Source organism: Quercus lobata, chromosome 7 (genome assembly GCF_001633185.2).
Source record: "Quercus lobata isolate SW786 chromosome 7, ValleyOak3.0 Primary Assembly, whole genome shotgun sequence".
NCBI classification, from domain to species: domain Eukaryota; kingdom Viridiplantae; phylum Streptophyta; class Magnoliopsida; order Fagales; family Fagaceae; genus Quercus; species Quercus lobata.
In genome coordinates, this window is record NC_044910.1 from 15470321 (window position 1) to 15542409 (window position 72089).

The window sequence follows — 72089 nt, forward strand, 5'->3', positions numbered from 1 at the left end:
GTAGGACATTTGGGTGAGTGTGAATTGCATCTCCTAGGACTTGGCAAGCATGACATGTTTTGACCAGCTCCTCAGAGTCTCTTTTCATCGTTGGCCAGTAATATCCCAACAACAATAACTGCTTATACAGTCTTCTCTTTCCTGGGTGACTTCCACAGTCTCCAGAGTGCACCTCTCTGACTACTTCTCTAGCTTCCTTTGGTCCCAGGCACCTGAGGGGATCTCCATGATATCCCTTTTTGAATAAAATGTCGTTCTGCAAGAAATACCTGCACGCTAGTTTCTTGAGCTTGTGGGCCAGTTCCCTGTCGGTTGGCAGGATCCCCCGAGCCAGGTATCCTATGAAAGGAACCTGCCAGTCTTCTGCAATGAACACCACGTAGCTTTCTTCTTTATCAATTGCCAAACGACATTCCTGGCATTTCCCCTGTATGATTGCTGCTTCCTTGTCCATATCTGGCCAGTAATATCCCCTGCGTTGCATCCTTCTGTATAGGTTGACTTTTTCTGTGACTCCACATGCTTGGGCGTGTAATTCTTCTAGTTTCGCCTTTCCTTCCTTCTCGGTGATACATCTGGACAATATTCCTCCTGGCAGTCTCTTATATAACTCTCCTTCTATCTGAGTGTAATCCATTAGTTCTTTGATGTTCCCTCTGGGGCTTGCCTCTTTCATCTTTTCTTTGATTTCGTCCCTCCAGTCCCACTGTTTGGATTCCCCAGGGTACATCCCTTGGAGGATCCTTACAATAGAACGTTCCTACTTTCCTATTTTTATCAGCGTATCCCTCCCATTAAATGGTATTTGGGATCCCAGGGTGGCGAGAGCATCTGCAAACTTGTTCTCACTTCTTTGAGTGTATTCTACGCTGAAGGTTTGAAATTCCATCTCCAGCCTTTGTGCCCAAGTCCTGTAGGCTGCCAGGCTTTGTTCTCGTAGTGCAAAGTCACCTTTCACTTGGGAGATTACAAGATTAGAATCTCCCAACACTCTCATATGTTTCACTCCTATGCTGAGTGCTATAGTCAACCCGGTTAAAGCCTCATATTCAGCTGCGTTATTGGAGCATGAGAAACCAAGCTTGAAGGACAGGGGCATGATATCCCCATTTTCGCAGCTTAGTACAATTCCTACCCCATTTGAAGTTGCTGTAGCTGATCCGTCAAACCTCATGGTCCATTTCTTCCCTGGGATCTCCATCACTGCTACCTCGCAGGGGATTTCTTCACTCAGCGGGCCTTCTTCCTTTCTTGGGAATTGAGCAAGCAAATCTACTATGGCCTGGCTCTTGACAGCCTTGGGAGTTTTTATGCCTATATCATATTGTGAGAGCAACACTAGCCATTGTGCTATCCTTCCCATGAGAAGGGGCTGGTGCAGGAGTGCTTTTATGGGGTGGGATTTAGTTACCAAGAGGATTTGGTGAGCTGAGAAGTACCTCTTCAACCTTTGGGATGCATAAATGATCACTAGGCAAGCTTTCTCTATTCTGGGGTACCTGGTCTCGGTATCCTTGAGTGTTCTGCTTACATAATATATGGGCTGCTCATTTCCTTGGTCATCTTCTTGTGCCAGCAAAGCTCCTATTGCCTGGGAGTTTGATGCTAGGTATAGCAACAGAGGTCGCCCACGTACTGGTGCCTGGAGGGTGGGCAAATGATTCATAATGCCCTGAATTCTTTGAAAAGCTTCCTACTGCTCCGTTCCCCAGGTAAATTCATTTCCCTTTTTTAATAGCTTGGATAGGCCTGCTGTAGCTGAGGCTAAACCAGGCACAAACCTCCTGATGTAGGAGACTCTTCCTAGGAAGCTTTTGAGTTCCCTAACAGTAGTTGGCCTTCTCATCGTGGCAATAGCCGTGGCCTTGGCTGGGTCCACGCTTATGCCTTTGTGATGTACTAGGAACCCGAGGAACTTTTCAGCAGACACTCCAAAGGCGCACTTCATGGGGTTCATACGTAACTTGTATTTCCTGCATCTTTCAAAGACTTGCTCAAGTACTTGGAAATGTCCTGTTCTGGTTTTTGACTTGACTACAATATCGTCTACATAATCTTCCATTTCCTCATGCATCATGTCATGGAAAATGGCTGTCATGGTTCGTTGATACGTAGCCTCCGCATTTTTGAGGCCAAAGGGCATTACAGTGTAGTAAAAGTTCCCAATTGGAGTTCTGAATGCCGTCTTCTCTGCATCTTTGGCTGCCATGCGGATCTGGTTGTATCCACTGTACCCATCCATAAATGAGAACATCGAGTTTCCAGCGGCTGAATCTACAAGGAGGTCTATATTGGGCAAGGGGAACTCATCTTTAGGACATGCCTTGTTCAGGTTGCGAAAGTCTACACAGCAACGGATTTGACCATTTTTCTTCTTCACAGGTACAATGTTGGAAAGCCATTTTGGATGTTTGATGGGTTTGATAAAACCAGCTGTTAGTAATTTCCTGACCTCTTGGACTATTTGAGCTTCTATCTCAGTGTGGAAGACCCTAGCTGGTTGGACTACTGGCCTCATCCCCGGGTCCACATTAAGAGAATGGACTACCAACTCTGGGTCTAGACCAGGCATCTCATCATAGGTCCATGCAAACACATCTCTGTATTTTTGAAGTAAGGTTACCAGTTGCTCTCTTTCTTGAGCCACCAGTTGACTGCTAATGAAGACAGGTTTTCGGGATCCTGGTTCTGTTCCCAAGTCTACTTCCTTTAATTCTTCCTCAGGCTGGATCTGAGCCTCCTTAACTGGTTCTTCTGGGATTTCTTCTTGGGCCATCATGCAGCTTGGTGGTCCGGGACCTTCCTGCACAATGCATTCAGGTCCCGCGCACCTTCACAAACGATAAATCAGCCTTCCCCCAGGTTCCCGCACCACCACACATTCTCGGGATCCTGAAGAGCTGAGCTCCCTCTTCTGTCTCTTTCTTTCTAGAAGGTTTCTCAGGTCACGGGTGCCCCTTCCTCCTTCTTCTTCTTCTAGGACTGGTGCCCCCGGGGTCCCCGGGGCGGGGTTCTCATCATCTGGCTCCAATTCATCATAAAACATTGTTTCTGTGAAGTTCACTTCTCCCTGGCTGAAAGGATTATGATTGGCAGGGATCCTTATGGGCCTCCCATTCAGTCCCCCTTTAATGCATTGATGGAACGTGGATGAAATAAGGCGATGTTTATGAAGCCACGGGCGTCCCAACAACACGTGATAAGAAACTTCTGCATTAATTACATGAAACCTTGTCAGAGCTACTATCGGCCCCACCCTTAAGGCTAGCTGCACGTATCCTTCTGTTGACTCTACTGATCCTCCAAATCCTGTTATCTCCATGGGAGTCCCCAGGATCCTTCTGTCAACTAACCCAACAGCTTCCAGGGTACTTAAGGCTATGAGGTTGAGTGATGCCCCTGTATCCACCAGTGCTCTTCTGACTTGAACGTCGTTTATGGTGGCCATTAGATAAAGGGGTCTACGGTGGTCTGGGTGCTCAATCTCCATATCTTCATCAGTGAAGGTTATTGCATTGGTCGTTTCCAGGAAAGCTCGACTAGCATGTGACTCAGCTGTAAAGCATTCCATCCCTGAATCTGCTGCTATGCTCATGAGAGACTCTGTGGCCACCCTCCTTGCTTCTGGTCCGAATCCTAATTGATTGAATAGTGACCTGAACTTGGGATTCTTCTGGAGGGTCCTGACTGTGCTCGGGTGGAAGGATCCTTCAGATTCTCCTGCTTCTGCCGGGTTCCCGTGTATTACTACTGCTACCACCCCTTTTCCTTTGTGGTTAGGCAAGGGGTTTCTCTGCACTTCCGGCTCCTTCTGGGTGAGCTCCAGGGTTCCTTCTCTCAACTTTTTGTGGAAGAGTCTGCGAAGGGTCCAGCAATCCTTGGTGGAGTGCTTGACATAATTATGGATTCTGCAAAATAAAGGGTTCTTCCTTTCTTCTTCTGTTGGTGGCCTGGACACTGTGAATGGCCTGACCACCCCGTCTCCAATCCACTTGTCTAGGACATGGCTTAACTCCTCAGCTGTACATGGGATCACTGGTGGTTCCTCAAACACCTTCCCATCTGGTCTCTTCCTTTTCTCTCCTGCTGATGCTGTCATAGCTTGGGATGCGGGCAGCCTTTTTGTTCTCATGGTCTGCGCTGTCCTTCTAGTTCTCTATAGCAGGTCAGCAAATTGTGTGATACATAAATTTTCAAGGTTGAGTCTGTAATCAAAAAGCATGTTGGCTATACAGGTCTCCACGAGCTCCTTTTCTTCATGGTCTCCATAGCAGTCTAGGGACACGTCTTCGAATCTTTTAATGAACTGAACAGGGTCTTCTCCGGGTCTCTGCCTCACCATTTGCAGGTTCTGGAAAGTGATTTTGTCTTCACCTGGGTAATATTTGGCGCAGAATTTTTCCATCATCTCATCCCAGGTCTTGATGGACCCGGGTCTCAGCGTGGTGTACCAAGTGTATGCCCTATCCACTAAGGATTTGGCGAATTCCCTTAGACATAATTCTTTGTCTCCTGCATAGGGGCCCATAGTGTGGACAAACCTACTCACATGTTCCACTGCACTTCCATTCCTTCCATCGAAAGGATGGAACTTTGGAGGTTCGTACCCCTTAGTGTATGGTTTGCCAAGAAATTCTGGAGGGAACGGGGGATCCCGAGAGAATTGCTTGGGGATCCCTGAGAGTTTTTCCCTTTCTTGCTCCAGGAGGGCATTGACGTCTACCAGCGTCAAGTACTGAGGGTTGGCCCTTCCTCCCACTGCTGACCCTCCTTCTGGATGTGCCCCATCCTGGTGACCAGTAGGGGGAATATTGTCTCTGACCTCCTGTGTCCTGCCTTCTTTGAGAAGACGAACTTCTTACTCCAGATCCTTTAACATTGCTGTCATTCTGGCCATTAGGTCTGGTTCCTGCCTCGCGTGTCTTTGTTCTGACACCACCTCCTGTTCTACCAAGGGTATCCCACCTCCTTACCTGGAGACTTCCTCGTTTTCTCCTACAGGCTCAGAGGCCGTAGGTGGCACATTAGTTCCCTTGCTGTTTCTTTGTCTTGGAGGCATTCTCTGTGAAGGGTTGTTTCTTCCTTCTTCTTTGCTCAGTCCCCAGTGGAGTCGCCAAAATGTGAGAGTGCCCTTTTTTTTAGGATACTCAGGCCCAAGGATCCCTGGCCCAAATAAAAAGAGGGATTTGGTGGACCGGGCCTTGACTCACCGCAGCTAACGAGCTGTTTAAGAATCAAGTAGGTACAGAGAATACTCCTGACAATAAAAAAAATGACAAACAAAGATATCGTAGAATGCCCAAAAATGTTAGCAACGTAAATTCAGAACAAAGACAGGATTAGCAAAACGATAAAGAAAAGGTGCTGTGGGGATCCTGGGAGTTATGAGGCAGTATTTCATTAACAAGTTATCTGTTTGATTACAGAAAGCTCACTAGGACGTGATACAAGGTCCAATCAAGCTCAAAAATTGCAGTCTTGAATGGCTATTTCAACCTTCAAAACTTGCAAAGTTTGATTCCTGTTGAATCCGAGTATGTGCAATAGTGGCCTTTACAGGATATCGAGAAGAAGTATTTCGTTCTTCCCTTAGTATTTTTCTTTCTAGATGGATTTTTCTGATGGTTCTTCCTAGAGAGTTTCTTCTTTTTTTTTGTGTGTTTCTTTTCCTTTTTCTTGCTGCCTTCTTCACGACCCGTCCCCTCCTTTTATAATGGAGTTTTTCTGGGTGTCCCGGGTTCCCCTGTTTTGTTCTTTTGCAAACAGAGCATGTTCTGTCTCTGTCGCCTCGGTAAGTCCCTTTGCCCTTTTTTTCTCACTCTTTCCTTCTCTTGGTTCTGATTCCTTCGAAAGCTTCTGGTTGGCCATCCTCTTTGGGACGTGCTGAGGTATGCCCTTCTCGGTATCCTCATTTCTGGCGTATTCCTTTCTTTTCTATTTGGGCGGAATCCTGTTCTGCCATTTTTGAAAGTCATTCGTTGCCATTCTTTCTTCCCTGTCCTGGTTTCCCGAGGCCCTTTTGCTGTCTGTGCCATGAAAGGTCGCTTGCGTTTCTTGTTCTTTTCTTTTCCTGTCTTCTTTCTACCGATCTGTCCCAGTCTTCTCTTTTTTCTTTTTTTATTTGTGCTTGAAGGGATTTGAGGATCCTTGTTTCTTTATATTTTGCCGTGGTCTCTTTTTGGGATGATTCTTCCTTTTCTGGGCTTCAGGATCCTCTGGGCCTTCCTTTTGCCTCCCATGGGTCATCCATGCCTATTACTTTTGGGCTTAGCCTGAGATTTTCCTTTTGGGCTTGACTTGTTCTTTTGTTTTTGGGCTTATTTCATTATGAGCTATTTTAGACCTCAACAGTGTGTAAAATATTTTCAGGTGAAATGTGAAAATATTTTCAAGTGTTTGGCTTGCATGTAAAATTTTGGCCGGAATTATTTATATAATTCGGCAACCACCCCACAAAACCCAATGACCACCATAAAAAAATTAAAAAAAAAAAAAAACAAAAACAAAAACAAAAAGCCTTATGCCAACCACTCATCCATGCCAATCTAAACCCAACCAACCACCTAGCCAAAACCCAGCCACCATCAGCCCCAACCAAAACCCAAATTGGACACAACCACCATCGCCAACCACCGATTGGTGTTGATCAGTTCATAAAAGAAGGAAAGAGGTTGGATCGATTGGAGTAAAGAAGTAATTTCAATAGTGAGTTAAATTAGAACTAATGAAAACTTATTAAACTTACTAAGATTTGGTGTGAAATTATTCTAAAACCCTTCATGGTTTTATTCATTTTGGTTCTCCCTCATCTTCGTATTAGATGTCTTTTATGAGTCATGCTAGTAACACAGCTTGTTGCATAATTTGTGCAAAAATTTGCTCATGTAGCAAATTGTGAGCGTAGAGGTTGAGAGGCCATCTTTCTTTTTTCTATTTTTTTTTTTATTTTAAAAAAGTGTAATTTAACAGGCCGGCTTGTCCTGCAACTTCTTGTCTGTTTATATTGCTTAAAAAAAAAAAAAAAAAAAATGCTCTATCCAAAAAAAACGCATATGGTTCCTTATTTTTTTTTTTTTTTTTTTTTTTTTGAAGAGCATATGTTTCCTTATTAATGGTGGAAATAGTCAATGACAGTATTATTATAATAGTAGAATAATAACTCTTTAATCTTGTTCCTGGTGGAGAAGAGAAGAGAAGAGGAAGTGTAGAAAATGATGAAGTACGCGTTTGAATGTCTGCTGAGAAAGAGAAACTCAAAGGGCATTCTCCCATCATCATCATCATCAAGAAGATGCATCGTACAGAAGAAGAATCTGTGCAGCAGCAGCCAAACCGCAAGGACAGTCCCAAGAGAGAGGGTGGAGTGTGTGGTGATAGGGGCAGGTGTAGTGGGATTAGCAGTGGCCAGAGAGGTCGCTCTGAGAGGCAGACAAGTACTCGTACTCGATTCCGCTCCCACTTTTGGAACCGCCACTAGCTCCCGCAACAGCGAAGTCATACACGCCGGTATCTACTACCCTCCCAATTCTCTCAAGGTCTCTCCTCTCCTCTCTTCTCTTTACTTGCTCTTATCATAACATCAAACTTTTTCATGTATAAAACTTTTTCATATTCACCCTTTTTTTTAATTGCAATTGGGAGAAATGTTGTGAGAAAGTTGTGTCTGCATTACTGTTATATAATTCATTAACTGATATAATTTTTTCCATGGTATCTAGACAACTGTGGCCAAGTGTTAATGTGTAATTCTATAGACAATGTTTTTTCACAACAAATTTCACAATGGTTGAGTTTGGCCTTTTTCTTTTTTCTTTTTTTATTGATTCTCATATTGACACCGTCGACACAATTTTTTTATTCACCAATAACAACTTACCACATTGACAATTGTGATGTTGTGAAATATTTTGTGACTCTAGACTAATTGTCAAATAAGGGTGAGATCGTGAGCTCAATAGAGATTATACGTAAAATTTACTCTTAAAAACTCAAGCTACTCGTGCTCAACCTGAGATAGCTTGACAAATGGCTCACTTGAAATCACTCAAATGATAACTTGAGCAGCCTGATTGTTGTATCATTTATGGTCCTACACTTTTGTAACTCTACAAGTGAGAGGCAATGGTCAGACACCAAATCAACCAATCAGACAGAGAAAGACCCTTATTCAAGTACTTTATCAAAGTCATATATGAAGGTTAACTGGTCACATTGCCTAGCTTTCTTACATAGGAATGTAGATTATGTACATGTTGTTGAATCCTTTTAAAGTAGATATACAGGAGTTGCAACAATGGAATGTTATATAACCTATCATATCATTCACCTTTTAATATCTTGACTTCTCATGTGTAGGGATGATAAATGTGCAGTAACCTCCCACTAGTTGTTGCTCTCTCCATCTGTTTTGTTTTGTTTATCTTTTAAACGCAACCTTTTATGTATACATCATGTAATGCTTTCGCCTTCAAGACTTCAAATTAAATGTCAACATTTCCCAATCTAATAGACATCATCTAACCATGTAATTGATTGGAAATCTGTAACTATTTCCTTGAGAAATAGTTCAGTAGTTTTTAAATTTATCCCTACCGTGGTTTGGATGCCATTTTTGTAAATTTCAACGCTTTTCACCCAAAGGGAGAAAGGAAGAAGACTATGTGGCTCAGTAGTTAGCATGGTAACTCTATGTCCAACTAGTAAGATTTGATGTGTTTGAATCCACTAAATTCATTCCAGGCACTGCATAAATAGAATTTTTTTGCACTGAATCTAGAAGCTAACTTAAACCAAAATTTTCAGGCAATTCTTTGTGTGAGAGGAAGAGAAATGCTGTACAAGTACTGCTCTGAACACAACATTCCTCATAAACAAATTGGCAAACTCATAGTTGCTACTGGAGCTTCAGAGATTCCAAAGTTGGATGATTTAATGAATCGTGGAATTCAAAATGGGGTTGATGGCTTAAGGAAGATAGAGGCTTCTGAAGCCAAGAGAATGGAACCTGAACTGCAATGTGTGAAAGCTTTACTGTCACCTGCTTCTGGGATTGTTGATACTCATTCCCTAATGCTATCTCTAGTGGTATGCATTTTTACTTTTATTAGTTTCTAAATTGAGTAATTTGAACTAATTACTATATATATATATATATATATGTATGTATATATGTATTACATTTTTTTGGAAAGCTATTATTTATTTTATCAATCAAACTGTCTCTATTTAGAATTATTTCCATATATTGACAGGGATATTACCCACATGTGGGTCCAGGGGGAAGCTGAAAGTCATAGAACAACGTTCTCCTACAATACTACTGTCATTGGTGCCCATCTTGAAGGAAATAGAATCTACCTCCATGTTTCTGAAACAAAACACCTTGAGAACTGGAATGTGAGGAATCTATTGCTCCCGGAGCTAGTACTTATTCCTGAGCTTGTGGTGAATTCTACAGGCTTGAGTGCCACTGCCCTTGCAAATAGATTTGAAGGTCTAAATAGTGGAGTTGTTCCTTCTGGATATTATGCACGTGGTTGCTATTTCACATTATCTAATACTAGAATCCGCCCTTTCAATCATTTGATATACCCAATACCAGAAGATGGTGGTCTTGGAGTGCATGTTACTCTTGATTTGGATGGCCAAGTCAGGTTTGGCCCAGATGTTGAGTGGATTGAAGGAATAGACGATATTTCAAGCTTCCTGAACAGGTATTCTTTCTATATTCTTTTGTTCTCTTTTGTTCTCAGTCTACTTCATGCATTTCCTCAATTGAATGATATAGTTCTGGCTAGAAATGGAAGAAAGAGAGAAGAGTGCTTCAGTTATACTTTCAACTTAAAAGCAGTCACTGCCCTCATTCAACAACATGCTTCACATTGTACAGGAGAGAAAATTCCCGGTAGATCTTTACTTTTGGCTTCCTATGTGGAAGCATCATATCAGATTCTTGAATATTTTATGTATGTTGCCTTTTCATATGTTCAATAAGTTTTCCTGTATGGTGTATGGAGTGCATGTCTGATGTGGAATTACCTTAATATATTCTGAATCTTTACCTATCAAAAAAAGACATTCTGCATCTTTAGAAGGTGTGTGATATTCATGTAATCACCAAAGTGTTCATGTCTGTGGTTGCAATTATAGAATTATTGTCAGGGTATTTTGTGTATGTAATCACACGCTGGTTAATGTTCATGCCAGCAATTTATTTGGGATAAGGACTTTTGTCATTCGTGCAATAAAATAGAATAATTCCATAAAATAAACTGAAGTTAAGATACTAATAACCTAATAATAAAAGTACCACTGACACTTATTCTTAAACCAAAATTTTTTTTATATGTCCTAGGGCCCATAGCTTTAGCCTTAGACTTCCACAGTGGATAAGTCTTCTCTATCCAACTACGTGCTGTGGCATCAAATGGTGAAGATGTGCTTCAGGTGATGATGTATTTAATAGACTTCACATTGCTATGTAAGAAAATTTAGATATTTCATTTTTATGTGTTGTCCAAATGCATCTTAAATTAGTTTGGCAATCATTTTTGTGCATCTTTTGTCCATGACAAAAGAAAATCATTTAGTGGTTCTGGTTACTTTCTGAAATGTTGGATTTTTTTTTTTTTTTGTCCTTCACTTTCTTAAATGTTCATGTTCTTTTTTGGTATGCTTGCATAAATAAATTATGTTTTGATACCAGGTTTGACTATTCTGTATGCGTTAATCGTTCCAAGCGATTCTACCCAGAGATAAGAAAGTACTACCCAAATCTGAAAGATGGATCTCTAGAACCAGGATATGCAGGGATTCGTCCTAAACTTTCAGGACCCCGGCAGTCTCCTGTTGATTTTCTAATACAGGTTATTTCATCTACACCCATTTTTATGTCAACTTATATTGTTGATATACAATTAGGTATTCTGTTTTTGATTAGTCAATTTAAAACAAGCTGTAAATGCTGATTGTCACTCAACCATGCCAATTTGTGCCCAAAATGTATTGGCTGCAGTAACATGTTATATGCTGTTGCTGCGTTTTTAGTTCAAAGAGGCCCCCTTCAAAAGCTTGGATTACTCTCTTAAAACTGGAAGTTTGTGGTTTGGAAGCTGTAGGATTGGGGTATCATGTGCACTGAAAAATCAGAGTTAGATGCATATAACATTTTTATGAAATGACATAATGCATAAAAGTGCTTTTCGATTTCTTATGAACAAAATAGGTTGTCCTTTATACATGATAAAAGGATTCCCATATTTCATATTCTCTTATCCAATCATCTTGATATGGCGAGGTGACATGCCTCTGAAGTTCATTTTCCCAGATATATTTGCCATAGTTAGAAATAGGAGGGCATTGGTTATAGGGTTGGTCAGGGATTTGAAAATGAATCAATGGAAGTGTTTTTCTGCATCCTTCTCATTAAAAATGTAATGAAGGATAAGAGGACTTGAGCATCAACTAAAAATAAAAATCTTGAGGTCGAGTCCTACTTTAAGGCTTTGAGGAATTCCAGGATAATGCTTTGTGGCTATTCTTATGTGGTTGTGGATTATCTGGAATGAGCACATAATAATAGAGCATTCAAGAGTGAGGAGAATCCCTTTTACATTATGTTGGTTTTTGTTGGATCATTTTTTTCATTTGGTTTTTGGCTCCCCTATCTTTTTTGAGGTTTTCCTTTCCTTTTTCTTTAACTGTTCGTAACTGACTTCTTGTTCAAGATTTGTATAATTGGGGAGTGTAGTAAGGCTGCCAATTCTATTCAATAAAAGTCTATAGACTCAAACTACAAACCCCAACCCCCCCCCAACTCCCCCATCCCCTTCCCAGATATTTTCCATAACATTTAGAATTTTAAGAATGCAGTAAAATTGCTTCCTTAATTGATGCAAAACTCTAGGTTTTTTTTTTTTTTTTTTTTGGCTAAATGTGGCTAGTTCAATTATCATGTAGTATAATTCTTTATATTTTATGGTACCTTTTTTTTTTTTTTTTTTAAATTTGTCCTAATTGCAATTTTATTTGTGCAGGGTGAAGATGCTCATGGGGTACCCAGTCTTGTTAACCTTTTCGGAATTGAGTCACCTGGTTTAACCTCAAGCTTGGCAATTGCAGAACATGTAGCTGCTAGGTACTTGAAATAATGCAAAACGTAAGCTTCTAGTTTCTTGATTAGATAGAAAACCATTCTGTAATTTATATTTGAAGTTTGAACCATCTTACTAAGCTGATGAAATCTTCAAAATAGTCTGTATCAAAATGTATCACATTGTCCAATTGGACGAAGGATATCTATTAGTGATGATCCTTGGTGTTAGAATTGAATAGGTTCATAGCTCTAGATGAAAAACATGACTTTACAAGGTGAACTATATTGAAGAATGAGTGAACTTAAGAATTGGCACCATAGTGGAGGGTTGGGCCTACAGCCCAAATAGAATACAAACTGCCTGAAGACCATGATCAAGAGTAATGGCTGAGCAGTCGACCAAAGACCAAGGACCATGGCCCAATAGTTGACGACGGGCACAGAAGCCAAGAGGCCTAGCAGCTGTGTGGTCTACCAACCAAATATAGAGGAACAAAATGTCAATAGTCACCCACCTCAGGATGACATAGCCACAGACTGACCTATGAATCCCCCCCCCCCCCCCCCCTTCTTTCTGGTTGATTAATCACTGTGGTTATCATCAAATAAAGTGTCCATTGACCCATTTCACATAAGAATTTATTAAAGGGACCATCATCTGGTAGGTATATTGGCTAGTTTTAGGGTTATTTTCCACAAAAACATCTTCCTTCCCCATGTTCTTTAAATATCCTTTTAATTCACTAAATAAATAAGGTAAGCAAGCTGATACTCTCTTATTCTTTTATTTTTTAACAGATAAATTCAACTCTCTTTAATATATGTGTGTGTGTATATATATATATATATATGTAGGGGGCATGAGCTAAGATGTGCCCAGTCAATATGGGCTTGGGCTAAGATCTTGGTCCCAATACAATTAATTTATAGAGATGAGTTTGCAGGCTGACACTTGGGCTTCTTTGGTTAGTAGTTTGTTGAATAAAATGAATAGAATGAGTCCAAGATTTGCTTAACAGGAATGAAGTTCAAGTAATAGATAGATTTCTTATTAATCTTTCTCCTCGGGTTGGCCAAGGATCACTTTTACACTTGAGAAAAATTTACGATTTCTATTCTAAGTCTTTTCCAACTTTTTCGCCAACCCCCATTCATGTAGGATCTTCCCCCTTTTATAGTCATTTGATTTTTATCCCAACCGTCCACTTGGAGGGCTACTAATTTTCTCTTAGATACTTGTCTCATCCTTGCTTGGCTGGTAGTGGTAGAGTAGGATACAGACTGTGTGGACACTATTCAGAGCTCATTCTACCATTAATGTGGTAGGTTGAGTTGTTGCAGTGTATTTAATGTAAAGGTGATGGTTGCTTTATTTGGGAGTTTCCTCTCTCTCTTGCCTGCACGTCACTATGGCCCTCTTCGGTTTCCAATCTTTCAGCTTTGGTAGCTTCCTCCACGCCTCCTACGGGATACCCTTAATGAAGCCTCCTCGGGCGGGCCGTACTCCTCAGGATCTTTGATTCGTCGGGCATGTCAAGTATCTTAGCTAGGCCAAGCCTAATTTGATGACTAATTGGGCTCGGTCATTCTTCGAACTAATTCTGGCAAGGGTGCCTCTCTTTGCCCCCCCCCCCCCCCCCCCCACTATATATATATGTTATGATGGACTCATTTTCTAATTAGGTTAATCTAATAATAATTAGTCTCTCTAAATTATCAAAATAATTATTTATTCATGAGAAAATAAATAATATATTTTAATAATTTAGAAATCCCTGATTGTTCGATAGAATTACCCCATATTGCATGTCTAATAATTGTTTTCCATTCGAACCAATCTGAATAATGATTTTAATTGTAGAAGATAGTTGAACTAATTTAATAAGTTCATAAAAAAAAAATTCATATATCTAATTAACTCAATAATATAATTTCAATTATTATTTAGTTATTAATTATTAGCACGATTTGTGAAGGATAAAAAATTTTAGTCATCCAGGTTGCTATATATAAGAAAAAAAAAAATCAACTAATCAAGTAGCTCATGAACAAGTTCAACCGTTCAAGCTTGTTTGACAATAAAATGAACTAAGCTTGAACATGATATTTAGTTTAGTAATAAGCTCGAGTTCGACTAATAATCAAAATCCAATTAAATAAAACATCTTAGACATTTAATACTTGATTTTGTTTAACTCATTTGTGGCCCTAATTTTTTGGGGTTTTGGCATGAATGCAAATCATGGACCTTTTTTTTTTAATTTTTTTTTATTTTTTATAAAAAGTTTCAACATATGGCATCTGCTTATGATGATAGCTCTTTGTCATCAAACTAAGACACCAATCAATTTTTGATGTAAGCGGAGATTGACCATTAAATCTCTTATTTAACCATTAAAAACTTCACCAGTTGAGCTAATTGAAACCCACGCAAATCATGGACTCTGAGTAATGCTACAATTGCAAATTATTTTATAACATTTTTACAAATTATTGATATAACCAATTTCTTATTGGTTTTCACCTATACCTATCATTAACATCATTTTTCAATTTACCAATAACAACTTATTACATTAACAGTTTGTAAATTTTTTTTATAAAAATGTTTGTATCTCTAACATTACTCATGAACTTTTACACATGCCAAAAAAAAAAAAAAAAAAAAAAAAAAAAAAAAAAAAAAAAGAAGAAGGAAAAATAGAAATCAAAGAAAACAAACTCACCAATGATGAAATGGAAAGAATGTGAGTGTTTGGCTGAGGCAACTAAAGGTTAGTAAAGGTGCTTCTCATAGTGTGTGTAGCTTCCTTGGTGGTGTGAAGAGAAGTGAAATTAATAAGAAAAGAGTTGAGAAATACGAGAGGCCATTAACGTTAGGGGAAAGGGGGAAAGCTATCGGAGTGTTAGATGTCTTTTTTTAAAAAAATAAATGAGGACAATTTTGTCAATATAGGGTTTTTTTTTTTTTTTCATAACGTTTAGAACAAAAAGAGTTTTATCTTAAAAAAATTTCAAATTTGAGCTTTTGTTAAAAAGATCCTTTTCATAAAATTATCAATCCTAACCATCTCTAACCGTCTCTTCAAATATTTTCACTTGCATACGTTCTCATATACACTTTTCAATAAACTCTCTATCGTGGGCGAAACTTAGGTACAGTACCTTACCTTAGGTTCCCCTCTTAAATTTTAGCCACCTATCTAATTAAACACCTAACCTAAACGGCATTAAAACATATATCTCTCTCCGTATTCTTTCTTTTCTTTTCTTTTCTTTTTTTGTTTTTTCCTCCATTCCCCTGAACTTGTGAGAAAACATCATGCTTTGATGTTAATTTGCTCTCTTCTTTTCAAAAGCTCTTATCATCATCAAAAGCCATTAAAAAGTTCTCGTCTTTTCTCTCTCATGGCCAATACAATTTGATCTACAAATCAAAATTTTAGGCATGTTCAGGAGGGCATTCCTACACACCTCCTCCTTAAGACCTTCCTCAATCTATAGTTAGAAATTGAGCAAGTCGACGAAACCAAAGCTCCACGACTACCAAATTGACCTCAAGAAGTGTGGGCCCATGGTCTTCGATCAAATTTGGATTGTTGGTCTCAACAATCATGCTGTTGGCAAACATGTTTGTGAATTGTGATAAAGGATTTGGGGGTGGATATGACAAATTTTTACAATCAATATAAGAGCATAGAGAGGAAGAACAAAAGGCCCAATTTCTTATTTTGGGATTGAGTCGACGGTTTTTGAAATGAGTTTTGAGTTTGGACCTAAAAGAAAAAAAAAATCTAAAAGAGAAATAGAAGCAACATTTGTTGTGTGTTTGAAAATAGACAAGGGGCTAAAATTTAAGGTATTGTACCTAACTTTTGCCCATTTATTATTTATCTATCATTATTTAATTTTTACTTCTTCACTTTTTTTTTATTATCATCCAACACCAAAACTCTTTGTATTCAACAACACCTATATCTTAAAACACAAATTTTATCATCCAAAAACTTCCAAATCTTAAAGCACATATTTTATCATTCAACAATACCCAAATCAAACACCCAGCACCGATCATTCTCTTCCCTATTGATCTCAAATTTGCTCAAACTATCCATCATTAGACTTGTTAGTGGCTGGGTTTTGTGTTGGATTTAATCGAATGGTGCTGGGTTTTGTGGTGGCTTTCATCAGGTGGTAGACAATGCCGATGTTGATTGGAAGATGGCTGGATGAGAAGAGGAGAGAGACGTTGAGAGTGAGAGTGGTAGAGATAATTAAGAAGAGATAGGGAGATACATTGAGGGTGAGACTAAGAGAGATGATGAAGAAGAGAGAGGGAGAGTTGGGTCCATACGTGAGATAGAAAAAAAAAATTGATGAGATTGAATATTTTATTCTATTAAATTTGTTTAGAGAATTTACAATACTCTTCGCACTAAGAGAGTAACTATAGCAACTCTAAATTGATTTATTTTTCCACATTTTGGAGAGATTGTTTGAGTTGATTTTTGTGAGTTTCCTCTCCATTTTGGAGAGGAAAATGGTTTTAAAGAACATGTTGGAGATGCTCTTTAGATTTCTTGTTTAAAGAACCATTTGCTCCAAAAGCACTTTAAAGCGGAGCAAGATACAGACTTTTAAAACCAACTAACTTCATCTCATATTGTTGAATCGATTTAGAAAATATACTTTCTAGGAAAACACAATATGTTGTCTATTAGTTAAAAATTTTCAAGTTTTCAAAACAACACTCATTGATTAAAACTCTTTTGAAAGAATGGTATTGTTTTTTTTAAAATAAATTGACAGGTAAGTTAGGAAATTTATATATTGATTTTTCAAACTATATTTTAGGACATCCAAAATATAATAGAATGTCACAGTTTAGGATAGAGGGAATAAAAACATATGAGAAAAAAAAGAAAAAAAAGGAGTTTATAAGTTTTTTAGGGCCAAAAGAAAATTTCGGAAACATTTTTTTTTTAACCTTTAACAAGTCTATATATATATATATATATATATATATATATATTGTAAGGACACGATTTGTAACGACCCGTAACAGTGTTGGGTTCGCACGTAAAAAGGCCCAAACAATATCACTTATAAAGCGTGGGTTTGAAAGGTTAGGCCCTACTCACCAGACGGTGGGTTTTCGTGGTGTTCATACATGGTTAAGACATTTTCGCCCTAGGAGTCTTTCTCCTGGAGGCGGGCTGGGAGACTCTGGTTTTTGGCCATTTTTCCCAGCCCCCTTCCCCGAATTACTCATCTTTCCTTTTATACTAGTCTGTCTTCCTTATCCAACGTCCACGTGTGGGGTTCGATTTTCCAAGACTGATACTTGTCCCATCAGCCCATACCCAGAGTGGTTGGGGGTGGTTGTAAAAGCTGGAGAGTATGGCTCTGTCAGGTGCAGAGTATTGAATGGCAGTAAGGACAGCTTTCCCTGATCGTTTATACTTTCCAGCGTATCCTTCTTCGTTGACCTAGATATTTTAGATTTTTTCCAAGCGGCTCTTATACCATTTTTGCCCTTTCTTTCAGTGAGATCTCAGACATGCCAAGGACTGAATCGTCCTCGGCTGTGTCCCAAAACTACTTTGTACTTGTATTATAGAGCCTGAGCTATAACCTTCCTCGGCTCGGGTCTTGGGCCCCAATGAATAAATAGGTCAGGGCCACAGATTATCGGGCCCTACAATAGCCCCTCAAAATCCTACTGTCTGACCTCTTGGTCGGAAAGGAGGGTTTTGGTAATGCCAAGTCTTTATTGCGGCTCGTTTAACTCTGCCCTTCATTAATATTGATACCTCTTCATCTACCCAGGAATCATACCGGGCTACGAGACATTCCTTCTGAATTTATTCACAATGCGTTCCTGTCGTTTCGTTATCCAAAACGCGCCTTTAATGATTTCCCTTTACGAGACCATTTAAATTCGACGGTAATTGACGGTGCGGGGAAGTGGAACGGGCATTTTATTGTTTCCAGATTTTCTTAGAAATCTGAACAGATTAAATACCTTCCATTTTGCCCTTCATATAAGAAGAAAGGCGTGAGGTTATTTCTTTCATATAGAGACCCTTTTAATCCTTCTGAAACCAGAAACCCTTAGCCACCTCCAAAGTTTACTTTATCTGCTAGTCACACCTTAAATTGTGATACGTTCAAGATAGGAGTGAGTAATGAAGGAACTATACCCTTCTTAAAAATACCATGTTCTTATGAAGCTAAAAATGGCTCGGTCAGGGCAGGGATGACAGAGACTCAAGATATTTCTCACCCTCCTTTCAGCCAAAATCCGAAACAGAGGCTCGTCGCGTCAAACTTTCGGCGCGACTGAGCTGGGGCCACCCATTATCAATACCAGCTGCTATCTCATGAGCATAGCTAACATGGCACCAGCGTGTTAGGAGTCAGGACTAACGCAGGGACTAAGTGCCCCTGCTTCTTCCTCTCTTCGTTCACTGGTGCCTCCTTTTGTCTATCGTTCTTCTTCTTTTCACCACCAGATCCATCCTGGTACTTTTCCTTCTTTCTTTTCTTCTCCTCCTTCTTTCTCTTCTTCTCCTCCTTCTTTCTCTAAAGAAGGTCCTCCTCTCAATATGAGCGCTACTGGGGCAGAGTTTGGAAGGATTTCGGAGACGAGTTTAAAAAGACATTTGACTGTTTATTTGCCTTATTGTTGTTGTTTGTTTGTTTTTTTTTTTTTATTGTTTTTGTAATCCACCTTCTGTATAGGCTTGTTTAAGCCCTTCTTTGTACGTTGTAATACCTCTTTATATTAATAAAAGTCGTTATTACTTTATTTCACATGTTCTATCTCTTTATTTCTGAAATGGTTACGCCGTGAATAGACATACTATCTTGTGAATTCTTTATATTTTTACACTTTGAACGATGCCTAGGACCGAAATCCTAGTTAATAAAAAGATCTTACTCTGTGTTTATTGAAAATATCCGACTTAATAATACTGAATCGAACAAATGATACTTAGGGCTGAAACCCATATTAAGAAGAAAAAGAAAGGATATTATGATGAGCTTATTGGGGCGGTCTGGCAAAATACCGCCGACCTGAGAGCATAATACTTAAGGCCGAAATCCCTTATCAAGAAAAAAGGCGCTATTATGAACTTACGAGTGCTGTTCAGCACAATAATACTGACTTGAACAAATGACACTTAAGGTCAAAACTCTTGCTAAGGAAAAGATATTATCATGAATTTAATAGAGTTGTTTGGCACAATAATGCCGACCTGAGAAAACAACACTTACCCCAAAATAGCCGAGATGACGACTGAATGCTCGGTGCGGTGTAGGAGGTAATCATCCGAAAACATATAACCCAAAAATGAACAGCCCCTACAGGTTGCCGAGTAATAAGGCGTTTCACCATCTTCCTAATAACTTTCGTAGCTTTAACCCCTTCTGGTACTTGACCCGAGGATTGAGCAACTTAGAATTCTTTTTAAGCAGCTGATCTTTCCATAGGCTTGAGTCCGAGGACCATGCAATACCTTGATTCTGTCCAAAACTTGATAGATATTTAAGTAGTTGGTTTCCCCATAGGTTTGAGTCCGAGGACCATGCAATATCTTGGTTCTGTTCAAAACTTGATAGATATTTAAGTAGTTGGTTTCCCCATAGATTTGAGTCCGAGGACCATGCAATACCTTGACTCTGTCCAAAACTTGATAGATATTTAAGTAGTTGGTTTCCCCATAGGTTTGAGTCCGAGGACCATGCAATACATTGGTTCTGTCCAAAACTTGATAGATACTTAAGTAATTGGTTTCCCCATAGGTTTGAGTCCGAGGAGCATACAATACCTTGGTTCTGTCCAAAACTTGATAGATATTTAAGTAGTTGGTTTCCCCATAGGTTTGAGTCCGAGGACCATGCAATACCTTGGTTCTGTCCAAAACTTGATAGATATTTAAGTAGTTGGTTTCCCCATAGGTTTGAGTCCGAGGACCATGCAATATCTTGGTTCTGTTCAAAACTTGATAGATATTTAAGTAGTTGGTTTCCCCATAGATTTGAGTGCGAGGACCATGCAATACCTTGGCTCTGTCCAAAACTTGATAGATATTTAAGTAGTTGGTTTCCCCATAGGTTTGAGTTCGAGGACCATGCAATACATTGGTTCTGTCCAAAACTCAGTTTTGATAAGTAGTTGGGGGAATTAACCCCTCAGCTATGGCATGAGACCTTGGTTTTTAGGGGAATTAACTCCTCGCCCGAGCCCCTAGAACCATCTGTGCGGCTGACGTTACGAAGCGCAGCCCCTAGTAAAGAAACATAACCCTTAGTAGAACTTTACACTAAAATACTACAACCGGCTGTTAGAAATGACAAGGGAACTGTCTCGACCTACCGCCTATGCCAACACACAAGCCTTCCCCACAGACGGCGCCAATTGTAAGGACACGATTTGTAACGACCCGTAATAGTGTTGGGTTCACACGTAAAAAGGCCCAAACAATATCACTTATAGAGAGTGGGTTTGAAAGGCTAAGCCCCAGTCACCAGACGGTGGGTTTTCGTGGTGTTCATACATGGTTAAGACATTTTCGCCCTAGGAGTCTTTCTCCTAGACGCGGGCTAGGAGGCTCTGGTTTTTGGCCAGTTTTCCCAGCCCCCTTCCCCGGATTACTCATCTTTCCTTTTATACTAACCTGTCTTCCTTATCCAACGTCCACGTGTGGGGTTCAATTTTCCAAGACTGATACTTGTCCCATCAGCCAATATCCAGAGTGGTTGGGGGTGGTTGTAAAAGTTGGAGAGTATGGCTCTGTCAGGTGCAGAGTATTGAATGGCAGTAAGGACAGTTTTCCCTGATCGTTTATACTTTCCAGCGTATCCTTCTCCATTGACCTAGATATTTTAGATTTTTTCCAAGCGGCTCCTATACCGTTTTTGTCCTTTCTTCCAGTGAAATCTCGGACATGCCGATGACTGAATCGTCCTTGGCTGTGTCCCAAAACTATTTTGTACTTGTATTACAGAGCCTGGGCTATAACCTTCCTCAGCTCGGGCCTTGGGCCCCAATGAATAAATAGGTCAGGGCCACAGATTATCGGGGCCTACAATAGCCCCTCAAAATCCTACTGTCCGACCTCTTGGTCGGAAAGGAGGGTTTTGGTAATGCCAAGCCTTTATTGCAGCTCGTTTAACTCTGCCCTTCATTAATATTGTTACCTCTTCATCTACCCAGGAATCGTACCGGGCTACGAGACATTCCTTCTGAATTTATTCACAATGCATTCCTGTCGTTTCGTTATCCAAAACGCGCCTTTAATGATTTCCCTTTACGAGACCATTTAAATTCGACGGTAATTGACGGTGCGGGGAAGTGGAACGGGCATTTTATTGTTTCCAGATTTTCTTGTAAATCTGGACAGATTAAATACCTTCCATTTTGCCCTTCATATAAGAAGAAAGGCGTGAGGTTATTTCTTTCATATAGAGACCCTTTTAATCCTTCTGAAACCAGAAACCCTTAGCCACCTCCAGAGTTTACTTTATCTGCTAGTTACACCTTAAATTGTGATACGTTCAAGATAGGAGTGAGTAATGAAGGAACCATACCCTTCTTAAAAATACCATGTTCTTATGAAGCTAAAAATGGCTCGGTCAGGGTAGGGATGGCAGAGACTCAAGATATTTCTCACCCTTCTTTCAGCCAAAATCCGAAGCAGGGGCTCGTCGCGTAAAACTTTCGGCGCGACTGAGCTGGGGTCACCCATTATCAGTACCAGCCACTCTCTCATGAGCATAGCTAACATGGCACCAGCGTGTTAGGAGTCAGGACTGACGCAGGGACTAAGTGCCCCTGCTTCTTCCTCTCTTCATTTGCTGGTGCCTCCTTTTGTCTCTCTTTCTTCTTCTTTCTCTTCTTCTCCTCCTTCTTTCTCTTCTTCTCCTCTTTCTTTCTCTAAAGAAGGTCCTCCTCTCAATATGAGCGCTATTGGGGCAGAGTTTGGAAGGACTTCGGAAACGAGTTTAAAAAGACATCTGACTGTTTATTTGTCTTATTGTTGTTGTTTGTTTGTTTTTTTTTTATTATTTTTTTTGTAATCCACCTTATGTATAGGCTTGTTTAAGCCCTTCTTTGTACGTTGTAATACCTATTTATATTAATAAAAGTCGTTATTGCTTTATTTCACATGTTCTATCTCTTTATTTCTGAAATGGTTACGCCGTGAATAGACATACTATCTTGTGAATTCTTTTTATTTTTACACTTTGACCAATACCTAGAACCGAAATCCTAGTTAATAAAAAGATCTTACTCTGTGTTTATTGAAAATAGCTGACTTAATAATACTGAATCGAACAAATGATACTTAGGGCTGAAACCCATATTAAGAAGAAAAAGAAAGGATATTATGATGAGCTTATTGGGGCGGTCTGGCACAATACCGCCGACCTGAGAGCACAATACTTAAGGCCGAAATCCCTTATCAAGGAAAAATGCGCTATTATGAACTTACGAGTGCTGTTCAGCACAATAATACTGACTTGAACAAATGACACTTAGGGTCAAAACTCTTGCTAAGGAAAAGATATTATCATGAATTTAATAGAGTTGTTTGGCACAATAATGCCGACCTGAGAAAACAACACTACCCCAAAATAGCCGAGATGACGACTGAATACTCGGTGCGGTGTAGGAGGTAATCATCCGAAGACATATAACCCAAAAATGAACAGCCCCTACAGGTTGCCGAGTAATAAGGCGTTTCACCATCTTCCTAATAACTTTCGTAGCTTTAACCCCTTCTGGTACTTGACCCGAGGATTGAGCAACTTAGAATTCTTTTTAAGCAGCTGATCTTTCCATAGGCTTGAGTCCGAGGACCATGCAATACCTTGGTTCTGTCCAAAACTTGATAGATATTTAAGTAATTGGTTTCCCCATAGGTTTGAGTCCGAGGACCATGCAATACCTTGGTTCTGTTCAAAACTTGATAGATATTTAAGTTGTTGGTTTCCCCATAGGTTTGAGTCCGAGGACCATGCAATACCTTGGTTCTGTCCAAAACTTGATAGATATTTAAGTAGTTGGTTTCCCTAGGTTTGAGTCCGAGGACCATGCAATACCTTGGTTCTGTCCAAAACTTGATAGATATTAAGTAGTTGGTTTCCCCATAGGTTTGAGTCCGAGGACCATGCAATACCTTGGTTCTGCCCAAAACTTGATAAATATTTAAGTAGTTGGTTTCCCTATAGGTTTGAGTCCGAGGACCATGCAATACCTTGGTTCTGTCCAAAACTTGATAGATATTTAAGTAGTTGGTTTCCCCATAGGTTTAAGTCCGAGGACCATGCAATACCTTGGTTCTGTCCAAAACTTGATAGATACTTAAGTAGTTGGTTTCTCCATAGGTTTGAGTCCGAGGACCATACAATACCTTTAAGTAGTTGGTTTCCCCATAGGTTTGAGTCCGAGGACCATGCAATACCTTGGGTCTGTCCAAAACTTGATAGATACTTAAGTAGTTGGTTTCCCCATAGGTTTGAGTCCGAGGACCATGCAATACCTTGGTTCTGCCCAAAACTTGATAAATATTTAAGTAGTTGGTTTCCCTATAGGTTTGAGTCCGAGGACCATGCAATACCTTGGTTCTGTCCAAAACTTGATAGATATTTAAGTAGTTGGTTTCCCCATAGGTTTGAGTCCGAGGACCATGCAATACCTTGGGTCTGTCCAAAACTTGATAGATATTTAAGTAGTTGGTTTCCCCATAGGTTTGAGTCCGAGAACCATGCAATACCTTGGTTCTGCCCAAAACTTGATAAATATTTAAGTAGTTGGTTTCCCTATAGGTTTGAGTCCGAGGACCATGCAATACCTTGGTTTTGTCCAAAACTTGATAGATATTTAAGTAGTTGGTTTCCCCATAGGTTTAAGTCCGAGGACCATGCAATACCTTGGTTCTGTCCAAAACTTGATAGATACTTAAGTAGTTGGTTTCCCCATAGGTTTGAGTCCGAGGACCATACAATACCTTTAAATAGTTGTTTCCCCATAGGTTTGAGTCCGAGGACCATGCAATACCTTGGGTCTGTCCAAAACTTGATAGATACTTAAGTAGTTGGTTTCCCCATAGGTTTGAGTCCGAGGACCATGCAATACCTTGGTTCTGCCCAAAACTTGATAAATATTTAATTAGTTGGTTTCCCTATAGGTTTGAGTCCGAGGACCATGCAATACCTTGGTTCTGTCCAAAACTTGATAGATATTTAAGTAGTTGGTTTCCCCATAGGTTTAAGTCCGAGGACCATGCAATACCTTGGTTCTGTCCAAAACTTGATAGATACTTAAGTAGTTGGTTTCCCCATAGGTTTGAGTCCGAGGACCATACAATACCTTGGTTCTGTCCAAAACTCAGTTTTGATAAGTAGTTGGGGGAATTAACCCCTCGGCTATGGCATGAGACCTTGGTTTTTAGGGGAATTAACTCCTCGCCCGAGCCCCTAGAACCATCTGTGCGGCTGACGTTACGAAGCGCAGCCCCTAGTAAAGAAACATAGCCCTTAGTAGAACTTTACACTAAAATACTACAACCGGCTGTTAGAAATGACAAGGGAACTGTCTCGACCTACCGCCTATGCCAACAAACAAGCCTTCCCCACAGACGGCGCCAATTGTAAGGACACGATTTGTAACGACCAGTAACAGTGTTGGGTTCGCACGTAAAAAGGCCCAAACAATATCACTTATAGAGAGTGAGTTTGAAAGGCTAAGCCCCAGTCACCGGACGGTGGGTTTTCATAGTGTTCATACATGGTTAAGACATTTTCGCCCTAGGAGTCTTTCTCCTGGACGCGGGCTGGGAGGCTCTGATTTTTGGCCAGTTTTCCCAGCCCCCTTCCCCGGATTACTCATCTTTCCTTTTATACTAACCTGTCTTCCTTATCCAACGTCCACGTGTGGGGTTCAATTTTCCAAGACTGATACTTGTCCCATCAGCCAATATCCAGAGTGGTTGGGGGTGGTTGTAAAAGTTGGAGAGTATGGCTCTGTCAGGTGCAGAGTATTGAATGGCAGTAAGGACAGCTTTCCCTGATCGTTTATACTTTCCAGCATATCCTTCTCCGTTGACCTAGATATTTTAGATTTTTTCCAAGCGGCTCCTATACCGTTTTTGCCCTTTCTTCCAGCGAAATCTCGGACATGCCGAGGACTGAATCGTCCTTGGCTGTGTCCCAAAACTATTTTGTACTTGTATTACAGAGCCTGGGCTATAACCTTCCTCAGCTCGGGCCTTGGGCCCCAATGAATAAATAGGCCAGGGCCACAGATTATCGGGCCCTACAATAGCCCCTCAAAATCCTACTGTCCGACCTCTTGGTCGGAAAGGAGGGTTTTGGTAATGCCAAGCCTTTATTGCAGCTCATTTAACTCTGCCCTTCATTAATATTGTTACCTCTTCATCTACCCAGGAATCGTACCGGGCTACGAGACATTCCTTCTGAATTTATTCACAATGCATTCCTGTCGTTTCGTTATCCAAAACGCGCCTTTAATGATTTCCCTTTACGAGACCATTTAAATTCGACGGTAATTGACGGTGCGGGGAAGTGGAACGGGCATTTTATTGTTTCCAGATTTTCTTGTAAATCTGGACAGATTAAATACCTTCCATTTTGCCCTTCATATAAGAAGAAAGGCGTGAGGTTATTTCTTTCATATAGAGACCCTTTTAATCCTTCTGAAACCAGAAACCCTTAGCCACCTCCAGAGTTTACTTTATCTGCTAGTTACACCTTAAATTGTGATACGTTCAAGATAGGAGTGAGTAATGAAGGAACCATACCCTTCTTAAAAATACCATGTTCTTATGAAGCTAAAAATGGCTCGGTCAGGGTAGGGATGGCAGAGACTCAAGATATTTCTCACCCTTCTTTCAGCCAAAATCCGAAGCAGGGGCTCGTCGCGTAAAACTTTCGGCGCGACTGAGCTGGGGTCACCCATTATCAGTACCAGCCACTCTCTCATGAGCATAGCTAACATGGCACCAGCGTGTTAGGAGTCAGGACTGACGCAGGGACTAAGTGCCCCTGCTTCTTCCTCTCTTCATTTGCTGGTGCCTCCTTTTGTCTCTCTTTCTTCTTCTTTCTCTTCTTCTCCTCCTTCTTTCTCTTCTTCTCCTCTTTCTTTCTCTAAAGAAGGTCCTCCTCTCAATATGAGCGCTATTGGGGCAGAGTTTGGAAGGACTTCGGAAACGAGTTTAAAAAGACATCTGACTGTTTATTTGTCTTATTGTTGTTGTTTGTTTGTTTTTTTTTTATTATTTTTTTTGTAATCCACCTTATGTATAGGCTTGTTTAAGCCCTTCTTTGTACGTTGTAATACCTATTTATATTAATAAAAGTCGTTATTGCTTTATTTCACATGTTCTATCTCTTTATTTCTGAAATGGTTACGCCGTGAATAGACATACTATCTTGTGAATTCTTTTTATTTTTACACTTTGACCAATACCTAGAACCGAAATCCTAGTTAATAAAAAGATCTTACTCTGTGTTTATTGAAAATAGCTGACTTAATAATACTGAATCGAACAAATGATACTTAGGGCTGAAACCCATATTAAGAAGAAAAAGAAAGGATATTATGATGAGCTTATTGGGGCGGTCTGGCACAATACCGCCGACCTGAGAGCACAATACTTAAGGCCGAAATCCCTTATCAAGGAAAAATGCGCTATTATGAACTTACGAGTGCTGTTCAGCACAATAATACTGACTTGAACAAATGACACTTAGGGTCAAAACTCTTGCTAAGGAAAAGATATTATCATGAATTTAATAGAGTTGTTTGGCACAATAATGCCGACCTGAGAAAACAACACTACCCCAAAATAGCCGAGATGACGACTGAATACTCGGTGCGGTGTAGGAGGTAATCATCCGAAGACATATAACCCAAAAATGAACAGCCCCTACAGGTTGCCGAGTAATAAGGCGTTTCACCATCTTCCTAATAACTTTCGTAGCTTTAACCCCTTCTGGTACTTGACCCGAGGATTGAGCAACTTAGAATTCTTTTTAAGCAGCTGATCTTTCCATAGGCTTGAGTCCGAGGACCATGCAATACCTTGGTTCTGTCCAAAACTTGATAGATATTTAAGTAATTGGTTTCCCCATAGGTTTGAGTCCGAGGACCATGCAATACCTTGGTTCTGTTCAAAACTTGATAGATATTTAAGTTGTTGGTTTCCCCATAGGTTTGAGTCCGAGGACCATGCAATACCTTGGTTCTGTCCAAAACTTGATAGATATTTAAGTAGTTGGTTTCCCTATAGGTTTGAGTCCGAGGACCATGCAATACCTTGGTTCTGTCCAAAACTTGATAGATATTTAAGTAGTTGGTTTCCCCATAGGTTTGAGTCCGAGGACCATGCAATACCTTGGTTCTGTCCAAAACTTGATAGATACTTAAGTAGTTAGTTTCCTCATAGGTTTGAGTCCGAGGACCATGCAATACCTTGGTTCTGTCCAAAACTCAGTTTTGATAAGTAGTTGGGGAAATTAACCCCTCGGCTATGGCATGAGACCTTGGTTTTTAGGGGAATTAACTCCTCGGCCAAGCCCCTAGAACCATCTGTACGGCTGACGTTACGAAACGCCGCCCCTAGTAAAGAAACATAGCCCTTAGTGGAACTTTACACTAAAATACTACAACCTGCTGTTAGAAATGACAGGGGAACTGTCTCTACCTACCGCCTATGCCAACACACAAGCCTTGCCCACAGACGGCGCCAATTGTAAGGACACGATTTGTAACGACCCGTAACAGTGTTGGGTTCGCACGTAAAAAAGGCCCAAACAATATCACTTATAAAGCGTGGGTTTGAAAGGCTAGGTCCCAGTCACCAGACGGTGGGTTTTCGTGGTGTTCATACATGATTAAGACATTTTCGCCCTAGGAGTCTTTCTCCTGGAGGCAGGCTGGGAGGCTCTAGTTTTTGGCCATTTTTCCTAGCCCCCTTCCCCGGATTACTCATCTTTCCTTTTATACTAGCCTGTATTCCTTATCCAACGTCCACGTGTGGGGTTCAATTTTCCAAGACTGATACTTGTCCCATCAGCCCATACCCAGAGTGGTTGGGGGTGGTTGTAAAAGCTGGAGAGTATGGCTTTGTCAGGTGTAGAGTATTGAATGGCAGTAAGGACAGCTTTCCCTGATCGTTTATACTTTCCAGCGTATCCTTCTCCGTTGACCTAGATATTTTAGATTTTTTCCAACCAGCTCCTATACCGTTTTTGCCCTTTCTTCCAGTGGGACCTCGGACATGCCGAGAACTGAATCGTCCTCGGCTGTGTCCCAAAACTATTTTGTACTTGTATTACTGAGCTTGGGCTATAACCTTCCTTGGTTCGGGCCTTGGGCCCCAATGAATAAATGGGCCAGGGCCACAGATTATCGGGCCCTACATATATATAATTTAACTTTTTTTTTTTCAAAACTATTGGGGTAGGTTGTAAAATATTTTAATAAAATTAATGTCATAACTTGTTTCATATTAAAAGTAAAATTATACACTTCATTCTAAAAAATTAAAAATAAAAATAAAAATTAATAAGTCTAGCTATACAACAAATCTAATAATATTTTTCAAAATTACTGAGGTAAGTTGTAAATTATGTTTAATAAAAGTGATATCATAGCTTGTCTCATATAAAAAGGTAACATTATACTTATCAATCTACCAAAAAGAAATATTATATTAATCTTAATATGTTACCTTAAAACATTATATTAATATGTTACCTAATACATTTTATGAAGTTTATTGTATGTGTATGCAGTCTTATAAAATCTTCCAAATATTTTCCTTTGTTTCTAAAAAAATTAAATAAAAAATAAAATCTTCCAAACACGTGTGGAGTCAATGCCAAAAGCCAAAAGAGGTTAGGCCACTTCCATTAATGCATGTCATAAGATGCAAATATACCATTTTGATCCCTATATGATAGTCATATTTTCAATTTGGACATCAAGTTTTTACAACTTCATGTCGGTCTTTTTATTTTTATACTTATTTTCATTTTAGTCAATATCGTCATCTCTTTTACAAAGAATGCTTGCGTGATTAATGGATTGTACCACTAGCTTAATAATTATTATTATTTATTTATTTTTTAAGTGAGATGATGCTAGGGACCAAAACGACAAGTTTAAAAATATAAGAATCAAAATGAAGTTATAAGTGGGTTTCAGTTAGCTCAACTGGTAAAGTCTCTGATAATTGAATGACCACAATTTTTGTCATAACATTATATTAATTTACCTTTATCTTAAAAAAAAAAAAAAAACTTACATTATATGTAATCTAATACATTTTATTTAACTATATCCATTAAAACAAACAAATTATAAAAATTTATTATATGCGTATACATTCCTAAAAAACTTCCAAACACGTGTGGAGCAAATAACAAAAGCCAAAAGGGGTTAGGCACTTAGGCGGTTAGGCCACTTTCAATAATGCATGCCACAATACTACAATAGGCAAATATACTCGTATGATCCCTATATTTTAGTCATATTTTTAATTTGGTCCTTTAGTTTTTATAGCTTGTCTCATATGAAAAGTAACATTATACTTATCAATCTACCAAAAAGGAACATTATATTAATTTACTTTTATCTTAAAAAAAAAATACCCTCAAAACATTTTATGAATATGTTACCTAATGCATTTTATTTAACTATAAAAGAAACCTCAAAACAAACAAATTATGAAATTTATTGTGTGCATATGCATTCCTAAAAATTCTTCTAAACACGTGTGGAGCAAATGCCAAAAGCCAAAAGGGGTTAGACCACTTTCAATAATATATGTCATAATAGGCAAATATACCCATTTGATCCTTGTATTTTGGTCATATTTTCAATTTGAATCTTTAGTTTTGATAACTATATTTTGGTCATTATATTTTTAAACTTCTTTTCTTTTTGGTCCCTTTTTGTCCCTTTTATTATCCCACTTACAGAGAATGCCTATTGTGAGAGTGTTTTTTTTTTTTTTTAGCACACAGGCCCAAGGATCCTAGGCCAAATAATTGTATTTTGGTGGATTGGGCTTGGTTCACCGCAGCTAAATAGGGGCTGATTACGAACCAAGTTGTGCGCAAGTCACATAAATCTCCTTAAGGCAAAAATGCGATTCCTCCTAAGCAATAAAATACCATTATAAGTGTTTTAGTATCATAAAATGACCCTTTACTCTTACAAAATAAGTAAAATAGATGTTCATAATATTCACAATGAGAAAAAGATTGAAATAGAATATTTAAAACTTATCTTTTATTATATAAACATTTTAAAGAATTCCTTCACTTGGTACCCCGGGCGTACTGTCGTAGGATCTCGGGACGTACTGTCGTGGGATCCCAGGGTGTATTAGGCCTGTAAGAACCTAGAATCTCTGGTTCTTTGCACTATACAATCTTTTTCCATGCTTATTATGCAATGGAGTTTTGTCCTTTCCTTTTACCTCTATAGGTCCTACACAAGAACAACTATACAATGCACATATCTTCAAATAATTGTTAGTTTCTTAGATTAGGATATATATATATATATATATATATATATATATTAATACATATACATATATGTAAATGAATTTCATAAGAATGATTCAGCCACGAGGATCCTGGCCCCAATTCTCACAGACTTAGTGCTTTTGCACAAGACTTGTGGGATTTGGAACTCAAGTCTGAGTGGCTTTGCTTGGGCAAAAGACTTAGCTTTACAAGCAAGAATATATGTATTGAGCAGCAAGAAGCAGTAAAGGAAGATAATATGATAAATAAATATGCAAAGTAATTGTTAGAAATCCTCAAATCAATATGAGATATTTCATTATTTTTCTTGATTGTGGATTACAAATGTGCTCACTAAGACGTGATACAAGGTTCAAATAAGCTCAAAAATTACAGACTTCGATGGCTATTCAAGCCTCTAAGACTTGCAAAGTTTGAATCCTTTTGAATCCAAGTATGTGCTATAGTGGCTGTTTCTGGGATACCGGGAGACATTCCTCTGTTTTTCTTAAATTTTACAGAGTTCTAATGACTCTGTTATGATATTCTTCCTACTGAAAAATCCCCCCCCCTTTCAACATGGGTTTTCTCTTCCTTTTATAGTGTGTTTTCTAGGGCTCCATGGTACTAGTGATTTCTCTCTTTTGCCCCTCAGAGCTCGTGCTGTGACAGTTTCTTAGGGGCTGGTCTCTTCCCTTTTTTCTCATGGTTTTCATCTTTTATACTGTTTCTCTAAAAGTCACTTGCTGACTTTCCATTCCGGGGCGTCCTTGGGCAACTAGCCTTCAATCTCTCTTCCTTCAAGATTTCTCACTTTTCAGACTCAGCTGCGGTTGTATTTCCTTGCTGTCATTATTCCCAAATAGTTGGAATCTTTTACTGCTGGGTTGAAAGTTCTCTTCCAGTCGCTTCTACGTATGATTTTCTCATTCTTGGTTCCTTGTGGTACAGCTCCTTTGTTCATGAATGTTTGCTTTATACTTTCTGATTCTTTGCTGCACCAGTGGGTACTTGAGAAGACATCTCTGTTCTTCATTTCTTGTATTTCGTGGTACCTTTCTTGAGTTGTCTCAATCCTACAGTAGCTGTCCTGCATTACTTGAGGATCCCGGGCCTCTGACAGCCTCTGGGTATCCAGGCCCAGTTCTTTCACTGAATTTTGCTGGACTTTTTAATGACCTTTTTGCTGGAAATCTGAACATAAATAGGGCCTTAATGTTGATTCTTCTTGCTGCTTGAATTGGGCCTTTACTTTTCATGGAATAGGCTTTCTTGTGAAATTTTGGCCTTCAACACCTATATGATTAATAGACTACTACACTACTAGCTAAAATTGCATTTTCTATTAAGTGAGATGATAACAAAGACTAAAATAATAGCAAGTTTAAAAATATAAGGACTAAATTGAAAACATGGCCAAAATATAGTGACCATAAAGATATTTTTGGCATAATTTTCTTACATGTCCAAACTAGTAGGCGGGGTGGTAAGTGGTAACTTGATTTTTTTTATAACTACAATTTTTGTTACAACTCTAACGTAATAGATTGTAATTCACTACGTATAATTTTTATATATACCCACCATATTTTCTCTACTACTTACAATCAGTTCATATACAAAAAATTTAACAATCTTTTTCAAAACTAATGGAGTAAGTTGTAAATTATTTTAATAAAAGTAATGCCATAACTTGTCTCATATGAAAAGTAACATTATACTTATATTCTACCAAAAAAAGAAACATTATATTAATTTACCTTTATCTCAAGAAAGAAATCTTAAAACATTATATTATTATGGTACATAATACAATTTATTTACCCAAAAAAAAAACCTTAAAAAAAACAAATTATGAAATTTAATGTATGCATATGTAATCTTAAAAAATCTTCCACACAAGTGGAGAGCAAGTGGCAAAAGCCAAAAAGGGGTTAGTTCACTTTCATTAATGCATGTCATAATAACTTGCATGTCATAATAACTTGCATGTCTATACTAGTACACATGGTAACTTGATTTGAGTAAGATTATAATTTATGTATTATAATTTTTGTCACAACTCTAACTAGACATAGTATTATCGCTCTGTTTGTTTCAGTAATAATGTTTTCTAGAAAATGAGTCATTTTTCAAAAATAATTTTCTATAAAACTATATCATTTTTCGATGTTTGGTAGCAACTTTAAATGAGTTGAAAAACAATTTCTTAACTTCTCTTATTTAGCTTGCTGTGAGATAGAGTTATTTTCCAAAAAAATTTAATAGAAAACAATGTCTAAAAATAAGCCATACTTTTTATGTTGACTAAAGATAGTTTTCCTTTGACTCATCTTTTTTTATGTTACCAAACACTAAAAAATACAGAAAATTATCTTTACACAAAATTTTTTATCGAAACAAACAGAGCGTATATATTACTTTTATATAAACCCATCATTTATCCTATCCTATATCATTCACAAGTACATCAGATTGTAATAACATATTAGTACTTTTGAAATAGATGAAGTGATGTTCCATTGTTTTATATTCGTGATAGGTTTCATTAATTAAATTGAGGTTAAAACCCAACAAGTAGGGTAGCTAATAATTATGGTAAAAAAGAGGTGTCCCTAGATTTTCTCAGGTTAACTTTGAAGAAGACAAGAATAGTAAAAAGAGAGAGAATAAATGGCAGAATATGAGTGGGGGGCTTCATCGATTCATTAGGTGTTCAGAAAAAAAAGGGCAAGCCAGGTTGTATAATTTCTCCCGGGTCAGACAGTAGTAAATAGATATCACCAGATTCACCACATACACATACCCAAAAAAAAAAAAAAAAGGGTGGGACCCACTCGTGCAATCTACCAAAACGTCCTTATAAACGCCGCCGGCCTTTCCACGCAACCTCTTACACACACATTAGATTCCTCAAATCTGTTCTCATCACAAACAATCACACACCAACGAATCCCAGGTTTTTTTGTTGTTGTTGTTGTTGTCTTTCCATTCCGATTTTTCTGTGTCTCTCTTCGTATCAATTCAATTTTCCCCAACCCCAAACAATTTCAACGCCACCGTTTTCTCCAAACCCATCATCGATCCTTCTTCTCAGAACTTCAGAATCAATGATTGTTTTTTTTATTCATGAAATTTCAGGTATAATTATTACAATTACTGTTCCATTTCTTACTTTTATGTATGTAAAATTTGATCTCAATTTATATGTTTTTTTTATTATGTCTTGGAATTTAGTTATGATGTGCAGGTGGGTGTGATTATTTAGTTAGTTAGTTAGTTGAAGGTTGAAGATTGAAGAAGAAGATGTATCACGCAAAGAAATTCTCTATGACGAGCTTAGTGCCTCACAAAACACAAGGTGTTGATCTTGCAGCTGTTCCTCCTGTGAAAAACACTGCTTCTTCTGCTGCTGCTGCTTCTGGCTCTGGCTCTGGCTCTGGCTCTGCTGGTGCTGGGAAGCAACGTTTGCGATGGACCTCTGACCTTCATGACCGTTTTGTTGATGCTATCACCCAGCTTGGCGGACCAGATAGTGGGTATTTTCTTTTTTATTGTATTGTATTGTATTGTATTCTACTTTTTGTTCAAAAAAAAGGGGAAAATTACATAAGAAGGTCCAAAGTTTACACTTTTTAAGTTTTCATTTAATTTTGTTCCTAAATTTATGAAACTATTTCAATTGGGTGTATCTGTAGTATTGTTCAACGAGAATAAATCTAGTCTCACACCCAATTTCACAAAACATGTACCACCTTGAGGAGGTGGTCTAGTGGTAGGAAGCCCTCATGGCTCATCACCTTGTGAGTCTGAAAAGTGGTATGCCCTACTATTGTGCGGGTGGTCTCATGCCATTTATGAGTAGGGTTTAACTGGACCGCACTTTTGACCTCCTTTTTTTCATTTATTAGAAAAAAAAATTGTTCACAAACATGTTGGAGTTGTCGAGTGTGAGCGATGGACACTTTCTACCCACCACTTGTTTCATGGACCCGCTACTTTTTTTAACCACTCCCAATCAACCACTTTAGCAAGTTAGTGAAATTGTGGAATTGCGAGTGTTGGTAGAATTATTGTAATAAAATTTTGTATTCCGCCTAGGTACAATTTTGATTTTCTGGCAATTAACTCTAAGTAAAACTTTTTCCCTCTAAATGAAGTCTTCTTTCTCTCTACCATCTCTGTTCAATGGTTGCCAAATTAATTTATTAACAATTATTAGTGAAACACAGAGTTTAATCAATGATTTTTCCCCCCAATTATTACCTAGAATAATGGAGATGAATATTGGCTTCAAATTGAAACGATTTCATAATTGGGGGCTTTAAATGACAAAATTATAAATCTAGGACCTACTCTGAAAAATGATGCTAGCTTTGGGCCTTTTTCTGTAATTTCCCCAAATTTTTATATGTCAGTGATTTTCTTTATAAATTGAATAACAAGAAAATAAAAAAGACTTTTTGTAGTATATTAATTAGAGCAGACTCCATTTGTGATTGTAGTAAGTTTGTATGCTAGTGTTAACTTATGTTGATTTGGATTAGAAAGATGTTTTTTACTTTTAGCGTATGCTGTGTTAAGGTCTGGCATCAGAATGGGTGATCTGTTTCATTGATGCATTGCATTTAGATGACATGTCTTTCTTTTATTTATTTATGTTCGGAAGGTTAAGTTTTTAGCCTTTGAATCTTTATTTAGCTTCATTTGTGGTAAGATTGTGTTGGACAGAGATAGAGGTTATGCAAATAGGAAGATGATATTTAGATTATCATTTTGTTGACAAGCTTACACGAGCTAGTGATATCTCTGTTGTTATATGTATTGTTGGATAATTTATGATCCTATCTATGTAGTCTCCAATTATCTTCTCTTTCTTACTTATGTTTTTATTTTCTGAGGGAAGACTTTTCAGTGTAGTACTTCTGGTTTAAACTTTGAATAATTGTTTGAGCTATGCATATTGTATTAGTATATATATTTTTAATTAAACCCCCAATTAGAGGTGGCGAATTTGGCAAACTAAGTATTGGTTTTGTTTGTTCACAATATGAGTCAATTTGATTAATTCAACTTAAATTCGCTATATTTTCTACTTTGTCAATAACTAACGACTTTACTTATCTTGTACAACCAATTTTATTTGAACTACACGTGTAACATGTGTATGAGAGAGAGAGAGAGAGAGAGAGAGAGAGAGAGAGAGAGAGAGAGAGAGAGAGAGAGAGAGAGAGAGAGAGAGTTGGAATCCTACTGTGATGGAATGGGCATGTATATTTTGATTAGGTACTTTTATGCTTTGAAGTTGAGTACCTTAGGGCACTTTGTCCTTGTGTCCTTTTCTTTCTACTGCTCTTACTGGGAATCATCTGATTCTCTAGTGGCTTTTTGCAATTACAGTTGGTAGTTAATTACACTTGATCCCTTTTTACAATATATTAGAGCAAACTATTTTAAGAAAATGATGTCTGGAGAAATTATGGATATGTTGACAACTACTGAACAGTCAGGCTACTTGGATAATCCAATTTTGTCAGATTGTAACTGGGGAAGGAGATGTATCGTGTCCGTCAAACTCATTCATTTATACATACCTGCATGAGGATGAAATTGCATAACCAATTATATCCTTTGAACAGCTTAAAACTATGCTTATCTAGCTGCATTATCCATAGAATTGTACATCTAGTTGTATCCTGTGATTTAAAACCAAGATATCTGATGCAGGTTGTGATCGATCTAGATGATTAGGGCTAACTTGTTACAACAGTGCATTTTGACCTGGTTGAGATGTAACATTACAGAAATGAGTGTTCTTCCTGCTTATGGGAGGAATTCTTAGGAGGGATTATTAATGGAACCAATTTATTCCTTCTCACTAAACTCCCAAACAGAGGAATAGATGCATCATTCCTTTAAAATCCCTTTTAATCCATTCCATTTTCCCCTCCCAAACAAGCTGTTAATTACTTTTGTGATTTAGTGTAGCTTTTTGGTCCCTCAAATTTGATCAAGTCATGTCTTCATCCTTAATTTTATGTGCGTGCATGATTTTTTAGAGAAAAAAAAATCTGACTTAGAATGAAAAGCTGTTTTTGGTGATAAAGTACTTGAGAAGTACCATCAAATGCAGCGCAGTCTGTATGAACTGTCTTATGAATGGAAATACTACATTGCTTGCTGGGGGTACAGCATGAAAAGGAAGGAGACAATTATTGAAATGAAACAAAGTGACTAAGGGGATGCTTGGTGACACAAGAACGTGGACACCACTAGTTTCATAGAAGGTGAAGAGCTAATGTATTGACTATGAAGGTGGCTGTTACCTACATCAGCACTCAAATTCCTTCATTGTTATTGCCTGGCCTTTGTTGATCAACACCTGAATTTGATAATAGTACTGATACCAGAACATTTGAAAAGTGAGTACATGATTTGTGGGTTTGTACAGTTGGTGTTTTGGCTGTCGTGGATCCAAATCCTATCAACTACTTGAATATTGAGATCTAGTAGGATACTGATATTTCTTTTTAATTTGCCAAAAAAAAAAAAAAAGCAAAAAGGTTTTGTTTGTAGATAAAAGAAACTTTATGCTGGAAATGGTAGCTATCATAGAGATTAAAAGTGATTTTTATAATAAATAAATAAAATAGAGATTGAGTGATGATAAAAAATGGGAATTATAGCTTATTCAGTTTTCTAATTTAATCTACTATTGTACGATTATGATTTTTATGTTTGTGTTGATGATCTTCTCTGTGTGTGTGTGTTCTAATCGTAACCTTTTTAGTATAATATATTTTTCTTTTTGAACTGCTTGCATGGAAAATTTGTTTTTTAGAAAAATATATGGCTTTTTGGTTATATATATCATAGCATCCAATATATATAATATGCCCTAAAATATGTAATGTTTCATGGTGTCAAGAAAACGTCTATTTGATTTCACTGTGAAAATTGTTGCTAGTTGACTGAGCCTACCATGCACTGGTTCTTTGTCAGCTAAGCAAATTTTTAAGACGCCAGTGCTGAGTGTTCAAAATTTCTTGTCTACTAACTACAAAGAGATTACAGCATTTTGGAAACAAATTTGTATGCTTAAGAGCATAATTTTTCAAGAATGACCCTCAAATCTGAAATAATAATGAAAAGACTGTAAACTTCTTGTGGGGCCATGACATGCTCTGCTTCTTTGCCCCACCTCTGAAAATATGTACTAGCTAACATTATGTAAACTTTTCATAACAAAGAGTAAATCATGCTAGCTAATGCCATGAGCATGCATAAATTTGGTTCAACATTGTTATGGTTCTGTTTGTGTTATGATTTATTTCATGAGCAAGACATCACAAGGGGTGGCATGATTAGCAAACTGCTTATTGACGTTGTGATGTTTAACTGTTAGGATCCTCAATGCTGATAGTTTATTAGATATACTAACACTCCTTGAGCATTTAGAGAAAGATTTGTAAGTTTTCATGCCAAATTAATTTTTATGAGGGCAGTATTTTTTTTAGGTGCTTGAATTATATTAAATTTAATGTGGTGCAAACTCGTCTTTGGTGGGGCTAGAAATTCCAATTAGGAAACCATTAATGCGAGAGCAAGTTAGAGCCATTAGTAAACTCAACGTTATCAAATTGTGCAAGAGTCATGGAGAGTGCATGACTCATCTTTTCCTACATTGTGCAGTGGCTCAGGAATTGTGGTCTTTGGCATTCTGTTTGTTTGGTATTTCCTAGGTGATGCCTTCTTCTGTGTTGGAATTTTATCTTGTTGGAAGGGACATTTTGGCAAGAGAAGCAATGGGTAGATTTGGAAAATTGTTTCTTTGTGTTTAATGTGGTGCCTTTGGAGAGGAAGAAATGCTTGATGCTTTAAGAGGAAAGAGCTGTACACGATGAAGTTGAAGTTTTTGTTTTTGCGGAATTTATATGACTAGACTTTGACTTCTCATACTTTTTTTTTTTTTACTATTGACTTCCTTGAGTTTCCGTTAACCTTTATTTAGTTTTGACTAAATTTCATTTTTGACCCTTAAGGTTTGGGGTAATTTTATTTTGGTTCCCAAGTTTGAGAATTTTCTGTTTAGTCCCTTAATTTTGCAAGTTTTCAGTTTGGTCCAGCAAGTTTGATTCCCTTTCCAAAATAGTCCTTCCGTCCATGTCCGTGACTAATCTGGCCATTAGAGAGAGAGAGGTGAAAAGACATTGTTTTGTTGGAACTGAACAGCTAGATTAATCACGGAGATTGGACAGAATGACCATTTTGAAAATGGAATCAAGCTTGGTGGACCAAAATAAAAAAAATCTCAAGACTTAAGGGACCAAAATAAAAACAACCACAAACTTTAAGGGTCAAAAGTGTAATTTAGTTTAATTACTTAAATTGTATTCTCCCCATGTACTAGGGTTGTGCCCCTTTTGCACTTTTCTTTTAATGGATTTTTGTTACATAAAAAATAAATTAATTCAACGCTATCAAAATTCTGCCCTGCTTCAAGCCCTTATGTCTGTAGTGGTCCTAGAACAAATCCTTTCTTGCCCATATGTAAAAATACTATCAGATTCCCCATTTAGAAAAGAAAAAAAGAAAAAAGAAAAAGAAAAATGAGGGTTTAAAATTATGAAGTGGACTACCATGCACCCTTGGCATGATGGTTACTCCACAAGTATAAGTACTTGTGGGGTGTAGGGGGCAAGACCCAAGGTTCAAGTCTCCGAGAGGAAGTTTCACACACATATACACCAATGACATCTTTTATCTAAATGGATATGCATCTACAGTCTGTGTTATTCTCTTCTTTTTACTTGTCAAAAAAAAAAAAAAATTATGAAGTGGATTGATTTTGCAGACATTTCTTGTAGCTCACAAGAAGTTTGAAATTCTCATTTCTGAGTTGTTCAAATTTTGTACTTCATCTACATTTTGTATTAAATGCTGGTTTGAATGATGATTCGGGCCCGTTTGGTAATGTTGTTCTAATAACATTGTTTATATTTTTTGGAAATACGTGTGGGTGAAAAAGTGTGTGGAAATACGTGTAATGTTGTTTAAAAACTGAAAACATTTGTTTAAACACATATAACAAACGGGTTTATGGGTTGTTGGATTTTTTTAGTGGCTTGCTTTTATTGTGACATAGATTTGCAGATAGCAACCGTTGCCCTTAATATGCAAGCTTATTCAGCAGATATTGATGGATTAAATATATACTTATAATTTCTATTTATTTGGCTTCAGGGGCAACACCAAAAGGTGTTCTAAGAGTAATGGGCGTACCTGGACTTACCATTTATCATGTGAAAAGCCATTTACAGGTACAGATCTTTTCGTTTATGTACACAGACACAGATTTGAATGTTGATATATCTGAGTATCTGAAATTAAGTGGAAGTTGTCTGTTTTCTTCTTCTTTTTTTTCCATAGAAGTACCGCCTTGCAAAGTACCTTCCAGAATCTCCTGGTGATGGCAAAGGTGCCCCATTTTCCTTTCTCTCTCTGTATTTCAGTGATAGAATTTTGTTTATACATTTTGGGTGCATGAATCTAAATCTGGAGAATTCCACTTTTGACCTTTAGGTTCTAAAGATGAGAAGAAAAGTTCTGGAGACAGCCTTTCTGGCTCAGATTCCTCCCCGTGAGTCTTGGACCTCTTTCATAATGATATACCATGTTACATGCACAGTTCTTTGGGTCATGTTCTCTTTACTTCTAATAATGTACAAAGTCTTCCTGTTCTTCAGGGGAATGCAAATTAATGAGGCACTGAGGATGCAAATGGAGGTTCAGAAGCGTCTTCATGAACAGCTTGAGGTTTGGTCTCATGCTCTCATTTTGCTTTTATAATTGCTGAAAGAGGGTTATAATTTTGTCCGCAACTCTTTAACTTGTAATTTTAGTCCACTAGTTTTACATTTTCCTTTGCAAGAAAGGGAGGTATTTTAGGAAATGTCAATATATTGTACTCATGAAGCACAATGACTGTCTATATTTGCAACCTTTAGCTAACTGAAAGGTTGTTAAGGCCGTCTTTCTTTACCAACTTCTATGAAGTCTCATTTTTATTAGCCAGAAAGGGAAAAGAAAACTGAAGTAATTAGAAATTGTTTTATACATCGTAGGTTATTTACCTTCACCCTTAGGTTCTATTCCTTTACATTTTCTGCATGCTGTGATGATTGTCATTTGCATGGATGGAATTAGCAAATGGAGTAGTAGCTTTGCTTATGGTTCTCAGATATACTTCTTAGTTATTGTGTTCGGCAGTGAATTTGTCTAGCATTAGGTCAGATATTTCATGTGGCTCTTTATCTGTTTGTTGCACGTTTATTTTAAGCATAGCAAGGTTTGTTATTTGTATTTTTTACTGATTTATTTGGAAAACACATTGCAGGTTCAAAGACAGCTGCAAATGAGAATAGAAGCACAGGGTAAATACTTGCAGAAGATCATTGAGGAGCAGCAGAAACTAGGTGGTGCATTGAAAGCTTCCGAGACCTCACCATCAGATGAGGCTAAGCAAAAGCCATCTGAGTCAGAACCAACTGGTGATGGCTCTGCCGGGCCCTCTTCACCCCGAAAGAAACAGAGAGTGGATGAGGGACCAACAGATGGCTTCATGATCTCCGCAGTGCTACCAAAAAGTGACCAGAAGAACGATTTTGTTGGTCAGTGGGACCGGAACTTGTATGGAAGTGATGCCGGGTTTGGATTAGACTTGGAAACTGAGTTCAAGGGGGGAGAAGATGATGGTTCAAAATAGTAAATCGATGTTGTTAAATTAAATGTAGTCTTTTGTAATGCTTGTGGCAGAAATTATAAACCACGTTCTGTGTAAATTTATACATGCGTCCATCTGTAAATGTAATTAAATACAAAATCTCTAGTTATTCTCACGTTGGTGTAAATGCCTTGTATTCAGCTGTGGAACGTATCAGATACGTTGTGAGCTGGATCAAATATGCTCCTCTTTTCAATATGTTTAAGGTGCGCGTTATTGTTTGTTGGGTTTTTGTCTTTTTTTTCCTTTTTCCTTTTTGTTGGTGTGTATGAAAGTTGATCCTCAGTACAACAATTAAATAAGTAATTTTCCAAAATTTAGTCCACTATCTAGGAATAGTTTATTATGACAGACTTGTTAGATATCTATCTCTCTCATAGCATGCGTAGATTCTACCTACTGCGAGAGCGGAGTATCATGAGTTGGAAGTAGTCCTTAGACATCCTGTGGGGTCCACCCCAGTGAGATGATGGATACATATATTATGTCTGTAATGTCACTTCAATTTCTAGAGGGGATATTTTATGAGACGCAATCTTGAGAGCTTGCCACGTGGAGTGGGCTACTCATAAGACCACAAGTAGTGAAGCCTAGGATCTTTGAAAATATACTTATTTTCAAACGAATCAAAATTTGAAAGGTAACATTTGTGGGCGAAAATAGCCAAATATCATATTTTGGTAAAATTATTGACAATTTAGTACTATATAGGAAATATATAGGGAAGTATCATTTTTTTGGTGCTCGAGTTTGTGAAACTCGAGTACTAGATGCTACTCGAGTTCAGTGAACTTGAGTTATTAAAGATTCTGCCGCTGTGGCACAAGCTGAGTTGGACTGTGGGCATGAAAAATGCTAGATGGTACTCGAGTTCTTGGGACTTGAGTACTATGTTAGTTTAGTACCCGAGCTCCCTAAACTCGAGTATGGCTCGAGTATAACAGCTGAAAGCAACTAGACTTGTACTCGAGTTTATTGGACTCAAGTACTGTATTAGCAGTACTCGAGCTCCATAAACTTGAGTGTGGCTCAGGTGTACAGGCAAAAGCATCCACACTCATACTTATGTTTATTGGACTCGAGTACTGTGTTAGCAGGACTCCCACAGACTTTGTTGAAACGAAAATTCATATAATAAATAAGTAAATATAAATGTTGTAATGTATGCCTAAAGATCCATGACATCCACAATGTGACGATGGTTACAAAAGTAACCTTGAGTTTGATCAAACACCCCAAGAGGTGCACCTCAAAGGGCAGGCAAAATGAAGGACATATTATGAAACATGCACAAATTCATTTTGATAAAGGATATCAGTTACTTGGTAAGTCTCCAACGAATGTCTAAAACCCTAACACAATTTTGGGTGAGTCATAGACCAAATTGTGTTATGTCACCCAAATAAAATTTTCAGGTCTTAGTGCTTTTATATTAAGCCATATGCATAAGTCAAAATTAAAATCTCTTTCATGTAATAAGTACATCATTCTGATCAACACTTTGGAGCCAAAATTTTATTTCACCCATCTATCTGACCAAGACAGAGCAGGTCTTGGAAAGTAGAAGACATTACCACAAGCCTTTATTAATTACCATGGTAGCTCCAGCATAAGCTATTGCTGAGGCTTTACTAAGAAATTACTTGAATGAAGTTATTGAAAATGTTCAATATGGCCATCGATCTCTCCACCTTACTATATGAAGCATTTCCAATAGTAACCAAGTTTGATGATCTATTATTTACATTTACATATAGGGAGGAATTATAAATGGTAAAAACAGTGAAAAGCAATATTTTCTCCGCTTCTATATGTGTGGGAGGATGTTGAAAAATGGGTCTAGTTGAGAGCTTTGATGCCTGCAATATATATAAAACAAGAAACACACATAAGACACAGCAAATAACCTATATATGGGGATTGAATGCAAAATTTTCTAATTGTAAGAAATAATACAAAATCATTTGACCACAGAGAGAGGAATGCTACAATTGTTACAAGAAAGTAGATGTATACATTACATTACTTTTAGAAGTGTCCATAAGTCATAATTTCCTGTAAAGAGGAATATTAAGTATTAACATTGAAATGACCCCATAGTGTTGTGTGCATGTCCAAAACAAATTAAAAGGTAAGACTGAACAGCTAATGATTAAATCTTAGATAAATTTGCAACAAACCAAATCAAAGTCCTAGCAGTTTTTTGTTTCCTGATATCTGAAGGGAGTCCTAGGGTATGAAGACCATGTATTACTGAGTAGAAAAGTGAAATCATGGCCAACCCACAAATGACCTAACACCCTTAAGAGAAAGGAAAACATGAAAAACATTACATTACATTAAACAATTAGAATGCAATTTTTGCGACAAACCAAATGGCAATGCTAATGACTTTTTGTATGCATCCTATAGGGAAAGTAGCTTATAGTATAAATGCCATATTAGGTCCTTAAAATTTTATCCAATTTTTCTCAAGTTTCAAAAATACATAATTGAATGGCATATAGCATGCATATTGATCTAATGGCATATATCATGCATTTTGTTTCAAGTTGCATTTAGAAGGATGTCACGGTTCAAACATAGCATACCACTTGTCAGTACCTTGTTCCATTTAAGGCATGTTCTTCGGTTATGCCCCTCTTGGTTACTCAACCCGCATTGCACCTTCCTCCCCCCTCTTTCCATGGTGTAGTTCTCGGCCGTTTCCCGCCCTCATCCATCTCATTCCTGATTCGTGTTAAGACATGGCAACCTTTCTCTCGGATCAATCAAGGGTTAGGGACGACCCTTCGAGTTTCTTTAGGATCCGGCCATGATAATCTATCTTTCAACGTAGGGAAAACGAGAGCATAGATGCGGAACAGTGCATTCATGCTATAACATGGGTTAATGTACTGCTTTGCATCGTGTCAATACTTAATACAAACTGCAATGACATGTGAACATGGTATTTTGTACAATTTCCATTTCTGACATGTGCAAGTTCTTTGCAACAAATTAATTCCATGTGTGTGATCCCCATGTCCAGCAGTCCTTGGATTATGCGGTATATCTACTTGATATGATTGTTGTTGCGCGCTCAATCTCGTCACCCTGTGATTTTCCGCCTTCTCCTTATTTCTCATGAAGATATCCAAGGCATATTTACACCATTTTTTCCCCGAATTCAACTGCGCTATGCTCTTATTGTGACGATCATCGAAGTAAGCATTCAGTTTGAACCATGTTTATTTCACCATTGCCATAATGGGCAGGTTGCGGGCACCCTTTAGAACACCGTTGAAGCACTTGAAGACGTTTATAGTCATCGCCCCATAACAATAACCCTTGTCAAAAGTTAGAGCCCATTTGTCTTTGGGCACATCCTTCAGATATTGGTGCGTATCTCGGTTGACATTCTCAATTAATTTGAAGGTGGCATTGAATTTTCGCTCCCGGGTAGCACTTGCTGCCCTCCATACTAGATTCTTTAAAGTTTCATTGTTCCATTTAGTGTTGACGTTACTACATAGATGACGAAGGCAGTAATGATGTTCTATCATGGAAGGCTGCAAAAAGTCTCGACTAATGTCTTTAAAGACAGCTTGTGTCCTAGGGTGTCTGTCAGATATGATGCACAGCTTGCTCTGATCGGTAACATACCTTCTTATACAAGCCAAGAACCAACCCCAAGTCTCTTCTCGCTCTCGACAACGACAAAGGCTAGTGGATAAATCTTATTATTAGCATCTGTTGTCATTGCAATTATCAATTTCCCTTTATATTTTCCATAGGGGTAGGTTGCATCAATGTTGATCACAGGCCTACAGTGCTTAAACCCAACAATACATGGACGAAACGCCCAAAATACGGACTTGAATGTACAGGTTCCCCATTCATAATTATCATCTACTAGTAACTTATACTTTGTACCCAGACTTGCATCCTTAAGTCTTGCCAAAAAACGCAGTAACTCTGCATAAGACTCCTTGAAATCCCGTATATAGCTGCAACGGCCTTCTGTTTGGCATCCCATACCTTGTATGTGAACCATAATGATTACGTTAGAAATGAATACAAGTTAAATAATTATAGTTGAAGAAAACAAATCAAGACTTGTAAGGCTATAAGATGAAGATAATATTTCTTTCTCTTTATTCCTTTTTCTTTTCATTTTTTTCAATTTCATTTTTCATAATATATGGTATTCATGGGTTTTAGGAAAAAAGATCATGCTTATACTTCCATGAAGACTGATGTCTCTACATTGTATTGAAAAAAGAATGCAAGTTAAAGAATACCTTGTAATAAGATACTTCGTGTTTTAAGTCTGTCAAAGCAAGGTGGCATAAGTTCTTTATCTTAAACGCGGGGTCTTCTTGTATATAGCGCTCAAGTACATATGCTAGGAATGCCGAATTAAGCATCTGAACATCATGAGCATTCTGAATTTTGTCGCACGTGTGGGGGCCCTTGCATTTTACGATCTTCCAGATATTGTCTCCCTTGCAACAGATCGCACGAATTGACCATGGACAGGAATCATCCTCGCAACTCACCATAAGCCTCTCTGAGTTTGAATGCTCAGTTTTGAAGCTAAAATTCTCTCACATTACATACCAGGTCAACGCATGTCGCATTGCCAATTTAGTTGAAAATACCATCCCTTTCGTTAGCTGCTCCCCAAGCGTCCAACTTGATACTTCTGCTTGCATAACCGGTGATGGATCAAACATATTATCCCAAATGTTTTTGGTGAACCATTCCGGCGTAGGATCGGGACCGGGGCATGTGTCTCTATTCTCTTCTACAACCACCTCTTTGATATGATCAACATTCTCATGTACACCCATGGCATCTAGAAGCTCCTCAAAGTCATCTCTAGTAACATCAATATGGGTTGCATCATCACCGAGTCCGTGATCATCTTCATTTTCGGATGTGCCCCTATGCATGTCATAAAACTTATCAGCTCTTTAGGTAGATAACTGCTTCTCTTTGTAATGTCTCAGAAAAAAGTTTTGTTTTCCCAATTTCATAATTGAAAAGAGATAGATATTGTTGCAATTGGAAAAAACAATACCCAGTACTAAACACAGCTATAAAATGTATCTTCAAATGTTAGTTGACTGTTTAGACATGAGATATTGCCTCTTAAATTACTATTTTCAACACACCCATCATGAGTGCTTCAAGTCCACTTACTAAGACATTATTTTATACTTCCTCATTCTTGCAAAATTCTTATCAATTCCTGCAGTTTCACTTGCCTACTAACTATGGTTTGCTTGTTGTTAAGACCCCCATAACTTGATTAAATGGGTGTAAAAGTGAATTAGAAAAGTTAAAACATTCACAACCTTGAGTGAGCATGCACCAACTCTAAATGAAAAACTCTTACAATTGAGAATCTTTGAGTTCAATTATTTCCTACTTGATAGAAAGATATCACTTAATTTCACCCATATGGGTAACATCATCTCAACTTTGCATAGATATGACTAAAGGACAGCAATATGTTATCAAGATGGTTTTTCTACCCCTTTAAGAAATGCCCACAGTTGAATTCAAAATAGTATTCTTAAGAGAAACACACCACTTGAAGGGCACTATTTTTGGTTCCACCCATGCCATTTGATATTGAAAATTATCCCCGTTTTCTTCTCCTTATTGGTTCCTTGACTAGTCTCACCTTGCCTGAAAAGAACAAAAGCAAATACTAATATGCAAATCATTTAACTATAAAGAGATGTATATGTAATCGATATTGAATCAAAGTACAGTACCATGTCCAATCCCACAGTAAGGAGGATGTGTCTGTGTCCGTTGCAGCCTTCGTGGCCAATCCTCAATGTGTGAAGCCTCTGGTGAGGGGGTGGGTATCTTTGTTTGGATGAGCTCGGTATGCACAAACTCAGGAGGGACAGCACCAGGGGTGGGTCGCCTAGGGGTGAACATGAATCTCATCTTATCTCTACCACGTACATCTGTGGGGGCAGTGCTGGTAGTCTGTGGGGGGGACGTACGGGTGGTGGGCAACAGAGACGTAGTAGAGGATGTGGGCGAGCAGGTATCATCGCAAACCATGGATGGGGACCGAGATGTGTCCCTATGGGCAAACGTATGGGATGGACCTACATCATTGTGTGCCATGGATGGCAGTCGACCAGTCGCATCGCAGCCCATGTCATAACCAGTGTCAAAACACATCTCATTTACTATCTGACTTGTCTCCTCCATAGTGTAGTCATGCATGGGAATGTGATGCCGACTAGATGTGGGACGCCGACTAGATGTATGACGTTGACTAGATTGATGGCCTCCATGCCCTTGACATCCACTTGCTTGCTGACCACGCCCTACAGTCGGTTCACTTGTGTTGCCTACAGCGCGTGCATCGTCCAAGGTCAACCGACTGATCTTTTCAACAGCTTTCAAGGCATTAATATAGTCGGTGTAGATCTTAGACCCTAGTTCGCACTTCACCATAATCTTCAACTGTGATTCAACCTGTCACAAGTATACAAGAGTAGTGTTTGTAGGTTGAACTAAACTATGTGAAGTGAGGTACATTTATAATAGAACAACCTTTGTAAACTTACCAAAGTGTCCTAATACGAGGTCTCTTTTGTAATATGGCGTAGAGTGCGAGGACGAAACCACACCATATACTTATCATTGTAGCTCATCTCCCCATGAAGGGGTGGTGCATCGGCAATTGCAGTGTGCGCATCCCATCTAGCAATATGTGTGGCATGTACTTCAGCCCAGTTTCTATCTAGCTTACCCTAGAGTGTTATCTTGTAAAGTTCAGTTGAAGTATCAACATTGACCGGTATGCCTTGCTTCATCCCAAACTGTCGAAGAACACGTTCGGGGTGATGCCCTTCAACCACCCAAAAATGTATGAGCGACACGATAGACCTCCATAGGTGTTGGCATGCTGTATAATATACGGACAGAGAACCCAACATAGACTTGTATGGCTCCCAAACAATCTGCAATGATCCAATAGATTCAAACAACCATATTAACAATATAATTAGAAAAAATGTGTAACGAATGTGAACAATACATGCCAACAGTGTTTAACTCTGAAATAAAAAATGTTTATTCATTTCAAAGCGAATTGCAAGTACAACAATTACATGCCAAAGTGGTCCCCAACAAAGGTAGATATCTAATTTGGCCGTAGCGAAGCAAGCGACATACGATAGGCTCGAAGGACGTGCATTGGATGTTTAGTTATGCACTTTGCCCTTTTCCATCTAGTAAACAACACGGACATAACCTTCATATTAGTTACTTACATAATTCCCATGTGAAAAAGTTAATGCCGAAATGTAAAACAGTAACTATCTAAGATCCTACATACCTGATAGCAAGTGGATCTAAGGGCAATGCTTGGTGTGGATGCCTTATCACAAGACATATGTGTGGAAACCTCACCCACGCCCACATCTGCACCAATAACAGTGTACCGCCAATCTACTTAGCTGTCTTCTTTGATGCTTTACAGAGGTGTCTATATAGCCAACTTAGTGCTGCACTACCCCAACTATAATTCTTTCTGTTGCTGATTGGATTAAAAAATTGCAGATACATAATTGAGAGTCGTTTGCCAGACTTATCCATCAACAGCATACCACCCAACATCTCCAGTATTTAAAATTGAGCATACTGCTGCACGAGCACCTCAGTGGCGTTAATCGAGAGAGGGTTGCTAAACCGCTCCTCTAACCAACACGCTTTTACCCTCGGCCCTTCCATCGCTGTAGTGTTCTTACCAGCACTGACTTCTCTGTTCAACAACCTATGCCCTAGCAATTCGGTGTAGAGGTCGCCCCAATCTTGCATATGAGTAAATCCCACTACTGGCAAGCCATCTACAGGTACTCCCATTATAACCTCCATGTCTTATAGCGTGATGGTCATCTCACCGTGGGACAAGTGGAATGAGTGCGTCTTTGGCCGCCATCTCTCCACCAACGCCGTGATCAATGCATGGTCAAGGTTTATATTTGGGACCCAAAGTAGCCCCTCTAACCCTGCATCTGCGATATAAGTGGTAATTCGTGGATCTAACTCAACTTCAGGCACACTTATAAATCGGTGACGACAAGTTAGTACACCTAGCACTTCCTGCAAACGGAGCAACATTGTATTAATAATAGCATTCACTAAGCATGTAATAAATATGCTTCAAACTTAAATGCCAATGCTAGGGACAAGAGCATAGTAAGAAAAATCTTTCTACTACACTACGATTTTGGAGAATTGCATATCTCGCCTGCTGAAGGAGCACCCCAAAGCGAACTTGAACGATGTACAGGCTGCCTCGTCAACAAAGGTTGGACAGAGGGTCCTGCTCCATGTGGGTCCATATCTGGCATAAATTAAAGGTGATTAATGGCCCATTGTACTTAAAAGCAATCAAATACAACAATATGCATCCTAGAAGCCAACCTAAACACAGGATAAACATGGAAAGCAAAAGGATTGAAAGGAGATACTGATGCATATCTAAAATTTTAAAATCCTAACAAATTTCCCAAATTAAAATTTTTTTTTTCTAAATATACGAAATTGGCCATTTCCTCACTCCCCTAGTAGTGGACAATGAATTTTGACAACAAAATTTCTCTCAACAAACAAATTAGAGCAACCATCACTGAAGAAAGTGCAAACCTATCGTGTTATCAAAATCACAATAGTTGAATAAAATATAGAAATTGTTAATTAGAACAACAACATAATATAATGCATCAATGTGATGAAGCCTTAACAAGTTTTCATAGCCACAAATTACCCTCAAATTAGTCCCAATCCCAAATACTGACATATACGCACAAATAACCCTAACCCCCAAATGCTCAAAAAAATATTGAGATAAAGAGAATGTACCTTGTGATTCCAAACTTAAGATGCAGATCGAGAATGAGTAAAGAGCATGAGCAAGAGGGAGAGTATAGAGCGAGAGCGAGAATGAGACTGAGAGCAAGACTAAGAGCGAGACTGAGAGGGAGATTAAGAGCGTGTGGGAGAGTGAGAGCGAGATAATAGCAAGATTGAGAGAGTGAGAGTGATGAGAGAGTAAGACTGAGTGGGAGAGAGGGAGATTCAGAGAGTTAAGCGTGGGTGTTAAAAACAGGGGCGAAAAAGTGTTTTCAATATAAATGAGTAGTACCTGGGCTGAACCTAACCATACCTAAGTTCACTGAACTCAAGTATGGTGGACTACAATTATGTGGAACTTGAGCCATACCCGAGTTCAGTGAACTCGAGTATGAGTCTAGATCGTGGAAGTAATCAACTCGTGCCATACTCGAGTTTACAAAGCTCGGGTATTGTGTATTTCAATAACGCATTACTCGAGTCCACTAAACTCGAGTTCAAAGCACACATTACTTAAGTTTCACAAACTCGAGTACCAGGTGGCATTTTTTAATGCCCAAAAATCCAGCTCAGCCAGCACCATGGTGGCATTCACACTAGTAACTCGAGTACCATTTAGAATTTGAGTTTGAGAAACTCGAGTACTAGAAAAGTGGTAGATTACTATTTAGTTCCAAAATAGTGCTAGATTTCCACAAATTTTGCCAAAACGTGGTATTTAGCTATTTTCACCAACATTTGTGTGTCGAAGCATGTGCGCGCACACACACACACATAGAAGATTTATGATAGGAAAAAATAAAAAGGTGGCAAAAGATACGAACTGTATCATAAGTTCTCATTAGAGCTATTATTTTGATTTGACAAAATTGGACCTATGCTCATTATCATGCTCAAATCCAATGAATAAAAACAGGTAAAAGTCATATAAAAAAAAAAAAAGGGTAAAAGTAGAGGACTTTGGGTTATGTGGAAAACAAGTCAACTTGTACCAAACCCACCAAAATGATGAGTAGAGTTGACATGTGATCTCAATTCAAACACAAGATTCTTTTGCTTTGATTGGAATAATATGGATTGAACCATTTGTACATGGAGTTACAATAAATCATTGGGTAAGTCCTTGTTAGGGACTCTTTTTCTTCATGCTTTTTGTATTTGAAGATGTGTGGTGGAGGCTCCTTAGGGTTGCAGAGCTTTGATATATTAGAGTTCTTGAAGTTTGATTATAATATAAGTTTGAGGTTTGGAATAAAAATCTGAACAACAATATGTGTAGTGGAGAATCTTAGTATTTGAAGATTTAGATGTGGAAGTTTTTATAGATTTAGACTTGAATCCAATAAAGTTTCAATGTTTGGAATTCTTGAAGTTCTTAGAAACTTTCAAAACTTTTAACTAGGGGTGTTCACAAAAATACTTGAACTACACCTAAACCTACCAAAATCATTTGCAAAATAGAGTAACCACACCGCACCACACCACAGAGTGTGGTGTGGTGTGTGGTTTTGTGTTAAGAAAACTGCACAAAATCGCACCGTACTGCACTTATATATATATATATATATATATATTATGAACTAGGTGTTGATCACTTGATCCTTTAAATATAAAGATGAGGCATTTCACACCTAAAAACCGTTGGACTACTTTTAATTAGCCAAAAACAAAGAAAAACTAGCAAAACATTTTAAAAATTGACCAAAACAAAGGAGAAACTAGCTTTGGGATAGGCCAAACCAACCCAAAATTTTGAAAAATGTTGCAGCCTAAAACCAACCAAACCGCACCCTAATACACAATATAAAAAGGCATATGTGACCGCAAAACTAAGGTGCGGTGCAGTGATGGTTTTAGTCAAACCACACATTGCAATGCGGTGATAAAAAATGGACCAAAATTGCACCGAGAACACCTTTACTTTTGGTGAAATTATACAATTCTCATGGTGGACCACGTCACTTGTCCACCATTCTACTAAAAAACTCTCATCTATTTAAAATTGATGAGTTGATCTACCATTCTACTAAAAAGCTCTCATCTATTTAAAATTGCTGAGTTAGTTTATGCTAAAAAAAAATTAAATAGAAATTGATTTTTTTATTAAGTTGACTTAGCAATTTTAAGCAGATGAAAGTCTTTTAGTGGAATGGTATACAAGTGACGTAGTCCACCAAGATGACTGTAGAATTTCTCCACTTTTGATAGTATTTAACCCTCCATAAGATTAATGATTGCTTCTAGTTATAAGAGCCTTAAGGAGGTTGAATTATACCTGGTTAATTTTTATTGGTGACAAATGTCATAAATTAATTAGAGGAACATTAGCTTTTGTTCTCCAAGGGACATATATTATTATTTGATTCACCTAATTCTTTTTTTTTAAAATTCACTCCTCCAAAGACAATTGGGTGGTGAGCTTAATGGACTTGAAGGACATAATTTAAAAATAAAGATCCTAATCTAAGACATCACTTTCTAATATATATATATATATATATAGTATTTTAATTTTAAGAGGCACATAATTATATTTAATTGGGCTAATTATGTCACTTTTTGTTAATTCTAATATAAAAAATTAACAATATTGGTACACTTTGAAATTGTCTTCTATTTGTAACTCTAACTCCTCTCCATTTCAATTTTTGTCTATTTTCATGGATGAAATTAGATCTTAAAATTTTAAATGGACAATATAAAATGGACATTTTCTAAAAGAGTGATGTTAGAGATATTACAAATTTTACTATATAAATCTTACCAACTAACTTGTCCTAAGCACCAAATATAATTCAAGTATTTATTTATTGGGCAAGACTTAGATACAATGTTTAGGTGCTACTCCTTAGATTTCCATCTAAAGATTCTGTCATGTGGATTTTTTCTCATGGGATGGAAGTATATTTTTTAATTATGTAGTTACATGGCTGAATCTTAAGAAGGGAACTTAAGAAACAGCACCTAAGGTACTATACCTAAATTTTTTCCTTATTTATTAGTGGTTGAAACTCACCTATTAGATCTCCAAAATAAAAAAAAATAAAAAAATACCAATCTCATATTAATTGTCATACGATTAGTTTGTAAGTAAATATAATAAAATTTGTAAATATTTTTAGCATTTTGCTTTCTAGGATGGAGAGGTTACAAAATTTCAAAATAATTGATATTTATTTTATTTATAAAATATTTAAAAATTTTAAATATAAATATTTAAAATTTAAAATAATAGTAATAAAATTTTTAGGGAAAATGGTTTAATATTTTGATGGGGAAATTATAGTAAACCCACCTGTGGTTTGGCTTATTTTCACTTGCCTATTTGTGGTTTAGAACTTAACACTTTGCCAACATGTGTTTAGCTTCGTTTGGTCTCTGTTACCCACCTTTGGCTTTTTCGTTAAAAAACAACTTTTACCACCAAACATAACATAACACGAATCAAAAAGTTAGGGTTTGAATTTTTTGAAAGAGCTTGGGTTATGGGGTTTTGTGTCTCTATGCAAACTACTAGTCCTTTATTGAAATTCCTTTGAAAAATAATCAAGAAAGGAAGAAGGCAAGAAAGATAGGATTGTTTATGATGAACCATTGAAAAAGGTCTATATTGGGACCCACTATAGAGTGGAAATCAAAATTAAGATTTTTTCTTTTGTTGACTGGGAATGAAAAAGCGTGAAAACACTGTAATAATGCACAAGAACTCCAATAATGCACAAAATGTCTCTGTAACACTAAAAGAAAATATCTCTCTCATCTTTCACGCTAAAATTCAAAAAGTACTGTCTCAACGCTGTGAAATCAAGGTCACTGTTGCCGTTGGTGGTAAAACTCATCAATGCCGTACCGAGTTTCCTCCAAACCCATCAGCTGATTCTTTGCAACGAGCTCGTCTTTCCTTTGCTGCAACTTAACTCGCTGCCACTCCTCTTCTCGCTTTGTCGACGCCACCAAAACGCTGTAGAAATCCCTTTGCTTACACTCCAACAACAACTCTCAATCCTTCAACAGCAGCTCCATCGAGGTCACCATCACCGTCGTGAGATCGACGACCTCATGTTCAGGCAATTGGGTGTTGTTTTGCTCGGAAAAATTTGGGGGAAATGGCTCGGACGCAATAACTGAATAATTCAGAGACAAATTGGGGAACTTTTGGAGGTTTGGGTTAACGACGTCATTCAATTGTACTGAATCGGAGGAGGTGAATTTTTTGGTGAGATAATCGAGCAAGGGTTTTCGGTCAAGCAAAGTGACGGTGGTAATTCCTTGCTTGTGAGCTTTTTGCATGTACTCGATGTGCTTGAGGTGGTGGTTGTTGATGAAGAACAGTAGGGTTTCTAAGGTGTAGAGATTGCCTTGCTTCCATAACCTAAGCTCTTTCAAAAAATTCAAACCCTAACTTTTTGATTTGTGTTATGTTATGTTTTGGTGGTAAAAATTCTTTTTTAACAAAAAAGCCCTGATGGTTTTTAACAAAAAAGTCAAAGGTAGGTAATAGAGACCAAGCGGAGCTAAATACAGGTGGGCAAAGTATTAAATTTTAATCACCCATTAAAAAAAAAAAAAAAAAAAAACCCAAACCAAATGATTGAATAATATTGAAGTTAGTTAATGTAAAAAATTTGTCTTTTTTTTCGTGCAATTGTAAAACCGAGCTCAGCTGAACTGAAAGTAAAGGCAATCCAAAATTCCAAAGAACCTAAACCCTAGCTTTGTCTCTCAGCCACACTTGTTAAGCTTTCTCTCTACTCTCCACCAATGGCGAGGAAACGAAAGCTCGATTCCCAAACCCAATCCGGCGAACCAACAATCGAACCTCCACAGAAACAACAACAACAACAACAACAACAACAGCAACAGCAACAACAAGAAAACATCGAATACGAAGAAGTCGAAGAAGAAGTTGAAGAAGAAGTAGAAGAAGAAGTGGAAGAAGACGAAGACGAAGACGATGACGATGAAGATGACGAAGAACAACAACAACAAAATGCGGCCAATCAGACGGTTAATTCCACCTCCACCTCAGCCGGCGCCGATGGCGACGACGACGACGATGAGCCGATACAGAACCTTCTGGAACCTTTCAGTAAGGACCAGATTATAAACCTACTCCGCGAAGCAGCGGATAAGCACCGTGATGTGGCGGATCGGATCCGAAAGGTGGCGGATGAGGACCCGGCTCACCGCAAGATCTTCGTCCACGGTCTCGGCTGGGACACCACCGCCGAAACCCTAACCGCCGTGTTCAAGCAGTTCGGCGAGATCGAAGATTGCAAGGCGGTTTGCGATAAGATCTCAGGTAAATCCAAGGGTTACGGTTTCATCCTCTTCAAGAGCCGCCGTGGCGCCCGGAATGCTCTCAAGCAGCCTCAGAAAAAGATCGGAAATCGGATGACGGCGTGCCAGCTGGCGACGATTGGGCCTGTTCCGATGGGCAATTCTGCGGTGGCGGCAGCTACGTCTTCGGTGGCGGCCCCCGCGGCGCCGTTATCGGAGTATACGCAGAAAAAGATATATGTTAGTAATGTTGGGGCGGAGTTGGATCCAAGGAAATTGCTTGCTTTCTTTGCTAGGTATGGAGAAATCGAAGAAGGACCGTTGGGACTTGATAAGGTTACTGGGAAGCCAAAAGGGTTTTGTTTGTTTGTTTATAAGACAGTTGAAAGTGCTAAGAAGGCTCTAGAAGAGCCTCACAAGAATTTTGAGGGCCATATATTGCATTGCCAGAGGGCTATTGATGGTCCCAAGCCAAACAAGTCTCAGCAGCATCAACATCAGCAACAGCAACAGCACCAGCATCACCAGAACCCGAACCCACATACTGTGCCATTCCAGAGGAATGATAATCCTGGATATGTTGCTGGAGCGCCTGGTACTGGAACAGGTCATTTGATGGCTCCTGCTGCGGCCGGTGCGGGAATGGGGTATAATCAGGGAGCTGCAGCAGCTCAGGCTTTGAATCCTGCACTTGGACAGGCCATAACGGCGTTGCTGGCTAGTCAGGGTGCTGGATTGGGGTTGACTAATTTGTTGGGGACGCTTGGTTCGGCTGCGGCTGCTGTGAACCCGGGTGTGCCTGCTGCAGCAGGGCATGGGATGCAGGGTGCTTATCCGAGCCAGACAAATATTAGTCCCGGAGTGATGGGAGGGTATGGAAATCAAGGAGGATTGCAGAGTGGTTACCCGAGTCAGCAGATGGGTCAAGGCAGTTCTGGAAGAGGCCAGCATGGAGCTGGGCAGTATGGTAACATGGCTCCTTACATGGGGCACTAGATTGTCCCTCAGGTATTGCAGGTTCACACTCTTTCCTTTATAGTTTTGTGCCTTAGGTAATATACTAATTGATTCTAACTTGTAGAGAAGCATGGAAATTATGCAGAGGATAAAAAATTATTTGTTATTTATCATTGTTCCAATGGCTAACATGATGCTGTGCTGTTATATTATATGGTATATGGTATGTTTATACCATTTGTTCTGCCCGAATTATCCTTTTCTGATGTTGGTGGTGCTCTACTTTTGGTAAAGGAATTATTCTATAAGCTGGAACCTGTTATTCACATGAGTAAGATGCTTATGTTGAAGGATGTGGACAAAGAAACCACTGAAGTGTTGGATTGATTCGATGTCATTGATCACTTAATGTATTTCTTGATTTTCCCATTCTTGACAATTAGAGTTGGATGGACCACTTTATTTCTGAATTTTCTGTTGATGATTTGCAATATAAGAGAGCTCTAGAGGCATTTAGTACCCATACATGTATGTATGCATTTATTTGTGCATGTATGCAGCTTGTGTATTGCATACCATTATGTAGTAATTCTCACTGCCACTTGAAATTTTTGTGATTTTTGTCTGCTTTTTAATCCTGTCTTGTGTGGATATCTTTGAAAAGTAGTAGTTTTGCCTTATGCTGTATCTGTTGTCATGCTTACAGGAAGAGCTAATAGTGACCTTAATTTTTTTTTCTTTTGTGGGGGAGGGAGGGATAGGGTTGGGGGGGGGACCTCTTTATGGTCCTGCATTAGCATCAAGAACCAGTTTATTTTTCTACATTTTGAATTGCAATCATCTTCTGCCTTTATTCACCAGGTTTAATACAACTTCAATATTTCTGTCCTTTTTCTCCCTAATTTCAAAGCTAATTTTCTTATCACATGGATTTCATGTCTATTAATTTTCTTATTGCATGGATTTCATGTTTATTTTTCTCTACAAAGGTAAGTGATACATTACATTTTAAACTACATCTTTAGCAAATTCTTCAAACTGTTTTCTGTTCTGTGCCACCATTATTTCTTCATATTTTATGAAGGATGGTTTCTCTTTGGAGTTCATAGGTTTAAGGATGTTATCGAATAAATTTTTCCACAATCTTGATTAAATATTGAACCACATAATTTTTTTTTTGAACTTTACTCATATATTTTACTAATTTATCCGCTCAACCCTTTCTGTAAAGGATCTGGTCTTAAAAACCTTCATTTGTTTTCACGAAATCTTTTTTCATGCTTTCTTATTCATTTTGCAGATCCTACTTAGGTGCATCAGTCTTTTAGTACTGGCCTGGTGATTCTTCTGAAGTTTAAGGAGCTGATGCAAATGGCGTCTTTATATTATATGATGAAATGTTACTGTTTGGAAACTACAAGACCAGAATCTTAAAATTGTCATTTGGAGTTTTGGTTTTCCCTACTTGTTTTAATCCCCGTTTCTCTTTGCTTTCCTTTCAAAATATTGTAGTATTTTGACTTCCCATATATCGTTTAAACGCCTTGGAACTGTTTTATTATTTTTAAGTTAACATCTATTGTACTTCATGGTTTGGGAGTTTTAAACAAACGTGCCTTTTGAAATTTCCGTGTTATTTATCAAATAATGGTTGTATTCTATGAGCCCTTGAGTTGGTTAATTAATGCTATGTATTTTACTTGGTTTTGATATAGTTGCTTTGGTTTATTTGTGTCCTACATTTACACTCTTGAATCTGTTTTGTCTGATTTTGTAAATATGGTATGCTTAGTTATGGAACTGAATGGTATGTATCAAAAAAGATTTTATGTAACTGAATGGTGCTCCATAAGTTAAAAGGTTATGTATTACTGTGTTCTATTGAAATTTGAAGACCACCACATTGTTCATGGCTATATCTTGACTGTTTTTTATTATTATAAAAATGGTATTTTATTGCACACGATAATGAAAACGACATAGCCTAAAAGAATTACAAAAAAAATATGCACAAAGGTATATCTAACTTCTTATCTGTTCAGTTTGCTTACAACTACTTCTACTGCAGGTAAGGCTTTCATGCAGGTTTACAGGCCATGGTTTTTACTACCTTGCGTTAGTGTGTTACACTAGCAATTACTTACCCAAAACACATGCTCTTGGGGGGTGGAGTACACTAGGGAATAGGCTAAAATGTATGCTTCCAGATTTTTTACTTTTTATCTCACCCTTTTTATTTTTAAATAAAACCCAAAAACTAGCTTTTTCCGAAAATAAGCTAACTTTTATCTTTTTGTCTCACCTTTAGCAAATAGGCTAACAAATGGGTTAGTTGGAAATTTCCCTGTCTGCAAAAATTTTATGGAGGATATGGTTATTTGTCTGTTATTTTGGTAAAGAGGATGTAAAGTACTTTTAGTGATTCAATTTTTTTCAAGAAGGGGTGTGGATTTTGTGGTTTACCAGGATAGATTTGTGTTGCTCCAGCAGCTGTCATTTTCAGTCTTAGAGGTTTCAAATGCATATGTTTTGGGTAGTTCTCTCTCTCTCTCTCTCTCTCTTACTATATATATATATATAGGAAAGGAATAAACTTAAAATACAACTCTATCATAATATGATGAATTGGGTGTTTAATTGTTTTGTTGACCCCACTTTCATGCTTCTCACAACCAAATAATATTGGAGGCCGATTTACCAAAAAAATATTATTGGAGGCCTGCTCTGTGATTGCTGCAACAGATTTGTCAGGTTGCTGATTTTCCTAAGAGAACTATGTGACTTCATCAAGTAAAAGGTAACACATTAGACTTACAGTTTGATGATTGATTTCTTGTTCATATTACACAATAGGATTGTTCATATTACAATCCTATTTGCTCCATGTATTAATTTATGAGGGTTTTTGAAGGCTAGTGTGTCTCTGTCACATTCAAGCTGTGTGCGATAATTGATAGCCTATTGCAATATGTGATGAATGCTTGACACAATCTATGAAGTATATGGTCATTGGAATTTTAAGTTGCAATATTTATCGTATGTTATCTGGTTGCCTTCAAGATTTGAACAATAAATTTTATTATATGAACTTTTCACATGATGAATGATTTAAAAAATGCCGTGGTCTCTAGTTTGCTATTCCTTCTGTCCCATTTTTTTTGTCCTATTTGAAAAATTAAACTTTTTAAGGTAATATCATTTATTGTCTTGTCTACCTTTTAAAAATATATAAGTTTTCAAAACTACCCTTAAAAAATTTATCGAAAAATTGAATTTGTAAATTAATAGGGGTATAATAGGAATATTAGTAAATTAATGACTTTTATTTTTAGAAACAAGACAATATTTTGAGACAGCTCAAAATAGAATAGATGACAAAAAAAGTGGGACAGAGAGACTATAATATATCAATTTTTGTGGAAATTGCTTTTCAAGTTTGTTTGAATGCCAGTTGACACATCTTTTGGTGAGAGACGTTGTAAATTTTCACTCTACCTATTGTCTTATTGGGATGAGGGAAGATGTGCTGCATACTGGGTTGTAGTATGTATATTAATATGGTGTACACTACCCTTATGTGTAGTGCATTAGGTTTTTCAATTAAATTTTAATACATTCCTCACAATGCGATAAATATTTCTTAATACTTAAATGAGATGTTTTACCCCTCTCCTCTCTCACAAAATTTTTTACCACAACTACTTTTTACATATTTATTACTTTATTTTATTCAATGGTTGAGATTGAGAGTTGCTTTTTTCAACTCTCAATCTCAACCATTCAATGCTATTGTATCAGGTGCTATACTTTGATCTCAATCCGGCTATTATATGTTAAAAGTATTTATCTATTTTCATTTTGAAAGCTCCTATCTACCTTACGAAATAAGCACCCTAAAAAAATATGTTTTTTCTATAGTAAACTATAGAACACTTAAATAAACATTTTTTTTCTTCTACTATATTTGTGTGTGTGTGTGTTTTTTTTTCTTTCTATTATATTTGTATTTAAAAAAAAAAAAACGTGAACTTTGATAGGAACAGTTGATTCAATTTCAAGGAACGAAGGCGTAACACAAAGGTGAGGTTTCTGATGCCAAGCATTTTCTTCATTGACTATATTTGCCGAACAGCTTTATTCTCCTTCCCCTTGCTTCTATTTTCGAGCACGTCCTCCTTGACAGTTCCAGACAAGTACTGACATGGATTCAAGTTAGGGCTAGTTTGGGGTAATGTAATTAAGACTACTTGTCCAAATAGTTGTACCTAGGACTGATATTGGGTCGGGTCGGGTCGGGTCGGGTCGGTTTTATTGTGATCCGAAACTCGACCCGATAGACATCGGGTTTGGCTGTCTGAAACCCGACCCGACCCGAAAAATCGGGTCTATAACTGGGTCGGTTTTTCGGGTCTCGGGTCGGGTCTCGGGTTGGATTGGCATGGGATCACCCAAATGGGATTGCTACTACTGAGTCCACTATTGATGTCTGATCTCTCTAAGGGCCAGACTCCATTTGTTAAGGTTTGGGCCTTGGCCCCATTCGTCTGGGAAAAAACCTAAAACCCAAAAAAAAAAAAAAAACCCATATACAAAACCCTAAAGAAAGCACATCTCTCACCTTGCAGCCGCATCTGCTCCACTTCGCCCCATTCTCTCACATCCAACACGAAGGTCTTGTGTAGGAGCAGATTTTCATCGACGGCACTGGTGAAATCTTCTAAGTATACGAAGCAATCGGAGTTGAAACTGAGAGAGGGAAGGGAGGTCCAAAGAGAGGCCCATCTTTTGGATAAAACGCTTGTTTTGATAGCGTCGTTAATGGGCAAGAAGCAAAGGATGCTGAGGAGGATCGAGTCAGGTAAGGCACTGATCCGATCTTCTTCTTCTAAGATGGTTGCGTGTTTGCTTCGTTTGTTTTGATGATCATGGCTCGATTCTTTTTCTTCTTCTTCTTCATCATAAGATATATGAGAACTTCAAACAGATTCAGAAGTCTATAGAACTGGGAGAGTAGCTAAGGGAGGCAGAGGCGAAGAGAAACCAACGTAGAGTTGGGTTTTTTTTTTTTTTTTTTTTTTTTTTTTTTTTTTTAAATCGGGTTCAGAATTTGCATATATAACAGACCTGACGTTGACCCGAAACCGAAAATAACCCGAAATTTAGACCCGAAACCCGATCCGAATATTTTCAGACCCGCCCAAAACCTCTCGGTTCGGGTTGGGTCGGTTGGGTTTTCGGGTGGGTCGGGTCCCTTGCTCAGTCCTAGTTGTACCATATAATGGTTAGTTACAAACCCTAGCATGCTTATCAAATTTAATATATGCGTTAGTGTTAATAATACAAACACAAGATGGGGGCCATGTGGGCCAATAGAAATAATTATACGCTTCCAACTTATTGAACGAATCCTATCAAAAAAAAAAAAAAAAAAACATTATTGAATGAATGAATCTACAATTTGTGTTGTTTAGACTTGGTTGTCTCTCTCTCGAATCCTCAACCCATTCTTGCATCCATGAACTCCAATTATCAATCTTCCATTTTCCATTCCCATTCCAAAACCCTAGTACATTATGATAAATCCCTAAACCATTTCCCTTTTAGGTCCCATCCGAACTCACATTCACATTTGTTACTCTAGCCCTAGCTGATCCTCCATAATCTAAATCCCTCGTTCAAGCTCTTGAAACTATCAACCACTCACGTTCACAATTTCTTAATCAACTCTAACTCACATTCACAAATCCAAGAAACCCTAATCCCACATTGTAATATTCAAGATCCCAATTTCTCAATAAACCCTATTTCTAATAACACAAGCACTCCAAAAAATATTTGGTTTTTTTTTTTTAAATTTTATTTTATTATTTTATTATTTTTTAAATTAGTAGACAACGTGTACTAAATTCTTTTTAGTATTATATTTGTATAAAAGTACTTCAACTTAACTTAAAAATTGTTATTAAAAAAAAATATTCTAGTTTATTTTTTTAATAATTTATTATATAATTTTTCCTTTATATTTATAATATTGCTCTATTTGTTTTGATGGTTATTTTATTTTTTAGGAAGATTACTTTATTTTATTTTAATTTTTGAAGAAATATTTAAGAAAAACGTGAATGCTAGTAAAAACTCTAAATTGAATTAATTTCCTAAACTTTTTAATTTTGCACGTTTAATCATGGGATGACGAACGCATGAACATGTGAACCATGGATTAGGGTTTCAAACATGTTATTTGAATATGCCTACATGAAAATCCGTTTTTTGTGAACCCTTAACATGTTGAATTTGTTTTTCATAATCATACATGTAATTTCTTGTTTTATGACATGTTGGAATGCTTTACTAGGATTGTGTGTTTGCATAAATTGTATCCACGGCCATAAGATCGACTTTGGGTTGAGTGAGGTGGATTAACTAATAATAATCCACGATTCTTAAAAAAAAAAAAAAAAAAAAAAAAAAAAAAAAAACCCTAATAATAGAATAAAAGGCGTTGTAATTCTATCTTAATTCTATCTTATGTTATCAATGTAAATTCAAACATTTTAATAAACAAAAATTGTATTTCATTTTTTTTTTTTTTAATTTTCTTATTTTTCCTTTAATAGAATAAAAGGCGACTCCAAGTTAAAACTTTCAATCTAAGAGGGGCAATATCATTAATCGAGTTATGATTTTGAGAAACATTATTACATGGTCTATTTGTTAACCCCTTCTCCCAAAGTCATGATTTTAAACATAAGCTTGCCTAACATAACTTATGTATCAGGTAAAATTTGACCTACTTGATTGGCAGAGAAAAGGGGGGGCCAAGGGGAATATATAAAGGAAGAACGATAGCATTTCATCTCAAATATGCTTAATAAACCTTTAAAACAAACAAACTAAAAAACAAAAAAAAAAAAAACAAAAAAACCAAAAAACTCACATTGGATAATCAATCAATTGGGCCAAATGCCATTTAGCTACGATGCTTCCTTTAAAATAGAGAACTTGGTAGTTTAGGCAAATAATTATTTTAATATATTGAAGAGGTCTTATTAATAGCGAAAAGTGGATCTCTTGAAGAAGTCACAACTCATTCCATCTCTCTTACGTATCACTTTTTCCCTCCCCATTATGTCTATAAGGATTGAAGTGTAGATCTAGAAATTTGGATTGCTAAAAGATTAATTGGAAGCCAAAAACACCAACTTTCTCAAAGTTTGATCGTTCAGATGAAATTCACCTGTTGGAGAATCTATTTAAGAAATTTTTTTTTTCCCTTTCCTTGCTAGTTGGAAGCTCCTGCAGCATTAATAGCAGCGGCCGTTGCCCCCTTTCTAGCTTCCTTGCTTGGTTCCCAGCCTTTCGTCAAGGCCCTGGAATCCGTTGGACATCTCAGCGGCGGGATTGAATACTCGCATTTGATTGAAGTTCCATTGGAGTGCCCCCTAACATAAAGGAGGGCTGTTTCTAGGTGGGTCGGTTTGCACAAGACATTGCTTAGGATCAACGGGTCATACGATATGTGCATTTCATCCTACTACCAGTTAGTTAACAGCTAATCGTTTTACCACTAAGCCATTGTTTTTCTAATAGAAGTAAGCTTGCTCTTCACAATATTTCTTTCTTCATTTGCGTGGATGACTGATTGATATGCTATGTGGATGTAGATCACTTGGAGGCCCTTTGGAGATAAGCCTTACGCTGCAGAGCTATAGCATGGCTTGGGGGGGCCATCCCCCACCCCCCAAAAATTAAAAAAAATTATTTTATATTATGTATAAGTATTAAAATTTTAAATATATAGCTATAAAAATAGAAGTTGACCCTCCCAAATGTTCGAGTTAAGTATTAAAACTTTAAATATTTAGCTACAAAAATAGAAGTCCCCCCTCCCCCCACCAAATGTTTGAGTTAGTCCAATAATGCTCTTAAAAGTTAAAAACTAATAGAATTTGTCAATTAGTGTAGTAGTTATAGAGACAACGTAACTTTTGTATACTCATTAGAGTTTAAAAGATAATAAGTTTTCCTAAAAAATTATCTTGCGAATATTCATATTTGAAAGTTGTTAATTTTATATACAATATATTTATAAATTATGACCTACTCTAGTATCAAAATATTAATGTTTATATTTGTGTATGTACGTTTATGCATGTATACGATGGTTTATCTTGATTCGAAACTAATATATTAATACCAAAATTTGGCCCCTCCAAACAAAAAATCTTAGTTCCGCACCTGGCCAACTGGAGCTATACTGATCTGTATTTCCTTACCAGAGTGGAGCTGATAGCCTGATATACCTGGACCACATTGAATGTTACTTGGGTGAGAGTGGTACGGCCGGTCTTTGAGGCCTTGCTACCTTGCCTTTGTCCTCTGGGTTCTTGGGGACTAAATCTTAATAGCTTCCAATACCTTAAAGGAAATGTTAACACCATAACTATATAAGCATCTCAACGTGCATGTGTTTGTACAAAGAACACAACAAAGTTGTGTGTGTTTTTAAGAAAGCTCTTAAAGAATTTTATCTCAATCTTTCTCTTTCAAGAGATTCAAGAGCCGGTATCAATGTTGTTCAATTTGGATCCTTTGGGTTACAAATCAAGATTGAGTTGTTCAAATCTGAAGACATATCATCGGATGCACTAAGAATTCTAGAAATCTGAGTGAGGCAAAGATACCAACACAAAATTCTCTATCATTCACCTAGGATTTGGTTATGCGTGGCTTTGGGAGTGGACAATATTTTTTGGTGGGGAGAGTGGTAGAGATTGAGGGAGAATGAGATAATTTGGGAGAAATTAAAAAAAGAAAAAAGAAAAAAAGAAGATGCAATATTTTAATGAAATAGAGTAAAAAATAGATAATCCGTACAAAATGTAAGTTTTTATCACATAAAAGAAAGAAAAAGAAGTCATTATGAATGCTTTAAGCGTGCGTTTGACATTAGCATTTAGCTGACTTTTTGAGTAAATGTTACAACTATTTGTAGGTCCCATGTGTGGTGCCTTCAAGAATAGTAACTTCTTTGATTTTGCATTTGGGATTTCACCTATTGTCCTTTTCTATAGCTGCATTATGTGGGCTTGCAGGAACAACTAGTGTTTGCTAGTCCAAATAGGTAGTGGAAATTTGCTAATAATCATTGTACATGATTTACATTTTTTTTGAATCTCTCTCTCTTCTTTTTTTATGAAATGACATTTTTTTCTTGTTAATAATGTAGTGCTCATTTGCATGTCCTGTAGGATTACTCAGCTCGAGTTTCCTATTGACTCCTATGTACAAAAGAGAATAATACATTACTTCTTATCCTATTGATAGACACAATACGTTTAATTAATGTTAGGTACTATAATGATATTTGTAACCGACCCAATGCATATTTAAGGTGTGTTTGTTTGTAGGCAATTTTGTTTCGTTGATTCAGGGACCTTATGAAGAAAGGGCCCTTGTATCATTTAGGGGGTGAGGTACTACCTCTCTGATTTCAACAAGGTTCGAGACCAATAAAGTTAGAGGAAAAATTTAATTATGTCCATTCATCTATTTTGCTGTTAATAAGAAAATTTTGGTGTTTAGAAACGCAGACAAAAATTCATTACTGTTGCTATAATTGTTCTTCATAATTTTGTTAGAATGTATGACGATAAGGATATGAGAAAAAAGTTTTGTAAATATGACACAATGATATGTGTGAGAGTAATGGGGAAGGTTATTATAATGATGTGGCACCACGGTTTTTAGACCTGAATCGAACCATTCGGTCCAATCAAGTTACTCATGTTAAGCTGGTTTTTTAAGTGCAGAAATCGTGTATTTTAATAAATTCAATGGACCCCTTAAAACGAAAGTCGAACAATGAACCACTAGCACCGAGAAGGAAGTTTTTTATTTCGATAAAAATCAAAGAAAGAAGGCATGGGGTGAACCGGCTATTAAGCTGATTTTTTTAGTGCAGAAGCTAACCAATAGACCAATCATTTTTCTTGTGACTGATATTGAGCTATTATATATATATATATATATATTATATTACTTTCTAAATGATTAATATTGTTTCATTTTTATTATGTCACCCCTCTCTCATCTCTCTCATTAAACATATCATTAAATTTTATTTACTAAATTTATTTGTGAATAAGAATTGTACTTTTGAAGTTGAAGGTGAAAGACTGAAAGTGGTATTTATGAATTTATATAAAAATGATCATTTATTTTAGATTAAAATGCTTTCTACTTGAAGGATCATTAAACAATTTTTTTAATGCTTGTTTATGTATTTATTATTTTCTATTAACCTTATAAATATTGAAAAATTCATCTTAAAGTTATTTTAATTTTTTCATTTTTTTAGTCAATTTTTTTAATATTTATAAATTTAATAAATTTATTTGTGTTTTAATTAATTACTAAAAAATTAATTATGACATTATCGTGGTTTCATCTCGGTCAAATCTTGCTCTAACTTTAAAAATCTTGAATATCTTTCTTTTCCGCTTCTTTGAACGGTTCAGGTTTAAAATCTATGTGTAGCACATGTGATTTCTTCTTTAAATAAGCCTAAGATGAAGGTAGTTTAACAAAATCACATAATCAGTATGTGGGATTGATACATATTTGGACTTAGTTTGTTAATTGTTGTAGTTACCAGTAATATCATATTTTTTTTTTTTTTTTTTTTTTTGATCATGTTGAAATATTATCTTCTTTGATAAAAAATTATATTCAAAACAATTTGTTGTTATTATTATTATTCTTAATAAGTTATTATGTTCAACATTTGATTTTCTCATTTTAAGCTATTTTTTATATTGAAGTATTAAAATATAATTGCAATTGCATATATAGCTTTTTATTTTTATTAATATTTTAAAGTACTTTTAGCAAAAAAGCAATTAGCTAATTTTATTTCTCATTTATATTTTAAAGCTAGAAAAGCTGCAAGTAGAGGTGTTCACCAAACTGCACAGACCACACAAACTACAAAAACCGCACCAAAACCTCCCGCAAAATGGCATAACCACACCACCCCGCAAGTAACAGTACAGTGCATCGCATCGCATGGTGTAGTGCAGTTTGCGGTTTTATAATAAGAAAATTGCACAAATTGCATCGCACTGCACCCTCTCTATATATTAATATATTTATTTATTTTTAATATTAAATATATTATTAATAGTATAATAACCCTAGTTTTCAAAAAAAAAAAAAAAAAAGTTTGATAACCCTAGCAAGTGTTGACTAGGAAAGCTAGTCCAAAATAAAGAAAAACTAGCACAATAGTTTAAAACTTAGCTCAAACTAAAGGGAAAAAGTAGTTTTAGGCTGGGATGCGGTTATGGTTTTGATTAAACTCCAAACTGCATTGCACCGCACATGTGACCGCAAAAATAAGGTGCAGTACAGTTATAGTTTTGGCTAAACTACACCACAAAATGTGGTGCTAAAAATAGTCCAAAATCGCATTGCAAACACCCCTAGTTGCAACGAAATGGGCATTTTATTGAGACAAGTAAGATCATATGAAATCAGATTCGTTGCAATCTTTGTGGTCCTAAGCTGACTGTTACTGTGTTGACTTGCAGCTGGCTTTTATGCTTAGACTTAAGGGCATTTACCATTTAGCCGTGGGTTGGGCAAAATCTTAGGCAAATCCAAAAACTGATCAAAAAAAGAAAAAAAGAAAGAAAGAAAAAGAGAAATTATAAGAAGTAGACTTTATAGACTATAAGTTGAAATTCCATCGCATCTGATTAAAAAGAATACTTTAATTCTAATATATAGGTATAGATAAAAAAAGTGGTGTGAAAATTTTCATACATTTTAGAGACGCGTCTTTTGGGCTCCAATCATGGCCACCCAATGAAGGCCCAAGAGATACATACCATTCGGGATCAAATGCCTTGGGCGCGGTCCTGAAAGTGGTGTGATATACACGTTCAATTACTGACTTTTGTAATTCATTTGCATAGAGAAAAAGATTACCATATGGCATTTTTTTTTAAACCCAATTAATTTTTAATACCACATGGCTTTTAACCAGAAGTTGAATTGAAAGCTTTATATATATAAGGTTACAATTTGTAAACCCAAAATTTCCTAACCTCACATATTAATTCCTAACCCAATTAATTTCGTCTTGTCTACAATTTGTTCACTGTGGTGCAAATTTAAGGGACCTTAGCTAGAGATGGTCTTAGGCACAAAGCTTGATGTATCTCTCTTTTTGTGGAATTAATTTGAGTATTATTTAGCCCCCAAAAAAAAAAAAAAAAATCACACACATCAATCCCATCGCTAGCTTCAATCCTGTATAGGGCAAAAAATAGTTCCAAATTCAAATGGGGTTGAATTTAGTAGTAAAGTGAAAGTGATATTGCTGAATGAAAGTGTTACGAATATAGAACAAATTCCTCACTTTAAGATGGAATATCCAACAAAGTCCCCATCGAAAGTCAATGTTTCCAAAGCATGCATGTGAATCGATCAGAGAGCTAGTGCATTTTACTAGCTAGTGGTCCACGCAATTGAAACAAACACATCCAATCCGATCCAATCCAAGGATAACATTGATCATGATCATGGGTACTACTACACATATCCTACAAGTGTGGTTGGAATCTACAATAAGTGGGCAGAGAAAAAGATTGGATAGACTGTAGGTCTTCTTCTTGTTCCTTTTTTTCACTATTAGAAGACAGTGATGAAAGTCACTAACAAATATATAAATATTTTTGATTCATTCAATGTGGTCATACAAAGTGGATAGGTAACACGCATGACCTTATACAGTTATACCTTTAAAGAAGCCCATTATACCTAAGCAAGGGATCAGATCACAACAACTAAAGTTTGATACTGAAGTTAAAACTCTTCTAGCTCAATTATTTGGAATTCTTTTGGTGTTTTTAACAGAGATATTTATGATTCAAATCTCTCATCCCGTTGTAAGTATGGAATTATCAACCACAAAAAAAACTTTCATATCGAAATTAGTTCCTTATTCTACTCTAGCTATGATTTTCTTAATTTGAAATCCGTAATTTCCTTTATAAAAGTTATCATTATTTATGTATATTTTTAGAGCCCCTTTCAGTTGTTGGTGGACTTTCATATAGGGACCAATAATAGTGGTCTCAAACACTCCATCTGAGTCTGACAAAGGAGTGGCTTTAATCGAGATGGAACTTTTGTTAAAGGAAATTAACTCGCTAGACAAACAGACACTATTCCAAAATCATTTGGCCCTATCAAACCGTCACGCAATAAATTAATAACCGATCACTCATTAATTAATAAGGTTATATAATGTATTGGACGTTGTTTGAATGAGCAACTTCTGTTAAAGTAAAAGTATTATTTTACTCGAAGACAATTAAAATACTACAAAGACGGCATTAAGAGATAACATATTATTTCAGTTTAGCAAAAAAAGATAACATATTATTTCAATTTTTTTTTTTATGAAAAATGTGATGTGGGTCTGTTGTGGCCTGTGGGTGCGTAGAGAGTGTGTGTATGGTATAATAAGAGTTAAGTGGATAGAATTTTATATCAAAGGAGTATTACTATTACATGACCATTGACCACAAGAAAAACCAATCAAATTCATTCTAAGATCATATTCCCATTGAGAAAAGACAAGCAAATTAATTAAACAAAAGGCGGTCCCTAGATTAAATCTCACTGCAGAAGAAAACACAAAGCAAATCACATCTCTCTATAAACCCATCTAGCAAGTCTATTCTTAGTTGTCATGAGCTTGTATAGAGAATATATAACGGCAAATGTTGTATTAGAAAGGAAACCAAACTTCTATCACTTTTGTCAAAAAAAAAAGAAAGGAAACCAAACTACGACTCTAATAATATTTCTGAACCAGAATCTCAGATTTGGCAGCAGGACAGTGTCATGGAAGGAACGCATTATTAGCATCATCATAGATTATCCTATATTCCCAAACCCCCAGCTGCAAATTAAGGTCATCAACATGCCAATTAGAAAGTCTAAGGAGAAAATATCATGCTTTATTAGAAAAGGAAGTAAACTAATACCATATGAAGATTCTTGATTCAATCTCTTTTAAACGTCTTTAAATATATATATAACTTATTAGAATTATGAGGTTTTGGTATCATTCTGAATATAAGATTGTATAAAGTCTGATAAGAAATTGTCATACAAAATTGAGAATTTTAATGTCTTAATCTTTATACTAAAAAAAGAAAAGAAAGAACCTAAATTTGCTACCACATTCTAGCTAGCTAGGGAACTGCCTTTGGGATAAACTGCTCCTGTTTTTCTAGAGCTAGCTTTTCCATGTTGCTATAGAACATTATTATCAAGGCCATTTCGACATGATAACTTGTGACAGGCGTACCTTGCTTCTAGCACTTGCTGTCCATATATATGTGTATTATTGCCTATATGCAAGCTTACCACAGGCCATGCAAGCACATCTGGCAACCCAAACGCATGCTAAACCATACAGCCATAGCCTATATATGCACACTAAGTATAGGGTTTGGCCATTGTCAATGTCGCCTTCTAAATCTAGCCACGCAACCCTATAATACATCACCTCCCAGGCCCGGCCCATAGGCAGTCTTGCATGCCATGCTTAGGTTATCCTGTCATGCCTTTCACACAAGACAAGTAGTCAATCCATTACTCATCACTACTATATATATATATATATATATATATATATATGCCCATGTCCAACCCTCACGAGGCTAGCTAGCTACCATGGCTCATCACCGCACATGCTAGCCACCGCATATGCATGCATGGCTTGCAACCATCGATGGGTCCATCATATTTACAAGGCCAATAACTCGTCGACAATTCAACCAAGTAGTCATCAAAGCATGTATACCACAATAAGAGAGGCAGCACAACCCAATTCTAGAATAAGTGTAAACTGTAAAGTACCACAACATGACAAGAATCAAGAGTACTTGGCTATTGCAATCACCCTAGAAGTCCCATACATAATCAATTGTAGTTGTAGGTAGGCAGCATGCCTAGTCTGTCCTCTATAAAAAAACAAACGCAATAGAACTTTTTACCGAAAAGTTTAATTACACCCCTTCTCTTTTTGTGTTTTGGTGGTCCCGAGTGAGGGTGTGAATTTTTCAAAAAATTTCAAAGGAAAATACTTAATTTATGAAATTTTTTATAAACGGTTAATGCTGTTAATGGTTATTAAGAAGTAGAAGAATGATGTTAATAGTAAATCTAGATGAAAATTAATAAGAATTTGTCATATTAATAATTTGTAAAAATATTGTAAAAAAAATTGTCGATTGGGAGCATTACTCAATTTCAAAACTTATAGTAAGTAAGGGCGGTTCAATGCATTTGGAGGCCTAAGATAAAAAGTAACATTGAGGTTTTATATATATAAATATATATATATATATATATATTTAATATGACTTTGAAAAATTGAATATTACTTAAACTCTATTATCTTATTTTATATGCAAAATTACTACTAATTAACATAAAGTACGT

General features: G+C 37.2%; 3 protein-coding genes across 8 annotated transcripts; all 3 read left to right on the forward strand.

The window, feature by feature from the left end:
* Nucleotides 1-7078: 7078 nt before the first annotated feature.
* Nucleotides 7079-12322, forward strand: LOC115951395 (L-2-hydroxyglutarate dehydrogenase, mitochondrial). Of its 4 annotated transcripts, none has more exons than XM_031068614.1 (5): nt 7079-7535; nt 8803-9084; nt 9277-9713; nt 10706-10865; nt 12036-12322. In XM_031068614.1, exons 1-5 carry the CDS (start codon nt 7212-7214, stop codon nt 12147-12149), a joined length of 1317 nt encoding a protein of 438 aa, XP_030924474.1. In that variant the 5' UTR covers nt 7079-7211; the 3' UTR covers nt 12150-12322. The 4 variants fall into 4 exon arrangements, with proteins under 4 accessions (XP_030924474.1, XP_030924475.1, XP_030924476.1 ...); XM_031068615.1 differs by lacking the exon at nt 12036-12322 and adding an exon at nt 9798-9904 and having other exon boundaries at nt 10706-10848; XM_031068616.1 differs by lacking the exon at nt 12036-12322 and adding an exon at nt 10355-10446 and having other exon boundaries at nt 10706-10797.
* Nucleotides 12323-33500: 21178 nt separating this feature from the next.
* On the forward strand, nt 33501-41674 carry LOC115952879 (myb family transcription factor PHL7-like). 2 transcript variants are annotated; one of them, XM_031070210.1, is made up of 7 exons: nt 33501-33808; nt 33905-34206; nt 39911-39987; nt 40097-40145; nt 40250-40307; nt 40414-40483; nt 41064-41674. In XM_031070210.1, the coding sequence occupies exons 2-7, from the start codon at nt 34158-34160 to the stop codon at nt 41430-41432; spliced, it is 672 nt and encodes a 223-aa protein (XP_030926070.1). In that variant the 5' UTR covers nt 33501-33808; nt 33905-34157; the 3' UTR covers nt 41433-41674. The 2 variants fall into 2 exon arrangements, with proteins under 2 accessions (XP_030926070.1, XP_030926069.1); XM_031070209.1 differs by having other exon boundaries at nt 33503-33808; nt 33905-34202.
* A 13278-nt stretch (nt 41675-54952) lies between these two features.
* On the forward strand, nt 54953-58372 carry LOC115952749 (UBP1-associated protein 2A-like). Of its 2 annotated transcripts, none has more exons than XM_031069981.1 (2): nt 54953-56624; nt 57865-58372. In XM_031069981.1, exon 1 carries the CDS (start codon nt 55089-55091, stop codon nt 56601-56603), a length of 1515 nt encoding a protein of 504 aa, XP_030925841.1. In that variant the 5' UTR covers nt 54953-55088; the 3' UTR covers nt 56604-56624; nt 57865-58372. The 2 variants fall into 2 exon arrangements, with proteins under 2 accessions (XP_030925841.1, XP_030925842.1); XM_031069982.1 differs by having other exon boundaries at nt 54953-56615.
* The last annotated feature ends 13717 nt before the right edge of the window (nt 58373-72089 follow it).

Excerpts from the sequence above, each read along its gene's own strand:
- LOC115951395 (XM_031068614.1), top strand. The coding sequence starts at position 7,212 with ATGATGAAGTACGCGTTTGAATGTCTGCTGAGAAAGAGAAACTCAAAG. Across the intron at positions 7,536-8,802 it reads ACCCTCCCAATTCTCTCAAG|GCAATTCTTTGTGTGAGAGG; the intron begins GTCTCTCCTCTC and ends CAAAATTTTCAG. Across the intron at positions 9,085-9,276 it reads CCCTAATGCTATCTCTAGTG|GGGGAAGCTGAAAGTCATAG; the intron begins GTATGCATTTTT and ends ATGTGGGTCCAG.
- LOC115952879 (XM_031070209.1), top strand. The coding sequence starts at position 33,974 with ATGTATCACGCAAAGAAATTCTCTATGACGAGCTTAGTGCCTCACAAA. Across the intron at positions 40,308-40,413 it reads TCTGGCTCAGATTCCTCCCC|GGGAATGCAAATTAATGAGG; the intron begins GTGAGTCTTGGA and ends CCTGTTCTTCAG. Across the intron at positions 40,484-41,063 it reads GTCTTCATGAACAGCTTGAG|GTTCAAAGACAGCTGCAAAT; the intron begins GTTTGGTCTCAT and ends AACACATTGCAG.
- LOC115952749 (XM_031069981.1), top strand. The coding sequence starts at position 55,089 with ATGGCGAGGAAACGAAAGCTCGATTCCCAAACCCAATCCGGCGAACCA.